At 44.6% G+C, this 72,089-nt stretch overlaps 1 protein-coding gene and 1 pseudogene across 1 annotated transcript; both read left to right on the top strand.

Annotated features, from left to right (window-relative positions):
• The first annotated feature begins 3,611 nt into the window (after positions 1-3,611).
• LOC147748754 (uncharacterized) lies at positions 3,612-5,237 on the top strand (annotated as a pseudogene).
• A 21,312-nt stretch (positions 5,238-26,549) lies between these two features.
• TMBIM6 (transmembrane BAX inhibitor motif containing 6) lies at positions 26,550-68,734 on the top strand. The gene is made up of 10 exons (XM_086963757.1): positions 26,550-26,686; positions 53,374-53,476; positions 54,507-54,615; positions 55,466-55,586; positions 55,679-55,727; positions 62,516-62,613; positions 63,713-63,792; positions 64,636-64,736; positions 64,826-64,901; positions 66,576-68,734. The coding sequence occupies exons 2-10, from the start codon at positions 53,421-53,423 to the stop codon at positions 66,597-66,599; spliced, it is 714 nt and encodes a 237-aa protein (XP_086819883.1). The 5' UTR covers positions 26,550-26,686; positions 53,374-53,420; the 3' UTR covers positions 66,600-68,734.
• Positions 68,735-72,089: the final 3,355 nt, after the last annotated feature.

Below are 72,089 nucleotides of genomic sequence, written 5' to 3'. Positions count from 1 at the left end.
CTTGTGGGTGTTGTTGTTGTAAGGGGAGATGTCTGATGCTCAGTAGGGGGTAACACACCATGGACAGATCCGGACACCAAGGTGAGGAATTCAATCGACACTGCGTTTGGATGAAGAACCCTTAGCCTGCTGATAACACAGAGGCTGCTTAGGGAGGGAGCCCAGCAGATGGACTAGCATGCAGTGGAGGCGGCATTAATGGCCTTGTTGGGCAAGAGTGAGGGTTGGTTATGCAGGCCCTCAGCACTAGTGCCTTTACCCAGGCATTGGCTGGTGGTGGAGGAGATTTGGTCGAATCCTAGGACGTTGGAATGGCAGCAATGAGGTGGGAAGGAAGTTGAGCAGCCCCGTAGATAATACTTATTTGGGCTCGGTCAGCACTCAATAGCACGCGGCCACTAAGTAACATTCATTTTTGCATGCAAGTGGGAGGAGGTGCTTGCGCTGGGGAAAGAGATGAGGCAGCGTCATCACTCAGTAAAGAGCTGATTCGAGAGCCCAAAAGAGTAGATCGTTCGTGCCTGCAGACTCCCCTACCTTAAAGGGCTGTAAGGAAATCTGTGCACCCCTGAGGTTTTGGTATTCAAGCGCCTGGATAGCTGGTGTTTTTGACCTCTGGCCATATTGGGTCTACCATACAAGCCCTAACTTCATGCAGATAGAAGGGACTAAAATGCCCTACTGGTGTGGTCACCGTGGTCACAAGCCACCGAAGCACCTCTTCACTGGGAAATAAAGAAGACAGTTATGAGAGACGACGAAAATAACGTTGAAGTGGCACTTTATTCGTTAAGTCATAATCACACCAGAAAACGCATTTATTAAGCCATTAACTGGAAGAAGAATCATTTAAAAGGCTGACTTTAATCCATCAGCACTAAAACATAAGTGCACTTTTATAATGCGTAAGGGCCTAGAAGGCAGGCTGGAGCAAAGATATTTTAAAAGACACAATTGAAATCAGTTAGAGAATTAAAAATACAGAATACATTCTATAAAATTCTAGTGCTTAGAGGCAAACCTTGCTAGAGAGAACTAGCCAAGCAAGATTTATCATTTTAAGAGACCTTAAATGCAATGAATTGGGTGTGGATGGAAAACACCAAGAATAATTACAGCGATTAAAAAAGTCAAAAAGGTTATCTAGATCGGGAGATACCACCTGAGAATAGACTTTGAAGTCCCAAATCAGATAAACGGCCGGCCGGAGAACCCACGCTTGTGTTAGACACAGCAGGAGAGCTCTGCCCTCTGAGTGGGGTGTTGGACCTATTATACCTGCTCAATGCAAAACTATTACCCCGCATTGACATATGATCTGGTCCAGGTGGTTCACTGCACGCCCTAGGACACAGAACTGGCGATCCATTGGGTCAGGTGCTTGGGTGGGTGGTTGGCCATCCTTGTTCACAAAATATAAACAAAGAACATTTGTAGCGTAGGTACCTCTAAAAATATATATGAGAGCGGAACTTAAAAAACAGGTGTTACCATCGCAAGATGCTTCGTGGTTTAATTTGAGCAAGCTTGGAACATTTCATAATAAAAAATGAAGCAACGGTCAAAGATGTACCAACTGATCTTGTGTGTGTGTGTGGGTGTGTGTGTTTGTGTGTGGGTCTTGCAATTATGGAAATTTCTATTCTGTGGTTGCCCTACCTGCCTCGTTGTGTTCTGCACAAAAGAAATACATGTTCAAGAACATTGGGGCCTAGTAGACTTTATTATCAAAGATGGTAACCTGAGGCAGTGGGCTTTGGCTTAGGCCTGTATGCATGGGGTTCAAGGGATGTGTGGGCTGTAAAAATAGCATATTTCCTGGTTTTAGCTCACAGGGACCTTCATTCTAAAATGGTCGAGCAAAAATGCTAGGTTGGGAATTTGGATATTAAAACGTGACCCTCCAACATTTCCCTCCTCTTGGTCATTTTTTAACATAATTGTAACTGTACATATAGCTTGTTCCTTATCTCGGCCTATGTACCTATGTACCGAGGGGTACCATTAGCATAGAGGCACGGGTACTCACTATTTATTTGGACTCTTAGCTCAACGTATTTGCTCATCTGCGTTTTTAACCAGAGCGTCATAAGGAGCTATGGTATAGGCTATCCCTGCTAGAGGTGTACCTGGAGGAAGCGGGGGAGCAGTATGTGCTTAGTAGTTGATGTCGGGAGGGGTCTTCTGTAGGTGGGAGCCAGCCGTTGTGAGCTCAACTATCTTGAACAGTGCTAATATATTCATATTCCTTGGTCTACTGACCCTACTTATGGACTTCCTGTATATCCCTATCTTGGCATTGTTCATCCCTATTAGTACTCAATCTTTTCACACAATGACACTCATCTGCGGGATGCAACACAAAAAGCAACAGCAAAAAACTTTTTAGAACAGCCACATAGGTATACCATCAAAGTTCAACCAATCAGTGACTGTCTACTATGGCACCTCCTCCAGCAATCCGTTTTTCTATCTTGTTCAAGTTGTTGATGGCATTGATGATGGAGCCATTTTCTACATTGTTGGCAAGGTGCAGCACAACTCCTTATCCAGAGGCATATCCTCCTCTTGATATTTCTAAGCCAGAGTGATTTTGCCTTGGTCTGGTGCAACACAATGATGGTGATGAAAAAAGAGCTGTACTCCGTTCAATCGGCAAACCTCCTTTGGTGGGTCTTCGAAAGCTGTCAAAAGACCTTAGTGTGAGGACATGGACTGTGGGATGCCCACTCGGGGCACTTTTCCCCTCACTGTTCTCCCATTCTATGTTCACAGAACGAATACGGCCCCTTTAATTCCTCTGCCTGGGCTGGTCAGCTGATGGGGTCACGTGGTGCAGGGATTCTGAAAAAGGAAGACGCCGAGGGAGACCGTCGTTCGTTAGGACCTGCCTGTGAGGAACAGACGCTGGTGACGACCTTTGAAGTGCTGCCGTGGAACAACGTGTCGCAGGAGAAGCCGGAACCAGCTGTTGCCGAGAAGTCTTCACTACGGGACGAGAGAACGGACGAACGAAGAGAAGGGCAGCCAGACCCTAGCTGGCAACACGCTGAAGCCCGCCACAGCCCAGGAGAAGGGTCGTGGCTTAACAAGGTACGGGGACGTCTCGGACTGTTACCGGGAGGGACCTGGGTTCCGGGGAAGGCTGGGGGCGGTAGGGGTGAGAAAGCCTAGAAAGCCCGTTATTTGCCGTAAGTGCGTTATACATTGGTGACGGTGGTGACTTCCCTTCACTTCCCCTGCATCCCGCGACATAGGAAGGAAGGAGAAAACTCTTCCTGATATTTGTTTTCTTGCTCTTCTCTTCGGCCCGGCGCAACGTGGAGCACCAACAAGCCCTGAATCGGGAGACGCTACCTCAGCACACAGAGCTGTTCCTTCCCCGAACTGTGAAAGAAAACAGCGGACTACAGCTCCCATAACTCCGTGGGACAAAAAGACAACGTGTAGACTATAGAAATCCCAGAACCTGTGAGAACATTCTGTTTCCGTATTCTGTTAGAAGTCCGAATAAACAGCACTCTGTTAAAAAAACCACAACATTTCGTCCTGGTCTACTTCTCGCCCACGTTACACGTGGTGTCAGAAGTGGGATGTTGGTTCGCCTCACAATGAAAAACCTAATTCAGCAGCTGATCCGTGGGCAAGAAAAGTTGGAATGGGCAGTAGAAAAGCAGATGACCACTGCCCAAGCAGACCGGGAACTTATGAGAGACAGTCTGGCTAATCAAGCAGACCAAATGCAGAAAGTAGCAGATGACAGGAGGGAGTTAACAACACAACTCCAAATACGGGCAGTAACTGGGCCAAACGTATCCCTCCAGAAGTATGCGACAGGAGATGACCCCGATGCTTTCCTTCTTAACTTCGAAAGGGCGGCAAGGGCATCTGGGTGGCCTGAAGCTAAGTGGCCTTTCTTCCTAGCACCGCTTCTTACTGGAGAAGCACAAGACGCCTACCAAGTGGCTAACCCTAATGGCAATACTCCATATACAGAAATAAAAGACTTGATTTTGGACCATATGGGCATGGATGCGGAGGCGTATAGGGTACGGTTCAGGAAAGAACGCGGCACCGCATCAGATAACCCCAAAACTCTGTATTTTAAGTTAAAAGCAGCAGCAGACAAATGGCTAAGACCCCGTTCCCAAACAAAGGATGCAATCATGGATATGATTTATTTAGAGCAGTTCTTAGAGGGCCTGCCATACCCCATTCAAAGATGGTTGAAACAAGATAAACACCTGAGTCCTGAACAGGCTGTTGAAATGGCTACTACGTTTTATAGGGCACAACCCAGGGCCTTACCTTGGGACTCTGACAAATCCATAAAACCAATGAGTGGTCCGGTAAAACCAGAAAAGAAACCACTAAAAGCCCCACTAGACATAGTAAAGCCAAGAACACCATGTTTAGAACCACCTCCCCTGCACAAGCCACAGTGCTTTGAATGCGGAGAGTGGGGTCATATAGCACGTAACTGTCCCAGGAAGAAACCCCCCGAAGAGCCGATGGACATCGGATGCATACCCCGTTCCATCCTATATTCCGCGGAACTTGGACCCAGTTTCCACGTAACTGTCCAAGTCAAGGGGGTGCAAGTAAGGGCATTGCTAGACTCAGGGTGCAAACAGTCAGTCATTCTCCAGTCCAGTGTATGTCCGCTCCCTGAGACAGTAGAAGATTCTGTACCAATTAGGTGTGTCCACGGGGATGTGAAGGTTTATCCCGTCATCCAAGTCCCTGTTACTCTTCCCCAAGGTCAGACTATAGATATCAGGCTCGGGGTTGTTCCTAGTCTGCCTGAACAAATGATAATAGGGCAAGATAATCCCTAATTTCTTAACATGTTGAGAAACAAGCTGCAGAACATCCCTTCCACATCCAGAGCATGGCCTACTCTTCTAACCCAAGCTCCCTGGGTCACTGACCGAAGCTTCAGGTATGCTCAGAAAAACGACCCAACCTTACAATCAGCATGGACTCAAGTACAACAAACACCCAATAGCTACCCTTCCTTTCAAATAAAAAATTACTTGTTATATCGCATAGGGAAACAAGGAGATAATCCCCAGTTGTTAGTACCTCAAGCTTTTAGAGAACAGGTCCTTTTTTTTGCTCATTCGCATCTGCTCGCAGGGCACAGAGGGGCCCAAAAGACAATGCAGATGTTGTTGCAACATTTTTATTGGCCTGGCATATTTGCACAAGCCACTCGCTTCTGCCTAGAATGCTAGGTTTGCCAAAAAAGAATCCGTACAGGCCACCAGCAGTCCCGTTACAACCCTTACCGATTGTGGGTAATCCATTTGAAAGAATCAGTATGGATCTCATTGGTCCGTTACCACGTACCAAGAAGAGCCACCTCCACGCTTTGGTTGTGGTTGACTATGCCACGAGATATCCCGAAGCCTTTCCTCTACGCACTCCCACAACCCGAAACATTTCTGAGAAACTTTTGGAGCTCTTTTCACGGGTCGGTTTCCCTCAGGAAATACTAACCGATCAGGGCACTCCTTTTGTCTCTAAGTTGATGGGACAGATCTGTAAGTCTCTGGACATTTCTCACATCAAAACATCAGTATATCATCCTCAGACGGATGGACTCTGTGAGCGTTACAACGCCCCTTTGAAATTGACATTGAAGAAACTCCTTAATGACGAGGGCAAAGAATGGGATCAGCTACTTCCTCCAGCCTTGTATGTAATCCGGAGCCAGGTGCAAGCCAGTCAAGGGTGCTCCCCATTTCAACTCCTCTACGGGAGGGAGCCTAGGAATCTTTTGGAGATTACTAAGGAAGTGTGGGAACAGGAGAAAGAAGAAGATACAAAAAACTTTCTGGAGTATACCCAAAACCTCCACTCCCGACTCGGCAAACTGAGGGAGTTCGCTGATTTCAACCTAGAAAAAGCTCAGAGACAACAACAAACACTATATGACAAGGGAAAGAAGTGGCGCCACCTCAATGTAGGAGATTGGGTGCTAGTCCTGTTACCGTCCAACCTAGGGAAACCACGGTCAGGGTGGCAAGGCCCGTATAAAGTCACAGACAAAGTGGGTTTAACTTCGTACATGATACAGATCAAACCTAAAAAGACCCAACTGTATCATATAAATCTGTTAAAAAAATGGCTAGGGCCGCCCCCCCCAAAACGTTCAACACATAGGTACCTCGCCCCAGAGTGAAACCACCCTGAAGGAGTTAGTTGTCAATCCTGATTTGACTGAAGAACAAGGCAGAACCCTTCAGGATACCCTGAACCCCTTTTCCCATCTTTTTTCCAACCTACCAGGAAAAACACAGTTAGCTGAGCATGCCATAGGCACACAGGTTGGAAAAATAGTAAAACAGAAATCATACCGCATTCCAGCTGCCAGGAGACAAGCCATTGAGGAGGAGGTAAAGAATATGCTAGACCTAGGGGTCATAAAACCCTCCAAATGCGACTGGTCCTCTCCTATTGTGCTCGTGCCAAAACCGGATGGCTCCGTTCGCTTTTGCATTGACTTCCGCGCGGTCAACTCTATTTCAAAGTGTGACTCATATCCCATCCCTAGAGTCGACAAGTTAATAGAGAAACTGGGGGAGGCGCAATACATTACAACCCTTGACCTCACAAAAGGCTATTGGCAGGTACCCCTCAAACCAGAAGATCAGGAAAAGACTGCCTTTGTTACACCAACCGGCTTGTATGAGTTTACGGTCTTACCCTTTGGATTGCATGGGGCATCTGCCACGTTCCAACGCCTTATGAACAAGGTGTTACAACAGCATCAGGAGTACTCCTCTGCATACCTTGATGACATCGTCATATTTAGTCCTGACTGGGAAACCCATTTACAGCATTGTACCCAGGTTCTTATGTCCCTTCAAGCGGCAGGATTACATATCAATGCAAAAAAGTCCAGGGCCGGCTACAGGAAGGTGAAGTATCTTGGGTTCCTTCTGGGAAACGGTGTTATCGAACCTCAATCTGAAAAGGTGAAAGCAATAGTAGAGGCCCCTTTTCCATCAACCAAGAAAGAGGTTAGGGCTTTCCTGGGGCTTCTGGGATATTACAGAAGGTTCATTCACAATATTACGAACTGGCTGCTCCCCTGACCGACCTACTACAGAAAAACGTTAAAACCAAAGACTTCCAACATCACAGCATGAGCGCCGCAACAGCATTTGTGAATCTGAAAAAGGCCATAACTTCTGCCCCCATTTTGAGGTCTCCTAATTTCTCGAAACCCTTCCTGTTACACGCAGACGCTTCTGAACATGGGTTAGGAGCCGTATTGTCACAATTGTCGTCTGATGGCATTGAACGCCTCATCCTTTTCATTAGTAGAAAACTCTTTCCTCGGGAGCAGAACTATCCTATCATTGAAAAGGAATGCTTGGCCATTAAATGGGCGATGAGAAATTACGATACTATCTGGAGGGGGCCATTTCCTTCTTTACACCGATCACGCGCCCTTACAGTGGATGAACCGCAACAAGGGCAACAATCCACGAATATTGAGATGGTTCCTGTCCCTCCAGCCCTATTCCTTTGAGGTGGTCCATCAGAAGGGAATTGACAATGGCAATGCCGACTTTCTTTCCCGCCTTCCTTTGTTCCCCGAACGTGAACAAACTGGGGTAGGGGTGTGTGAGGACATGGACTCTGTGGATGCCCACTCGGGGCACTTTTCCCCTCACTGTTCTCCCATTCTATGTTCACAGAACGAATACGGCCCCTTTAATTCCTCTGCCTGGGCTGGTCAGCTGATGGGGTCACGTGGTGCAGGGATTCTGAAAAAGGAAGACGCCGAGGGAGACCGTCGTTCGTTAGGACCTGCCTGTGAGGAACAGACGCTGGTGACGACCTTTGAAGTGCTGCCGTGGAACAACGTGTCGCAGGAGAAGCCGGAACCAGCTGTTGCCGAGAAGTCTTCACTACGGGACGAGAGAGCGGACAAACGAAGAGAAGGGCAGCCAGACCCTAGCTGTCAACACACTGAAGCCCGCCACGGCCCAGGAGAAGGGTCGTGGCTTAACAAGGTACGGAGACGTCTCGGAGTGTTACCGAGAGGGACCTGGGTTCCGGGGAAGGCTGGGGGCGGTACGGGTGAGAAAGCCTAGAAAGCCTGTTATTTGCCGTAAGAGCGCTACACATTGGTGGCGGTGGTGACTCCCCTTCACTTCCCCTGCATCCCGCGACATAGGAACGAAGGAGAAAACCCTTCCTGATATTTGTTTTCTTTCTCTTCTCTTCTTTTTGGCCCGGCGCAACGTGGAGCACCAACAAGCCCCGAACCGGGAGACGCTACCTCAGCACACAGAGCTCTTCCTTCCCCGAACTGTGAAAGAAAACAGCGGACTACAGCTCCCATAACTCCGTGGGACAAAAAGACAACGTGTCAACTATATAAATCCCAGACCCTGTGAGAACATTCTGTTTCCGTATTCTGTTAGAAGTCCGAATAAACAGCACTCTGTTAAAAAAAACACCACATTTTGTCCTGGTCTACTTCTCGCCCATGTTACACTTAGTCAAAAACACCCTTAGTTCTCAGCATACTGCCATAGTCCGTGGAGCCAGATAACAGAGCCAGAGATGGGCATCGATGTGGGAGATATTTGCTGCTGGAACCATCTTGGAGACTTTGTGCAATGTTCTAGTGAGCTCAGGCTGCTCCTTCATAAGGGCTGTTGGAGATAGAGCTGTTTTCTGCAGGCCCAGTAAAAGTCCATTAGGCTGAGGTGCCATTTTTAATATCTGAATCAAAAACAGTGCTGTTTGCAATTTGGGTCCTGACCCACAGGTAACATGACATCCTAGAAAACAGAGAAGATGTGTCTTTTAATTTGAGATCATTTTATAATTTTGGACATCTTCTCCCCACCTCAAGTAGACTGCCTGTCTATCTTATCTTCATAATCCTAGTCTACCCTATGTTGCCCTAAGGGCGCTGCTTTATACCTCAAGTAACTTGGAGCACTTAATTTTCAATGGAAGTAATTTTGTGCAAATAACAATAAAGCAGTCCTAATCTGCCATGGGCAATGTAGGGTGTGGGGGAAGGAGCAATGATAGTCTGACAGAGATCCTGTTATCAAAACCCCATTGTTTCTGCACAAAACTACACTATGGGCCATATCATGGACACTCATCTAAAATATCCTTATTGCCTTCACTTCTATTCTGTATGTGTCAGTGATGACCTCATGCATCATTGAGGTGTGGTCCCTTACTGTTCTATTTACAACCAGTTTAGAGAAGGCGGCCTTAATATTTGTTTGCGTATTCTGTAGAGGAACAGGTGTAGGAGATATTCTACAGTGTGTGGTATTATCTCCCTAGGTGAAATCAATCTATCTGTACCTTCTGCATGAGAGGTGTATGAGTAATGTAACAGTACTCCTTAGTCTTCTGTCTACCTATTGTTGTCATCTGACTGCATCACATGCTGTGAAGAGAATCATGAGCAGTATGCTGTCGAACTGCTTGGGCACTATTCTCATTATTGCATTATTACGTCCAACAGGGGAGGACGATGAGGACACAGGTTGCGGAAAAATTATTCTGGGGTGCTGACGGTACTGGCAGAGGATGTTGAACCTTTTTGCCATCTTGCAAGGGCCATTTTCTCCATGTGCTAACATATATATTTGAGGTGACTTGGTGTGCAAAATGCTATTGGCAACTTCAATAGATTGAGCAATACAAGCCTTTCTATTAACACAATGAGATATAACAGTGAACTAATTAAATCTTCCTAGTGCCACTTCTGCCAATACTGCAAAATGTCATAATACAAATTGCTAACGTAGCATAAGACACTTCTGTGCGGCAGGTGTTGCGACTACGTCTGAATCCATAAACGACCAAGCTGTCACCGCCTTCTTCCTCCTGGACAGTCAAATGGAAGCAAGTTAGCCTACTCTAGCTTGTTGTTCAGTGATGAGGGGGTGCAGGGTTGACCCTGAAGTCTGTTCTGTTACTTCTTTCCTCTTGGCAATGGGGACAGCTGTTGGTGAGTAGTCTATTATTTTTTTCAAAAAGTCTTTTGGGCCAAGATCTGTGTTCCATGATTGATATGTCGAAGCCCAGGACTGATGTGGTGCTTCTTCCTCCACCTGGAAACCTGAGTTTAAAAGAAACTTCACATTGCATGTTAATTCATACAAATGCTTTTATATTTTTCATGATTTCAGAAGAGCTTTCACTTTCACGTCTAGTTGCTAGTACAGATACATAAATAATAATGTTAGCTCCGAAAATGCAAGAAGCACCAAAACATTATACTCTAATTCCCAGGGGATTGAAACTTTCAAGGCAGATAAAAACTCATAGTGGTCGAACTGCAAAATATATGCAACCACCTCTAAAGTCTGCAACTGTACTTCAACAGGCCTGGCAATAGTTTTGCTATGTACTGGTGTATGTTGTATGTTGGCTAGCTGAGGTAATCAGGGAACTCCAAATGAAGGACGGACCCTAAAAATTTACTTTCCTATAAGACACTTTAAAAATAAATCCATTATCTAAAAAAGAATTAAAACGTTGTGCTATAGCTTGTCCCAACAGCAAACATAGTTGAAAATCTCTGTCACAGTAACATCTTTAGGAATCAAAACACTCTTAGTTGTCAAACTGTGCCCTGGGATGTGGAATTCCTATAGCCCCACGCTCACAAAACAAAATGTAAAAATATTTCACTAACCAACTGGAATAAGGTAGGTACCATTTCTTTGCAATGTAAAAATAAACAAGCTTTGGTAAAGCCAGTAGGTCTGAAATTGTTGGTCAGCTTTTTGGCTTTGTTAATGCACAACTTGTTTTGGCAACATCTTTGTGAACCCTCATTGGTGTGGGAGCTGCTGGGCTCTCACCATTATAACAAACATTGTAGGCCAAGAAATAGTACTCCTAGAAAATATGCAGGTGTAGATTTGCTCAAGCGAAAATCTCCTATCCTTTGTAGTCCCTGGCGAATGCACTGCTTAAAATGCATTTTAGCACATTCCACCTTCCAATCTAGTTTGTTACAACAATATTCCCTCCAACTCTGAAGAACCTAGAAATGAAAATCATTACTATACATACACATTATTTCTTTTAGATACACATAAAAAATAGTACTTCTCCTTGCACCATTTATGTAAGCAAACCCTTCAGGAAAGCAATATACCTAGTGTCATTTGATATATATATATATATATATATGCTTTTTGTGTGATCCTGGGCACTTCATAATTCTTTACACAGCTCTCTGTGTTCTAACTGCCTCAATCTCCCGTTACAAAGCACAGGATGTCCCTTCCCTGCCTGGCTCAACCCCAGAATCTGTGGTTGGCCAAGAGTGCTACTTCCAACGGCAGCCCAAGAGAAAGCCTATTAACTCTTTTGTTACCTCGTATGTGCACTATGCTGAATAAAATACTTAATATCACATGTCTCTTTTTTTTACTTATCTTTTTTTTTTTTTGTAAAGCACACTTTCACTCAGAATGGTATTTTGGCGCTAGATACCAGATCCTTATGGTTCCTTCAACTCAGTGGTACTCCTTTCATCCACCTCGGAAAGCTCAGTAAACCTAGTTGCATATGAACCTGTGACTATCAAGTCAAACACAGGCTCACGTTCTCTGTATGTCATGCACGTTGTGTAAACGCCATGTATTCTAGTCTTTTGCTCCTAAGGGTCTACAATAAGGTATTGGACCTATATTTTGACCCAAAACGAAAATCAGGAGAGTCTTATCTTGCTAATTCCATTCCTTTGTTTAATATTCATCATCCGCTCTGACATCTACGTTGCTCTAAGACCAGTGGCACCAACCAACTTGAACATGAGCCAACAATTTCAAAACCTAATTTTGTAATAGTGAACATCAACTGTGAGTGCTCTGTTGCGACACCCTCCCAGATTGGTGCTTGCATTCGGGCCATTGCCTGTGCCTGCCTTGGCTGCTGCTGAATTCGGATGCTGGTAGGAGTAAATTATTCTGTACTTAGTATCTTGGGGCTGCAGTATTTTGTGTTTGGGTCATCACTTGGTATATAGGTGTCTGCTGCTGCTGTTGCATGGGGGCTTACAACCACGGGAGTCATGGTTGGAATTGGGCCATCATGGGCTCTTGGAGCTACACCTGCTGCATATTTCCTGTTGGGCAGGTTGGGCATAAGTGTACAGCATTTGGGGCTGTGAATACATTTGCTGTTGCTGGAAACGAGGTGGTCCTGGGTGGGCGGGACCCATTGATTGCTGGCCTTGGTCTCAAAGTCTAGTGCAGCACTCTCTCTGCATTTGGCCTATTTTGTGGCAATAAATACAAGTGCGTTGTCCTGCCGTAGTTGGAACCTCAGCTGTCCCATTCCCTCTTCCCTGCATACCTGGCTTTCTATTGGCATTGTTACTGTTATTGTTGTAATAATGTTGTTGGTCATTACTGTAGGCAGGTTGTGCTGCTATGTATTGTACGGGGGCTGTGGCTGCATGTACTGCACGGCAAGCTGTGATTGGGCCTGTACATATTGTATGGCTGTTTGGGGCTGGGTCTGTACGTATTGTATGGCAGGCTGTGTTTGCATCTGCTGGGGGGCAGGCTTGGTGTTAGCAATTTTTGCATTCCTGGAAAATGTGGTGACTGCCGACATCTGACTGACAGGTGCAGCTAACATGCCTGTGTCTGGGGTATCCTTTTTCTTATTAACTTTCTGTTGCACCAATTTTACAGTTGCATTCTCTATGGCTATCTGTCTATTTTTGTTTCCTGTTCTTTTCTCTTTTTGCAAAAAAGTACAATGTGAACCTGAATCTCAGGCCATGGTTTTGCTTCCATAGCTGCTACTCCATCCAACTTTTCCTATATGTCCTCTGGCAGCCCTCTCTTGACAATGTGATAGAAAAGCCTGCTATTCCCTCCTGTTGCGTTCCATTTGTCCCCTAACTCCTGATGCCATTTTTCAAGACTCGCTATAGGGGCGTGGCCATAATGAGGCAGTTTAATTTATAAATGCAATCTAATCTTTTTAATGGGGGTGTTTGTTGTGAAACACACTCTGCCTATGCTCTTCTTTCTCAGTGGCTGTAGTAGAGATCTGGTATAAGGTCACCTCCTACACCCTCAAAGACACAGAGGTATATACCATCCTGTAATTCTTTATCCTGTGCAGGGGTGCAACCAGGGAAGTGGAGCTGGCTGCCAAAACAGGCTTCAGCAATCTTAGACTGAAGTGGGTGTCTTGGGCAAAAACTTTTTAAGTATGGTAAGAACCCTCCAACCTTCAAGTTGTAAGATAAAATATATGTGAAAACCATTAGTTGTTTTATATACAGTAGTGCTCAGTATCCTATTCATAGGGACACTAGTATGTATGTGGTACAATGTAAGCCTTTGAGGAGTAATGTGGTTACTGCAAGGAAGGGTGGGTGCACCCTGCCTATGTTTATATCACCTAGTTGCTGGGAAAGTTGGGATATAGATCTTTTACATGTTCGTCTCTTATGGCATCAAGAATAATAAGGGTAGGTATTAGTTTCAAATCGAATTCCTCAGGTCCCCCGTATATTCCTTCAGGGGGGAAACCAAGGAATTCAAGATTGTGGCGGGCAAGGGCAGTAATAATTTGACTTTGTAATGGGTTTCGTGGTCAGGAAGAGGTGAATGTAGTGGGTAGTTCTAAGCCTGGGGATAGTAGGCAAATACGTATGTAGATCCAATCTGGTATTTTGTGCATTGAAGTGCCAAATATTCTCTTCTCATATACTACCTGAAGTGCCTGCATGGGGCTTTTGGTGGTGCAGGGTAGGTGGTGCAGAAGTGTAGCAGGAGATGCTATTTTTTATTGTGCTTTGATGCACTCGTTTTGGATGTATGGGGGTATGAAAATGCCGGTGCGATTGAGAGCGTGATTTGTCTGGTATGACTGTAGTCAATGCCGAGTGCTTGAAATATGGTGAGAAGGACAGTGCTAGTTAAGGGTGTTATGTGAACAAAGCAAGAGGGGTGACCATTAGAGAGACCCACGACGTGATTGTTGATCAGGTATACCGTGAGATGTGGTGGGGTGTTGTAGGAGTTATCGGTCATTCCCTTATCTTTTGTTGGGGCAATGGGGTGGGCTCGCAAGAGTAAACAGGGATGTCGAATCTTGTGAATCCGCGTGCCGGACTGCCCTTAAGAAAGGTGACAGGCGTTCTTCAGAATGTGGGCGGAAAGAACTGGAGTCTGAGGCAGAGAGTCTGGGGGACTCAGGAGCTTCAAGATGTGGGAGAGAGCCTGCCTCCGATGAAGCCACTGACTGTATGGAGTCTAATGAGGATTCCCCATCCGTGATAACCATCACTGACTGTGTGGAGTCTAATGAGGATTCCCCGTCCGTGATAAGCACGATGGGAGAGGTGGCAGAATGGTCAGAGGAACTGAGGTGTTCAGAAGAAGCGGAGTGGGGAATAGATAGGGTGGAACAGTTAGATGATTGGTCAGGCAAAAGCAGGTGGGGGTAAGTAATGTCTGGAGACGGCGGGGTGAGAGATATATGTGGGAGAGCGTCAAATAGGAAAGTGCAGAGATGCGAACTTGGGTGTTTGGGGTGAAGGTGACCCCTAGAATGTCCCAAGTGTTGGCTAGGATATCTCAGAGTTCGTCATCAAGGGGAGTTATTTTGCTAATAATGGTATTATGGACAGCGGAAGGAGCGCCATGCACGAAATGAATAGTGCAATTGATAATATGTGGGGGGGCGTTGGACATCATGGACGTGGGGGGATTGGACATCACGGGTATAGAAGGTGTGATGAGGGTGGCGAGGGGCGAGGGAGGAATACTTCTCCCCCTTTTGTCTAGCAGTTGCAGAGGCAATTGATAGACAAAGAATGACGTGGAGGAAAGTATGAATGCAAAAGGTATCGCAAGAGATAGGTGGTGTAGGGGAGATGATGTAGCTACCTAGCAAGGGTGCAATAGAGAAAGGGAGAGACATATGAGTGCAACCCAGACACCAGCTAAATGGAATGGTGGTGAAGACACTCCGCTATTGTGAGATGGTATCCGGATCAAGGAGAGGGGGTACTGGCGTAGGACAAGGGCAAGTAGGAGGTATGTTATTAGAAGCACAACAGGCAAATAAGAAGTACAGTTGGCAAATAACAAGGCAAAGGCCAAGAAAACATGAGACATGAAAAAACAAACATTAACATGATATTTTAATTGAAAATAAAGAATGAGGAAATATAGATGATGCATCGTGAAAAATAAAGAGAAGTACTGTAAACAGACCTAGATATCAAATCTCAATAGAACCGGCGGTGCACCGCGAAAGAACTTGAGAGGAAAAACCAGGAGAGGGAGGTGTGATCAGAAATGCGAAGCCAAGGGGGAGAAAGTTGGTATAGAAAAAAAGAGGGAGAGGATAGGGTTCAGTGTTTTTTCAGAAAAAGTGAGGGGAGAGGGGACTTAGCGTAAAAAAAAAAACAAGCATTTACAATGCAGTGGTCTCGGCATTGTTAAAGTTAGAGCTATTGGCATTGCTCATGACATTATTTTTATTTATGTTTTTGTTTTTAAAACATAAATGAATGGCATTGTCATTTACAATGCCAATAGCTTAATCGCTCGCAAATGCGAGACCTATTGCATTTGCACTCACACAGAGCCACATACACAAAGCCACCCACCCACACATAGAGAGCCACCCACACAGAGTCATTCACATAGAGCCACCCACCCACACACAGAGCCACCCACACAGAGACACCCACACACAGAGACACCCACACACACACACAGAGCTACCCACACACGCAGAGCCACCCACACACACAGAGCCACCTACAAAAAAGCTACCCACAGAGCCACCCCAAAAACACAGAGCCACACACACAGACAGAGCCACCCACACAGACAGAGCCACCCACAAACACAGACAGAGCCACCCACACACAGACAGAGCCACCCACACAAAGACAGAGCCACCCACACACAGACAGACCCACCCACACACAGACAGACAGACCCACCCACACACAGACAGAGCCACCCACCCACACACAGAGCCAGCCACACAAAGAGCCACCCACACACACACAGAGCCACCCACACACAGCCACCCACACAGAGCCACCCACACAGAGACACCCACACAGAGACACCCACACAGAAACACCCACACAGAGACACCCACACACAGAGCCACCCACACACACAAGCGAGTGGAGGGGGGTGTTAAAGTTGGCAGAGGGCACAGAAAGGACAGAGGTGACTGGCACCCACGCTCGAAGCGAGTGGAGGGGGTGTTAAGGTTGGCAGAGGGCACAGAAAGGACAGCGGTGACTGGCACCTACGCTCCAGGCGAGTGTGGCGGATGCTAGGGTTGGAAGAGGGCACAGAAAGGACAGGGGTGGCTGGCACGAGTGGTGGAGGGAGGATGCTAATGTTGGAAGAGGGCACAGATGACATTAAGGGGATGTACATGTGCGGCTGGGTATGTGGGACTCGGCCTGGTGACTCTGCCAGCGTCCAGCCCGCTTCGGCCTCCCTCGTGCCACAGTTGGCAGGCACACACTCTCCTTCCGTCCTCATCCCACGGCGGCGCCCTCAGCGGTGACAGTGTTAACGCGCAGAGGCCAGAAGGAAAGGCCTGGAAAGCCGAGCCCCGGCGTGTCGCGGCCCAGCGGGCCTTGCTTTATTTATAACCACAGGAACATTTGAAATATATGTGAACGCTGCTTCCTCGCACCCCCGCCTGCTGCTGCGCTCCAGACTGCAGCACTGGACCCAAAACAACAAAAACACCAGCAGAGCTGCAGCAGTTCGCGGGCACACCTATGCACGAGTCCCAGCACCGCGTGCACACCTATGCACAAGTACCAGCACAGCGTGCACACCTATGCATGAGTAGGGGCACCGCGTGCACTGTAGGAGCCCGTGTGCACTGTAGGAGCCCGCGTGCACACCTCTGGGGACTTCACCCGTGGACTTCCTGCCTCGAGGTAAGGAAGGCTTGGTAAATCTACAACAAAGTTTTAAGGTGGCAGCACGTTGCAGATTTTAAGACCCTCACCTGCACGTTTCGGAACCTCCTTAAGTTACTTGTGGCTGAGACGAGCGACACTGCACACTGATTGAAGCAACACGTGGGGCTCCTTGAAGTTACGATTCTGCTTTCTAGGCGCTTCAGGGCTTTAGATGCTGTTTCCCGACTAGCTGCTGGTACAATGCCTTGCGTAAGGGTATCAGTGATTTTAGATTCCTCACAAAATTAAAATGGCTTTGTCAATCGCAAGTACAATTGCAATCATTAAACAAGGCTTGTGCAGAAAATACCCCCAGAATCCCACCGCGGCCGCACCGGGAGTCAGGCAAGGGCGCCTGTGACGGGGGCGGGGCCTGGTCCGGACCGGAAGAGGAGGCAGGCGGAGTCAATGCGTCTCGCGGCCCGGGGCTCCTGTGAGCGGTGGAGAGCCCCGGAGCCGCCAGCAGGAGGTTGCGCATGATTGGCCCGGTAAGTTCCAAAGGGCTGGGGGGGCTTGGTGCACTCGTGTGTGTGTGTGTGTGTGTATGCTCGTGTGTGTATGTATGTGTGCGACGTGACGGTGGGGGCGGGGGGACTCGGTGCACTTGTGTGTGTGTGCGTGTGCGTGTGTGTATGTGTGGGGGGGTGTCTGTATGTATGTATGTGCGTGAGTGTGCCCTTGTGTGTGTGTGTTTCTGTTTATGCGCATGCGTGTGTTGTATTGGAGCTGCACGCATTGCAAGAAACTTGCAACAGCGCTCGTACTTGTGGGCGTGCAAGTTTGAAATCACCTCCAAGGAAATGCGCGCGGCCAGGATTGTCTCCTGGAAAGCAGACCCGGCAACAATAGGTTCTCGGCGAGAACGCGCTTCCGCGCGCTTAGCCGAGACCTAAAAATGTAGAACAGAAACAGAGAAAGTAAGAATCGTGTGACAGCGCAACAGAGCCAACTGTGCTGAAGAGTCACGGAGGGGGAAAAGGGAGGGGGAAGTCTGCAGTGACCACAAACGACTTCCTCTTTTGGTGACTGCGAAGTATGCAGTTAAAAAAGACTACGTTTATAGTGCAAAAACATTTTAACGAAGGAGAAAATAGTTACATCCAATCCATGGAGCAGGATGTCATTAAAGGAAGAGATAAACGCAGGTGGAATGCCCGTGAAATGAGATCCGAAGGGACAGAACGGGCAAAGGAAGGAAGCCTGCATGGAAGAAGGGGGGGCTTGAGTCTTAAACAGAGGCAGGAGACGGAGACCACAAGGTGAAGAAAAGAACCTCAGTGGAAAAAGAAAATATACAGATATCATAAAGCGAAGTGGAAAAACAGTCAAGCAAGAGCAAAATGCTATATTAATACAGTGAAGAGGCACATAATCAATAGAGGTGTAGGAATATATTCAAAGTAGAGGACTCGAACCCCGCAGCACAATGCAACGTAAAACCACCCCGAACCACAACGCAAACCAAATGTAAAACCACAATAGAGGACTGAAACCCCTATGCACAAAACGACGCAAGGTCAATGCAATGCAACCCCATAAGCACCATAGAGGACTCAAACCCCTACGTCCCTATGTACAAGAGAACGTAATGTCAATGCAATATACAATAATAGAGGACTCAACCCTGATTATACACATTTTGAACTGCCCCCCCGCCCCCCAGGACTTGAACCTGAGGCATGAAGCCAAAGACATCAAACCCACAGGACGTGTACAAGAGAAAGCAACACTTTGTATGTGACAGAAAGGCGAAAATCGTGACGACACAGAGATAGAGAAAGAGGGTACTAATCGTGACCAGAGAGACTGCTACAGCAGGTCGGGAAACAGCCAGATAGAGATCTCAGAGATCCCGCCTCACAACCACATGCCAAGGCAATTCTAGGAGAAAAAAACAAAAAAATCCTTGGCTTACCTGTGGTCAGCAGTGGGGAGACAGGACCCTCTGGGGCAATCTGTTGAAGTATTCCAGATCCACCGCAGCCGAGAACAGTCTGGCACGACCGGCGTGGTCGCCAGCTGATAGAGAGGACTAAAATGCCCTTCTGGTGTGGTCACCGTGGTCACAAGCCACTGAAGCACATCTTCACTGAGAAATAAGGAAGACAGTTATGAGAGATGACGAAAATAACGTAGAAGTGGCACTTTATTTGTTAAGTCATAATCACATCAGAAAACACATTTATTAAGCCATTAACTGGAACAAGAATCATTTAAACGGCTGACTTTAATCCATCAGCACTAAAACATAAGTACACTTTTATAATGCGCAAGGGCCTAGAAGGCAGGCTGGAGCAAAGATCTTTTAAAAGGCACAATTGAAATCAGTTAGAGAATTAAAAATACAGAACACATTCTATAAAATTCTAGTGCCTAGAGGCAAACCTTACTAGAGAGAACTAGCCATGCAAGATTTATAATTTTAAGAGCCCTTAAATGCAAAGATTTGGGTATGGATGAAAAACACCGAGAATAATTAGAGAGATAAAAAAAGGCAAAAAAGGTTACCTAGATTGGGAGGTACCACCTTAGAATAGCTTTGAAATCCCAAATCAGATAAACGGCCGGCCGGAGAACCCACGCTTGTGTTAGACACAGCAGGAGAGCTCTGCCCTCTGAGTGGGGTGTTGGACCTATTATACCTGCTCAATGCAAAAGTATTACCCCGCATTGACGTATGATCTGATCCATTGGGTCATGTGCTTGGGCGGGTGGTTGGCCGTGCTTGACTACAAAATATAAACAAAGAACATTTGTAGCGTAGGTACCTCTAAAAATATATATGAGAGCAGAACTTAAAAAAACAGGTGTTACCATCGCAAGATGCTTCGTGGTTTCATTTGAGCAAGCTTGGAACATTTCAAAATAAAAAATGAAGCAACGGTCAAAGATGTACCAACTGGTCTTGTGTGTGTGGGCCTTGCAATTATGGAAAGTTTCTATACTATGGTTGCCCAAGCTGCCTCGTCGTATTCAGCACAAAAGAAATGCATGTTCAAGAACATTGGGGCCTAGTAGACTTTACTATCAAAGATGGGAACCTGAGGCAGTGGGCTTTGGCTTAGGCCTAGGCCTGTATGCAAGGGGTTCAAGGGATGTGTGGGCTGTCACTTACTGACTGTGTATGGCGAAAATGGTCAAAATAGCATATTTCCAGTGTTTAGCTCACAGGGACCTTCATTCAACATTGGTCGAGCAAAAATGCTAGGTTGGGAATTTAGATATTAAAACGTGACCCTCCAACCATGCTCAATCGCGGCATCTGCGCTTTACTTTAACATGGTTAAAGGTAAAGCGCTGGTGCCGCGATTGCTGCAAAAGTAAAGAAATAGAAAAAAAACATCTGGGCACAAATAGTGGGTTTGCTCAAATTGATCCGCACATCTATTGATTATCTAAGTCCGAAAAAAAAGGATTCTTTTCTTACAAGTTACTAAGTGAGATGTGCTCTAAAAGGGTGTTTTTACACCCACCCACTGGGGTGTCAATCAGTCTATGGATCCCAAGAATCCTGACCCATATTATATCCACTACACCTGAGCACACCTAATCATTATTTCTATAAACCAATTCAAACATATGTTGCCATAGGAAAATAATACATTTTTGATAAAGAAATTCTTTTCATAGCATGGTACAAGTTCCAAAAACAAAAAAAGACTTTAGTCCAATTTCCCAGAATTCAGCTTCAAAGAAGTACTTTAGTCACGCTCTCCAATCAGATCTTGTGGATTTTATTTCACATAAAATATATGTTGACACAGCAGCAAAAAAAATCTATTTCTTTACTTTTGCAGCAATCGCGACACCAGCGCTTCACTTTTAACATGGTTAAAGGTAAAACGCTAATGCCGCGAATATGGCAAAAGTAAACAAAATGGATGTTCTTTTCTATTTCTTTAGTTTTGCAGCAATCGCGGCACCAGCACTTTACCTTTAACCATTTTAAAATAAAGCGTGGATGCTGCGATTGAGCAAAAGAAATAGAAAAAACATCTATTTCTTTACTTTTGTTAGAACCGCGCACCCGCGCTTTACTTTGAACATGGTAAAGGTAAAGCGCTGGTGCCGCGATTATAGCAAAGTAAAGATGAAACTGATTAAAGTGATCGCGGCGGCTTGCTGCAGTATAGAGAGGCGGGGGGTGGAAGAAAGGCGGATAGAGGCACGCAAGGCTTAATGAGCCTCGACAAAAACTCACATGGCGGCTGCGCACGTGCACGCAAGCTTAAGGCCAGGAAAAGCCTGTGGTAGCACTTTCAAAAACCACTCACTAAATTTCTCACAGAGCAGCGCATACGCTGGCTCAGCGAGGCCTAAAAAAGGGTTCAGTATGTCACGTTTCTTGAATTACTACAAGTGTAAACCCATCAATAGATTTTAGCCAGTCCTCATTATTAATCTTATTTTTTGATCTCTGCAATGTTCCACGTCATAATGTTTAAAAACTCTATTGTACATATACGGCAACCGGCTTCCATCGCTTTGCCAGAGGAAGTATCCTCTATGTTTCTATTTGGAGACTTTACCATAGCAGATTTCTGGATTTGTACAGTTAGATCAGCATTTTCCGGATTAATACATAAGTTGCTGTTAGGCACACAATCCTTAGCACTAGACAATGGTACTTCCATATCAATTTTGTTTTGTGTGGATAGATCCACATCAATCATACTACAAAAAACAGTGGAATCTGGGTTCCTAGCTGGTGATTTTGCCATATACTTTCGCTGTCAGTCTATTTCGCTACATCTTCTTAAGGGTCGAACCTATTAAACAACAGCACATTAGGAAGAAAATTTTGCCTCAATTTTATATGGGAGTTACAGAGACTAAGCCTATAGACATAACCCAATGGGACGGCCGTTATAGAATCACCACTATCAAAGCGGGTCCCATTAACAACATTTCTAACAGAATCCCCACCAACACCCTGCCACGGAAGTTAACCACAACACAGACTCCCTGGCATGATTTACTGGATTGGCCCACCCAGTTCACTCTCCTTAGCATAACAATATCCTGATGTAACACATTAGCCCTAACGTTCGAATTTGTGGATAACCAGCGTACCACTTGATTTTTCAAGGACTCATACGTTTCCCCCCGGTTTTCAGTTAATTTCTGCACATTATTTAGAACAATGGCACATGGAGTTGCCTGGGGGGGAAGATTTAAAGACCCCTTGGTGTTATTATTATCATACATAATACTGTTAGTTTTATCTGTCAAGAGTTTTTGTGTTGCTCTTAAAGGATGGTATATATCTACTTTGTGGGGCCTTGAGTCTTGTGTTGGTCGAGCTGTCAAGATACCCCCCGAAGTTGATGCCAGGGTAGTCTCTCTTTGGTTTTTGTCATCTGTAATAGTAACGGGAATTGGTCTCTCTTTAGCGCATTCCAATGAATTATAGGCTATTTTATGGAGGCTAGACGCCTTACTTGTTGTTTTAGAGGATAACATTTCAGAAACCATATCTGTCAGAAATGCCATATCTTTTTGCACCAATTTGATTTATGACATTAAGGCGTCGAGTCCGATCCGGTAAAATGCGCTCCGAATCGTCGTACGGAGCATTTTTCCCCGTACGAATCGTACCCGTAAACGTCCCCGTACGTACGACGAAGTACGATCCGTACCAGGAGCCAAAGTCCGTACGAGTCGTACAGGACTCCGTATGACTCAAATATCCATACGAGTCCCACTCGGAACCCGCTGTACGTGACATCGCTACGGTTCGCGGCTGGTTTTTACGACCCAGCAAGTACGATTCGTGTCGGGTACGCACCGTACGATCCTTTTTTTTACGGGAGCTGGAAACAGCCGTAAACGCATAGTTCGCGCCGAAACAAGTACGGAACGCCCCCCCCGGGGACGCCGCGTACCCCCCATGATCGCCGGGGTACGCGCCGTACCCCTGCGATCATGGGGGGTACGCGCCGTACACCCAGCGTACATGGGGTACGCACCGTACCCCATGTACGGTGGGTGTACGGCACGTACCCCATGTACGCTGGGTGTACGGCGCGTACCCCCCATGATCGCAGGGGTACGGCGCGTACCCCGGCGATCATGGGGGGTACGCGCCGTACGGTGTGTATGTGATTGTGCGCTTTTCCGTACGAATCGCCCTTACCTGACGCGGACCGTACGAATAGCGTCCTGATCACCCGGTCCAGATCGTACTCGCCGGGTCGTACGGTGTGTTTACGAGTTGTACGGAAACGGCTACGAATACGAATCGTACGGGGGATTTTTTTAGCCGGATCGGAATCGAGCCCCAAATGTCTTTCAATACTGTCCAATTTTCCATGTAATTTCTTAAATAAAATTTCAAGTTCTTGCGATTTTTGAGCATAGTGAGGGTAATTACTATCCCCAGTTCCTGGGTTATTAACCCTCTTTTTTTGTTTGGATTTAGTTTTAGCTTTGATTGGCTGTTTCTCCACAGGGCTGTTAAGTTTACGAGGGAGTTGTTTTTTTTTTTTTTTGCCGGAGGGGATAGCAGGGATGTATCGTTTGACAATATGGAAATCTCCCGAGATGTGTATGGACGCATGAATTAGACAATTTAGAAACGGTGTCCTTATTTGTTGAATTTGCTGTAACTGACTCTACCTTGTTATCGTTATCTCTCATATTACTCATAGATACTAGCGAGTCAATTTCGCCTTCTAGAGCGGACTCTTTTAGTGCGGCATCTAGAGCAGTTTTTGTTGCAGACAGTTGTTCCTCCACATGCACAATTTCATTATTGATGAGTCCCACTGCATTTTTAGGGTAATTAGTAATAGGTACATAATTCTTGGGCAGTTTTCCCCCTTGTAATGGTAGTTTCCTTTTGCCCATAGTTCACTCAATAAATTGCACCTTTACACAGGCAAATAAAATGCAGATGACTCTTACTGGGATCTAGCGTTCTTTGCTCATCCAGAGGGGGTGGCCCTGCCCTGCCACGTCCTGCCGCGGACGGGCGCAGATGGGCCTGCCCTTGGCCCGGGCAAGCCCGCGCGCATCCTGCGCTGCGGGATCCCTGTGTCCTTCTTAAGCACCTCTCGGTGCTTCGGTTCAGCGCAGGCGGCGTGCTTCTCACTGAGGCTGCTGGGGCTTGCCGCTTGTGGTCCCTGACCGGCTTCTCACTCCTGGCCGGGACCGGGACCAAAATTATCCCTAAATGACTACGTTGACAGTGGCAGCAGTAGCAGCAGGCACCAGTGGCAGACAGAACAAAATGCAGGATCCGGTGGCAGGCAAAGTTTTCAAGTAAGTAGAGCTTCCCTGAAGGAGAATCACTTAATCTCCCAGTGCCTAAAATATGAATGTGACCTTGTGTAATGTAAACTAGTGCTAATGTAAAGTGCTCCAATACATTTGCGTCAAGTTTCTCCTATATAAAACTGCAACAACAAAAAATCCTATTTCATTATCGTTATAATGTATTTGTTTTTTTTAAAACCTATATTACTTTGTGTTAGAGATCAATTTGCCAAAAGTCGGAAACACTATACTTGTGTTACATTAAGTTTCAGGACTGAAAAATTAGCAGTTCTCTTCGGACAATGTTGCGCTGCTGCAAGCATTACTTTTGAGGGATCACTGCACACTTTACATTTTGAACTCCTCATGAAAATAGATTTTTCTTTTTATATGTGAATGAGTCTAAACCGCTTCTCCGCCTGTTTTACAGTATTGGACCACATCTAAAGACATTACAAGGGTGCTGTGTACTTTCAAAGAGATAACTTATATGATGAACCACTATGATTTGGCACTGCAAACCAGCCATAATTGGGTGAAATGATCTTCTCACACTCATAAGCTCCAGAGACACTGCACCAGCTGCACAAATAATGGTTCTGCCCCAGACACAGCATTTCCCTCTATTTAAATTTTTGCTTGCAATGTAAGCGTGTCACAGAGGCCATCTCAAGACAAAGGATGCATCCGACAGACTGAAGTCCTTAGGGAGTAAGGCTGTTTCAGCCTGCTTCCAACAAACAGATGACTATAGAGGCCTATAATCAGCTTGCAGCACTGCACAGACCTTGTAGACAATCTTGGATCAGGGCCACTCTGTCCAAACCATAGTTTAAGCCTAGTCTTCCTTAGGCCTTCCGTACTCTGAATGATGTTGAGGGAGTAAATGTGGTCGGACGGCTAGATTGCCGACTTTAGAGCTGGGAAACCAAGGTCCGAGCCTTGGGGTCGCGTCCACATCCTTTGATTCTGGGCAAATCACTTAATCTACCCGTGTCTACCAAAAAAATAAAAATGAATGTGTCCTTGTTTAACGTAACCTGTGCTCATGTACAGCGCTCCAATACCTTCGATCGAGTTTGCCCTATATAAATCTGCAAAAAAAAAAGTAAAACCTAAATACATCTTGTGATCATAACTTCTCCTTTCCTGCCCAAGTTAATTAATAATCTGTGGCACTGAAATAAAACAGATGTTTACCCAGTACATGCCACCACTGGACAGTGACAAAAATAGACCCCTCACCGTAATACTAAAATCACATTTTGCGAACCATTAATGCTTAACTGAAGCATGTTGTATTCAGCACTACGCAATTGTACATAGACAGGGAGGTTATCTTGTTTGCTCTCATCATATGTTACAACTGATGGACATAGGGTACAGCTAACAGTCAATGTGTATTTATTTACAATTAGTATTGCTCAGGGCGTACAGCTTTGCCAAACTAAAGTACTGTCAACAAATGACAAGTATTTTTTTATGTTGCCCCAAGGTTGTTCTGAGGGTAAGTGAAGGAGGAAGATTAGAAACTTACCTAGGTACATAAGTTGTATTGCAAGAGTTCTTGGCTTTATACATTGCACAAAACAGGGTAAGTCCTAAATTAACCCTATTAAACGGGACACTTGCTTTGTTTGACTTGTGATAAAGTATCACTCAAAGCGTCATACATACGACAATGAAATGTCACACATAAGTACATTCCAAACATGGAAATGTCAAACATACCCAAACTCATATATGCCAAATTTTCCAAGAGGGAATCGACAGAATTTAAAGAAATAAACTAGAGAATGCATTTTTACCATTGACTTCAATTGAAGGAGGCAATTTCAAGCGGGAAACAACGAAAAGCAAGCACTTTTTCCTCCAAAGACGGGAGTCTCCCACATTCATCGTGTTTATTGGCATGTGTGCAAGCCTAAAACTTGGCAGCTGTGCATCCTCGTGATGTGTGTCTGAGTCGATAACAAGTATGGCTACGGTAAACAAACATGCCAACATGTTATCACAGGAATGTGGTAGAATTTTTCTTTCTGGTTTTCTTCCTGTTTTATTAGCGCTTGTTTTTATTTGTATAGTCTTTCTTCAAGTTTGCTGGTGGTAGGCTGTTTCCGCCTCCTAACAGTGACGTCGCCAAGCTGAGGGTTGGGTTGTAGGATGGCCTTTTGTTACGTGCGAGCCTGACAGGGCCAATGGGCGGGTTTCCGTGGCTGTGATCGACAGGCAGCAAAGGCAATGGAGGCTTGCAGAATCGGTGACCTGCGCAAATACTCGAACGATGGCTGGTAAGTAAGGCCGTTGAGCCAATCATCGCGCAAAGCAGGGCGTTGTAGGTGGGGCAAGCTACTGTGAGGTCACAGGACGCCATCGGAGCTGCGCATAGACACGTCGAACTCAGAGCGGAAGAGAAGAGAGAAGGAGCAGGAGCAGGTAAGGGTGGGTCGAGTTAAGATTAGACACAGACCAGCGTGTGCCCCTGCTGATTAGCACTCAGCACAGACCCAGTTTCAAATATCCGCGTCTGCCCAGGGCCGAGTGTTAGCCTCGGGTCTGTATGCAGTCCCGTACAAGAGGAGGTATTGCCGACCACTGAGCAGCAGATTCAGGTCAATATATACTCAACAGGTTCAGACCCGATCGGGACGGTGGGATTGCTACCTATCACTGAACACCAGGCACATGCCCACTTCCTCAGGCCGGCTTCACCTTAACAGTGAACAAAGGCACTACTCCCCTCACAGATCTGTCTGGGCGTTCGTTTCCCACGTAATATCATGTGCCCGAGAGTGTGGAGTACAGACTTCTGCTGCGTGAAATGGTGGGTTCCTTACAATGTAATACTAGATGCAGACACGAACGCGAGGGTTGTGACCTCCCAACAGCGGGGGGACTGCCATACCCTTTCCGAAAACCTAGGAGCTGTTACTGCAGAACAGCAGTGCGGACTAGATGTTTGGGCAGGTGCAGGCCCTGTGCACCTTCTAAGTTCGTAGGGGCCCTCCCTGCAGAAGAGCATGTAAAGCCCGCCGAGGAAGGCTGTGGAGCAGGTACGGACCATGCTCTGAAGTCCTGTGCTTGGTGAACGCTTTAACATTTGCTTAGGAGCCGTACTGTTTTAAAATAATAATCAAAAATAACTGGTTTCCATTGAAAAACAGGCTCCTGTCTGAACACTTCCTACTGCCATGTACAGCAAACAAATGGCGCATCCGTTCTCTGTAATCGAGATTGTTTAACTTTCTATGGCCGGTCCAATTCATGCACTGTATATGTTGTACTGCCTGACGGCAGTGTCAGAACAGTTCGCTTTACAACTGGAAGGTTGTTGCCAGCCACTTGCTGTTATGCCCCTCCCCCTCTCTCGTTGGAACCGAAAGAAGGGTTCGTTACCACGCAACAGAATTAATGGACCCACACGTACTATGCTTTAATGGAGTTAGTGACCGCTCGCATGCAGACTGGTTTGTTCCCATCTCGGTGCACTGCTCAGCAGCAGAAGCCATCTCTAACTCGCCCTCAGTGCAATACGCCAGTCTGTTCCGAGGTCTAATGCGAAGCAATAAAGGCTAGCGTGATATCTCTCTGGCTATCACTCAGCGGCAGAGCCCGGCTTTGTCCCAGAACCGCTCAGTAGCAGGGGCTGCGCCCTCGCTGTGCTTGCTTCCCTGCACCCTGAGTGTGTGTGTGGCTCTGGCTGGGTGGGTGTGTGGCTCTGGGTGGGTGGGGGTGTGTGGTGGGGGGCGTTCTGGGGGTGTGTGTGGCGCTCTGGGGTGTGTGGCTGGCTTTGGGTGTGTGGTAGTAATTGCTGTCTGCTGGGCTCGTCCGTAGGGTACAATAGGTCTCACATTTGCGAGAGATTAAGCTAATGGCAATGTAAATGACAATGCCATTTATTTATCTGTTTTCAAAACCCAACACATAAATACAAATTTTGTCATTTACAATGCCAATAGCTCTAACTTTTCCAAAGGCGAAACCATTGCATTATAAATGCTTGTTTTTTGAGGGGTTGCACATGTTGTGGTGGTGTGCTTATTTTTTTGTAGTGAGGAGCGTCATCCATTTAAACTCAGGAGCTTTCTCCTGAACTTAATTGGATGGCGCTCTTCACTATAGTTAAATGTACACCCGTCCTCGGTCTTTTTTTGTGGCAGTAGTAGTGGTGTAGAAGTTCTGGGGGCTAGGAGTATTGGTGATCATCTCCCCTGCCAGACTGGCACTGTTTCAAGTTGGAACAGCCTGGAATTTTCGTTTTGACGCTCTACATCCCACCCCTGTATTGCAATCATGGCTGTCAGCCGTATTCGTACGAGCTGCCTTTCCCTTTCGGTTCAGCCAAAGTTTCATATTGAGTGGAAAGAGCCTCGGGGAGATTTTCACTTCTTCTTTTGGTTCATAAGAATTTCCTAAATAACAGAAATTGTAGAACAATATTGGCACCAATAGGCAGGTTGTTTCTCTGGGGTAAGTTTTCTTTAGACAGACTGTATCCTTCAGGCCTGTTTCGTGAGCCATGAATGAATGTGTTTATGAGCTGGTTAATTGTGAGACGAAGCAGATACAGACATACTGACTTCTACATGACTAGGCTCGTTCTTGTGACCAGTCATGGCTGGCGCTGTTACAGTTAAGTTTGCTCTTGTGACAGTCATGAGGGGCTGTTACAGGCATTCTGGCTCTTGTGACGTTCCTGGTGACTATAGCGACTGGCTACGTCCATTACTCTGTTAGACACAGCCTGGCTGTTGTGACAGACCATACCTTTGTAACAGACTGGCTAGCCTATTCTTGGCTGCAAAATTTCAGTGTTTTGCTTGTTCAGGACAGTCTCCCCCCACATCCCAGTTACCGTCTGTGAAAATTATTTACATAGTTTTTAATTAGTTGTTTATACACAGTTAATAACTTGAATCAACACAGATGTAAAGTATGTTTTCTTTTTTTTGTGGGTAATACAAAGTGTATGTTAGCTTCACTTCGTAATCTCTCCATGTCCTTCGATGGAAAAGTAGTTTATGACCATCCCTAAGAGATAACTAACTTCCCTTGCCTGTGAATCTCCCGATGGGATTCCTCCCTCCCGGCTTATTTGAAGTTGCGCTTCCTCTGGGCTCGTCTATAAAGTAGCCGGATGCCAAACCATAAAGGCATGGTTAATTTCCCGATACAGAGACGCAATTAGTTGTCCCAAAGCCCTTATCTACAGAAGTCACCAAGACCACTACGCCCTATTACTGTGGTGCGGTTGCCCGTAGCAGGTGAATCTACAACAGCCTTAAACCTCTTCAGTCTGTGCTGAGAAGCATGAGGCAGGCACTGGACCTGACCGGTTACTTCTCTTCCGTCATGGCTCTGATCTATAAATGATACCGTTTGGAGTGTCATGAATAACCAGCGTTCGATGGGAGTAATTGGGGAGATCATCGGGCCCTCAAAGCATTATCACGAACAGATCCAGCTGTAGTGTTCCCTGTCCGAGCTTATGTGGAAAGTGTGTGACCTTAGTTTTCTGTAGGTATGTTGAAATATCTTGTAGACTGTCCAAATGTCCGAGGTTGGTAATTTCTTTGCTCTGACCCAAAAGTAACATACCGGTCGGGGGAAATTAGTGACTTTTTATGATTTACCTTTGCCACGTCTGATCTCTGTCGCACTTTGGACCTCTGTGCTATTTCTTCCCTTGTTGAGTGGCAGTCACGTGGGGAGGTGGCTAGCTTGGGAGTTTGGGATTGGAGGGCAGTATTTGATTCCACTTGTGTGCTGCCTTTCAGCGAACTTTATGCAGTGATACCTTGTACCCTGCAAGCCCCGGTACAGCTGCCAGTTCACACCCAGTTCACACCCAGCAGATATCTGCATGTTTTCTTTTTCTATCCCAGCTGGTGTTCATGTTCACAATACTAGCATGCGATTTTGTATCTGTACACAGGTCAGGCGTTCATCAAGCACTTTGTATTGATGTTGTAGTCCTTTGCTTCAGTATTCGAAGTATCTCATTTTATGTTGGCTGCTTGTGGGGCACTTCTACTGTTTTCTGTGGCTGCTTCAAAGCAGAGGTAGGACAATGGGGCAAGTTGGGAAGGATAGAGCTGGGCAATATGTATCATCGGAGAGGGAAATGTGGGAGAAGCTTTGTGAACATAATGGGCTACCCAAAATGTTGACACTGGTGGCCTTCAACTTCTGCTCTCCTGGACAGGAAGGTGGGAATAAGAGGCCTGGGAGATTAAGCAATACAGCTTCAGTTTTTCCAAAGTAATGAATAAAGAGCTGTTTTAAAAAAAATCATCGTCCGGGAAAAGGAAAAAGCTTTCTGACGAGTAAGACAGGAGTGGAGAGGATGTGGTGTAGTGGCCAGGGCTGCTGACTCGAGAACTGGGGGCCCCAGTTCAAGTCTGCTGTGCCACGCAACACTGCGATTCTATGCAAATCACTTGATCTCTTCGGGTGATAAATTGTTATATAAATATGCTGCAAGAGTAAAAGGCAAAACATTATGAAAATATGCTTCCAACAAAGCGGATATTAACAGTTTTTCGTCAGGAAACTGATTAGAGAGGCGGATGAGGAACAAGCATTGATAAATGCAGGAAAATCTGCAATAGACAATAGAAATGGAAGAAAGGCAAGTGGCGTGCACAGGAACCAATGAGAAGCCATGAATTAGAGGAGGAGGGGATGTTAGTTCTTTCCAATGTAGACATTCGTGTCTTTTTTAGGTTTGGCTGACACTTTGGACCGAATACACTGTTGCCATATTAATTGTAGCAAACTCATACATGACAAAAAAGTAGGAGTCTTCGTAGGAATCGACGTCTTATTCTTAGTATTCAGGATTTGGAGACAGTTGGGCCACTAATTCATTAGATTTAGTCACACTATCAAAAAAATGTAGGTCAGTTAGTGTGGCATTTTATCAAATTTGTATTGTCACATTCTTGGGTTTTTCCTTTGTATGTACGGTGGAGCGATCGAACCTTTTGTTGTTGGAAAGGTTGAAAATCATTAACTCTGGAGTGACCAAAATAAAAAAAAGTGTAATTTTTTTTATCAACGGACGGATATAGAGTAATCGTGATCATCAACATAGAATTACACTAGACGAGACACTAGGTAAATAAACAGAAGTTAATTTTTAAACCCAGTTTCATACCCGTTAATTAAACCGCTTTCTGGTAACAGCTGCTATGGAGTCCTGCTTTGGCACACAGAGAAACATGCCTCCTCTATTTTCAGTGGACTCTCTCTGAAAATCGCGACATGAGCAAAGTGTTTCGAAATCTGTCGGGGCTTTCCTCCTGGCAACTTCGGGACCCCTTGTCAACACAACTAACGCCCTTTGAAAGAGCTACTCTGCTCCCCCTTAAACTTTCTCGACACGATACAAACAGAAGGGCTCAGTTTAAAGGGTTTAGCCCAAATGTGAATTTCAATCCTTGGTGTTTACGATTTCAATAAATGTTCGAACGACTGCTCCTGCGATCGCAAACACATAGATCCGGTTCGGAGCTTCAGCTTATGTAAGAGGACGTGTGACGCCATATTCGGCAATAGTGGCAGCTGCACAAAGATAATCAGCGAACCCTGCCTCACATGGCTGCTAAAGAAACGTCAGTGCAAAGGTCTGCGCGTCTGCCCCGCACTCCCTTGGGGCCGGTGCAGTGACTTTAATCCGTCAGTATTTATATGGAAAATACGAAGTATTCATACTGTCGGTGCTTTTATCTTCATTGGATGATAGCTGAGCATATGAATGCTCGAAATAGGTGTTTGACTTTCCTCACTTATATCTGCCAGTGGTAGCCGCAACGTGTTCTCCATGTTTACAAGTCTCTGCATTGCTTTCACGTTGTGGTGCTTCCGAAGAGCAAACAGTCCCTGCAGCGGATGCCCCCTTCTAGGCCCCTCTCCCATTTAGACAAGAGACTCCACAGCAATTCATCTGTCCTGAACAGTGGACTAAGCCGCAGCATGGAAGTATGCAGAAATACTTCACCTTTAATATTCTGCTTTTGTCGTGTGGTAGGCGCCAGGGTCTGCCATATGCTTATTGTAAGGTCCATTCGTGTTTTCCCTCTTAGTATGAACTTAGTCCTGCTAGTTTTTAATCCGGGTCATAGATGTAGCAGGCAATCATGTAAACTACAGGTAATTCTGTCTGTTGTTATGCTTTGTTGGTGGCCTTTACGTATCACTCATTTTTCCTTTAGTATCATTTTGTATCATTACCTTCTCGACAAGCGAGAGGTTTTTTTCCACATAGGGCGCGCTCATCCACAATGGTTCTGTAGAATTAAAATAGTTCCACCGTAGCACAACTTGTAGTGCAAAGAACACTAGTTTACCGGTGTTTTGTAAATGAGTGCCTTCGAATTTCAGCAACTGGTGACTTTAATGAATAAGTTTGTCTAGCATGTTTAGCAGAACAGCTCTAGCTGTGAGGTCAGAGATTCCTTCCTGGTTTCCAAATCACAGGTGTGTACAGTTTTTGCAGAAGCCAACGATGGGAGCGGACCAACAGCCAAGAAATTTAAGAATGTTTAAAAGTTGTATCCTTGTTCACCCCCTCCCTCACGACCCCTTGTTCATTTAGTGCTACGGAAGTGAAATGGTGTGGGAGAGCAGGTGGCGGAGCACGTTTAAGAGCTTAAGTTGCAGAAGCCATGCTGGTCCCACCAAGCACCTGCTGCTGGTTTAGTCGCTCGTTTTAATGTCCATGAAACAATCACCCACATTTATTTACTTATGCCTTTCATAACGAGTCTCAAAACCACAAGACCTGCTCCAGATGACTGTAAAAAACGATTGTCAGCCTGCTTCAGTCACAGCAAGCCCTCGTCAGTCAAATACTTAGGAGCCTGAATTTTCATTCATCAAGTATTTTGGTTACCTCTTTACCGACAGATGATTTCCGCTTGTCTATCTTCAGTCCTCTATTGTACACCTTCGAAAGTCATGAAATGGGAAGTCCTGAAAATTCGTTTGTTGACTGGAGAATATAGCTTGTTCCTTACCAGTAGAGAGGTAAAGAGTTTCATTCTCGATTCTCTCCTGTGAAGCGAAACAGCAGCCACCCCTCGAATGTGCATAGACTCTGCCAACTGTTAACTGTAACTTTAGACTCTTTAGAAGGAAATCTGATTAACGGCAACTCGCATGGCAGACAAACGTTCCATAGTTTGGACAGACTCAGCAGATTTATTCTCTGCCTCTCACAAGTGGACTCTGTACCTAGCAGCTCCAGAGTTTTTCAAGTGTCTAGTTACCCACATAGACTTATTTGCAACCTGGAGACCACTAGTGTCTTTTCTTTGCATAGTCATTGGAATAATACCTTGCTGCCCAAATAATTGTTTGCTACGTCGTCACTCGATCCGCCATCTGCTGCCTAGTTCCTGATTAAAAGATGATTGCTAGCTCCAAAGCATCTGAAGTTTCTAACTGTTGCACGTGAAATGCAGTTCAGTGGTGTCACGCTTCCGACGTCAACAGACCAGTATTTTTCTTTTGCATCTTTAAAAACCGTTCAGCTGGGGTTTAATATGATGATCATGTTTCATGCAGAATTCTAAACGCGCCTGTTATTTTTGGCGGGCTCAAAGGTTAGGAGAACACTAAGCGTGTCGTATTTTTGTAATCCTTGCTGTATTGACACTGGATGCCTTCTGGTGTCTCGCATAAATAGGTAATGTGGTAAACCGTCCTTCCAGGCCGTTTTGTGTTGGCAATTGGTGCTGCCATTCCCCACAGGCTCTCTGGTGTACTGTAAATTAAACCCAACATTGCTTCTGAATACGAATTTTAGAGTTCCATCTGCAGAGAAGAGGGCGAGCCTTTTAGTGCAATGAGCAGGTACATGTAGGTTGGTTTTGGCCGTGTGTAGCACTCTGTATGTGCTACACTTTACTGTACTAATGTACTAGTAAGCACTATACCAACAAAGTAGATTTGATATGTGCGTGGAAGACAAACGTATTAATTGACGTTGTGCAGTGCTTTTAAATTGTTGACCACCTGCTGTTGGATCAACAATGTCCCCTGGAATCTACTTTTTCTGAACTATCGCCTTAAACTGAAAAATTACAACAACAAAAAACCTCCCTCCATTATTAAATCTGGGAAGAAATTAACCCTTGCCTTGCCCATTGAAAAAGTCCTGGTGCATTTATGATAGTTCTGCCTTAACACCAAGGCTCGCAGGATGTAGACATCTGAAATCTGTTTCTTCATTCAAAAATGCTATAAATAAAATTTTTAAAAAAAGCAAATTTCACTTTTTGAAGACAAATCAATGTTTAAAACAAGATGGCACGCATAGCTGTAATCGACAGTCAACAAACTTCTTTACCATCAAAAATCTCTAGTTGACCGTACGCACCTTACTACAAACTAAGATCAGTGCAGCTACATTTTAGTCAGTTCTCAACTTTATCCCTAAGCAGGTACAGTAGCCACGCTTTATGAATGTAGGCTGTGTAAACCTAAAACAGAATCGTTGGTGCACATAGTATGCACGTGCCCTTTTTTTAAATTTTATCACTGGATGCAGAAGGCGGCTAGCTACTCCTTTCAACAACTTTAACATGCAGCATTGTAGATACTCTATTATTCGCCCGTTTGAAAGGTGGGCCACAAGTGGTGACCCAGATTTATTCAATTCATGATTTCTACTTTCTTAGCCAAACCGAACGAGCAGTAGCCAATTTTGTCCTACAAACAATGTTTCAAATAACGTGCTGTAAAGACCTAATTGGTTCGGTTTTGACTTTCTATTCTTAAATTGTTTTTTATAATCGCTTTCTAGGAGCATATTGGAGCTCTTCATTTTCTTGGCACTTTGTGTTTCGTTATTATCTCTGTAATTTGCCTGGACCATCCTCCTTTTCCACCTTTGCGAACCTGTACCTTGCACCGATCCTTCCTCCTTCCACCTTCCACCCCCCACTTTTAGCCAAATTTGCAGTTTAATTTACTGGCATGAATGGTTGGCTTATGTACAAGGTCACTTTAGTACTATGGTCTGTTGCAATAACACATTCTGGTAACTCATGTTGTACATTGACCTTTGTGTTCTGATAAACTCTTGCCTGACTGGATACTTGGATACTAATAATAGTTTTTTTTTATTTAAACGATCCCTTGATGCATTTTTAATACCGAATCTGTCTATGTCTGAAATTTTTATAACATTATATTATATAGGATGTTACTTATGAATCAATATTTGTATTACAGTAATTTTCATATTTGCTGCTTATATTGTATGTGATGGTTTTAATTAACTGTAATAAATGTGTCCTGACTCTGTCATTGTTTCACAGCTTTCCACCTGTTCTGCTGATAAGTAAGGTGGTAAATAAACTTCGAAGGAACATCCCAAGTATAGTGATTCTAATGTTCCTCTTTAGCTTTACATGGTCTCATTTTCAGGCATCGTACAGGTGGCAATGGGTTCAATAGTTATCACCCCAATGTCTGTTGGTTTTCCCTTGTGATACAATTATTTGACCCGTCGGATCTTTTGACACACCTTCCAAATATATTGAGTGCTGTTGTTTTTCTAGTTTCTTCCTTCTGTGAGGAGTGGGTCATTGAAACCTGCTGGCCGATCCTCTGTGAGGGTTGAGTGTATTTAGGATTATTTCTGTGGGATGTATCCTACTTGGGGTGCCTGTCATTTGACCCTCTACCTAACCCATGTCAGCTGAGGCAGTCTGCCTCAGTGCTTGGCGGTCTTTAGGCTGTATAGCAGAGTTCTCCAAAGTCTGTCCTGGAGAGCAAACGGACATGAAAACGGCAACATTTACACGGTTCTACCCAAGTTCGACTGACTGCACCTGACAGCCGTACCCACGAGGACATTGCTCCTGATTGAAGCAGATCCAAGAATCTACTCGGGACAGCCAGCTAATCCCAATAACTTGCCGTTCGGGCAAACCATCTGATTTACAGTCTCCCACCGTGGAAGACGACCGTATCTACCGGCGATTTTCCCACGGGGAAAGCCCACACGGCAACGAATTGTGTCTGCAGACCAAGGTACCGCTTACACCCTGCGCCCACCATCCAACCCCCGTATTGCCACCACGTGCGCTGAAACTCTGTAGAATTACAGAGTTTATCCACAGAATCGGAATCCAAGTTCCGCCAAGCACACAGTGTCCTTCCTAAGAGGCATATGAATGTTCCCAACAGGCAATATAATTGTATAAAGTCCGGATGATGATCCCAATGTATCTTAGAGCGCGGGATCGAAACGTCGACCTTTTACAGTAGTTATACAGTACAAAGCAATGTGTATCAATTGCTGTATGTACTACTCTGGCAAAACACTTGCACTACCGATCTAAAAGTGTCCAGTTTTCTTTTCTTCTCCTTTGCCTGTAAACCTTCCTTTTCTCCTATTCATTTTTGTTTTTCTGCTCTGCGGTAAGGCACAGGATTGTGCTCTTCATTTTTTGTAATGTTATCTAGGCACTAAATATTTCTTCATTGTTAAAATAAATTCCATGTCCGGCTGGACTTGGATAAATATATAAGCAGCTCATCAAGGCTTGTCTTATTATCAATGTTTTCTATCTCTGAACTGCTTTGGACCACTGTCCCTTCGCAACTACCCAAATTCTCTAGCATTGTCTAAACCAGTGTTTATAGTTTAGCTATGAAAACACTTTAAAACTTTGCCTCAAAGAAAGTCGGGCAGGAGTGGCAGCGAGTCTGAAAAGCAAGACCTCCTGGATGCCCTAGACTTATGTATCCTAGGAGTACAAAGAAGACCTCGGTCTGCTGAGCAAAGTGCCCTATGGGATATATTTTATCTTTCTTCTGGATATAAAGCTGACCTTTTTACGTATTGTCTTATGGGTAATTATTAGTGCCTTAAACTCAATTCTTTGCTTGGCTAGTAAAAAGTAAGTTAGCACCAGGCCTTTTGGCCTCTTGGAAATATTTAGAATCAATCTTGCCACCGCCACATTCTGCACTCTTGCATCCTATCAGCAGATTTGTTCCCTCAGGTAAAGTACATTTGCATAATCCAAACTGTATGTAATTAAGGCATGCATAATGTCTTCCTGAGTAGAAACTGGAAGAATGTTCATGTCTTTCATAAGGATTGTAATAGAGCAAAACAAACGGCTGAAGTCCACTGTAGCTGTTATTGAAATGGTAGTCTAGTTGCACCCCAAATTCCTGGCTACTAACTTTGGAACCAGCGAGTCCCCCCAACACAGCTGGCCATAATATCTTTATGTCCAGTGGAGATTAATTCCCAAAAACAAAATTTCAGATTTGTCTGAATTCAGCAGCCAGGCATCCGGTTTTATACAGCTGAGACCTCCCTGAAAGTTTGCAATTCTAGTATCATCCAGTTGAAAAGCAAGCAACAACCGAGTGTCATCTGCATAAGTACTATATTGAAATCCCAGGGCAGAACTTATAGGGCCATTGGAGACATTTATACATTAAACGGGGTAGGACTGAGAGCCAATCCCTGTTAAACACCACATTAAGAGTTTATCCACTGCCAGGCTTTTTCCACGCGGCCCGCTTTCTCCAATCTTTGCAGTATAATATTTGAGTAAATTATCTCTGTGGTGGCTCTGCATGAGAGGTCTTTGGGTGGTACAGCACTTTTGGCCTTCCACCTAACCTATGTTAACTGTAGCAGTGTTGTCAGGCAGGAGTATGCCTATGGCAACCATGTGGTAGGTGGATGTAGTTGGAATAGTAGACCGGTACGCTCCTAGGGATAGTTTTGCTGTCTGTAACCCTTGAGGGTTATCGCTACTGGCTGTGTCAAGCAATGGATACCCCTACTGTCTGCACTTAAAGGTTAGTTGGGCAAAAGATTGCTTTGCACTAGGTGAGGGGCAGCTCCATACTGTGTGGTGAGTGGAAGATAGCTGAGGATATGGCTCGTGAAGATGGATCTCCCTTGTGTGACCGGTGCAAATTAGCTTGCTGTCTTCACTGAGCAAATAGTATCTCTAAAGTCCCTTTTAAGTGAACATTTGACCTGAGGTGCGTTTTTCTGGATGGACCGCAGTTTATTCTGTGATCTTGTGCTAGTATGTCCTCTGAACTCTCCCCATGTGGACCCAAATGTGACAGGCGGGCTTGACTCTAACCAATACTTTTACCTGCATGCACAAGCGACTCTTCCTTGCCACTCTCACGAATTGATAAGTTGATAAGTAGATGCCAGAGATGCAAAATGATCGGAGTGAGAGCTACGACTTCTGTTCGCTCACTTTCCTATAGTGTGCGAAATTCTGGGAGGATAGATTAACCAGGACACGTGACATAAGCCAATGTCGAGTGTCCCGTTTACACGCTGATGTCGTGGCTGCTCCAGTGATTCAGCAGTTGTCTTGGCAGATCAGGCCTGTGCCCAGGTTGGAACACCAAACGCAATAGAGGGCACAGGGTTCAGAACTCTACAATTTCTACTCCAGAATCTATCAATTGCTATGACCACAACACACACTTGCATGCAAACTTACCCATCTCCATGTATCTCCCCCCCCACCCCACTCCAGACCAGTATTCTCGAAGGCCTGGGTACAATGTTAGCCTCTAAAACTTGGTGCAAGTCGTTGGTATAATATCCTGTTGGGCCAGTATTAGGTAAAAGTGTAATTTTATCCTATGGGGATCACTAGTAGTCAGACTCATTGTTATCCTGTGGCAGTTCATGCTTGAAGCAAATTGTATGCTATTCAGCCAGTTTTACCCAGTGGCACTGCAGTATCCAATAGGCCAGTGTTTATCAAAATCACATTGTTTTTCAATGGCAATAAATGTTAGCCGCAGGCGTAATGTAATCCGATGAGTTAGTTACACAAGATACGGGGTGGTGTTATTGCTGGCTGCAGCAACTGAATTAAAACACTTAGTAGCATCTGTCTTTAATTAATGGAGATCTTGTTTTTAAAGAGAAAATCTGGAGATTATTCACAGAGCGATTTACATTTAACTGGAAAGCCAGCATAAACATCACTGGATTGGATTCTGCTTTTCGCAAATGTGCATCTGCCATTTGATTTGTTATTTTGGCACTATCTTAACTTATATTTCCCTGGAATAATTGATCATTGTAGAAAATCCCTGTAAGGCATAGCTGGCAGCTGTAGGAGATTATTATTTCACCAAGGAATTTGTTGAATGATGTCAAGATTCAAACATTGGGGATTTTTTTTTTTTATATATTGGTAAAGTTGTTCTGAGTCAGTGGTGATCACACAAAACAAAACCTGCATGTGAACAAGGCCCCCAAAAGTATCTTTGTGAGAGAAGAAAAGTGTAAATTATTACAAATAATGAAGTGAACTTGTAGTAAGACAACAACATATTTAAAATTCAGTGTTCTCATGGAAGTTGTAAGTCCTTTAAGTGGAGTAATCCTGTCTACAATTCAAACCTGGGGTGGGGGGGGGGGGAGGGGTAGTTGAAATCTTGTTGCTATATTCTCTCGTTTGGTTTCTTTTTTTCCACCAAATACTTCAATCCCTAACCACATTGAAAAAGCTTGCTGGACAAAAAAGCCAGAGCTTAGTACGTTTTGGCGGAACAGTCCTGGATCACTTGTCTGGAGTCAGTTTATATAGTTTAGAATGTACTAACCGTAATATTAGAAATCTGGCTTTCTCACTTGAAAGTGGGTGGATTCACACCACCACTTGCTAGAAATGTGTGACCACTCCGCTTCACATAAGGGTGATGGGTGGAATTCTTACAAATAATCTAACCACTGGCAAATGCTCAGTGTAGCATTCCAACCCATCAGTGCCACCCTAGACAAAGGCCCGCCTTTTATGCAAATATGTACTGGCTATGGGTTGTAATTTTAAGTGTCAAGATGGCCTGTCTGTTCACTACCTCGTGGAATTTCTGTGCCTTTACTTTCCCCTCGCTGGCGACTCCCTACTTATAACTACCTCAGCACTTGCTGCTTTCATTTACCCTATTGTCTTTTGGACTCTTCTTGTGACAATGCTGCTCTATCTACTCTATGTATTGCATGTTATTGTGCATACCCTTTAAAGCACTCTGATCCCTTCGGTTCAGGTTCATGCTATATAAAACTCACAAATAAATAAATGCTACCCTGAGTGAATGTCAGTGGTTAGGCTATTTGCAAGCATTCCTTCCATCACTTTGTTTCACTAAATGCTTAGCTTCCTACCAACTTTACCCTCTTCTTGTAATCCCGTGTCTCCAAGAAAAGGTATGCCACTAGATGTCGAGCTTTTTCTCCAGAGATGGGTCTTGAGAGCCTCTGATCAAGTCCTTGTTCTCTTCCGCTTGGAATGTATGTACCCATCTCCCACTTGGAATGTGCACTTCTCCCACATAGACCGCTACAACCTGTGGTAAGCATTGACTTCACCCAGACTCCAGCATGCCTCATCTTTAAGAGCTGCTGCTTGATATTCAAGCCAGTGATGGATAGTGCTCTTCTGGACAATCAACCTTGTAGGAAGACCGAACATCCCAGAGGTAAACTGGAAGCAGACTAAAAGCAAACCAGTTAATAAAAAGAACCTAGAGGCCAGGCTTCAACTCTGCACCCAGCATGAGGGACCACCCTCTGCATTGCTGATTGACCCCATCACGCCTGCAGTTCAGAAAGAAACAGAAGAGGATTCTCTTCAAGAAATATCTAATCTGTCACAGGATGAGGGGCTCCCGCCATCCACCAAGAGTCATCCCAGAAGATCTTTTCCCAATATTTCTACACAGTCTTGAAAAGTATACTTAACCCCTCGATGTACAGAGCTATGCCCAAGATCTGGAGTCGTGCTAAGCAAACAGCAGTTCATTCATTTCATCATTTGCACATGGATTTCGCATTCATTACTACAGAGTTAAAGAGTCTGTCATGAGCAGCTTCATCTATTTCTAGATATGTTCATTAACCTGGGTTAGTTTATTGCATGTATGTCTAAATGACATTTGAACCCAGACTCTGAGGCTTCCAGTTTGCTGATTTTTTGACCTACTCGGATTTAAACTCATCAGTGTTTGATTTTACAAATCCTGTTCAATGAAGTTGGTGCCATAGCCATGTTTGTGTGATGTGATCACAGAGAGGAGTTAAGAGAGGAATGGAGAACCTGGTTTTGCCGCGGTCGGATCTCTGCTGTAATAGCTCTTTTATCATTCTATCCATTATGAGTCTGGCAGTATTAGTTCACACTGGTTTGGTCCCGTTTTTAGAAGGCTGACAGAGCCACACTTATAGTCCATTCAGAATTTAGTGTTGATTACAGTTGGAGTACCTTGCATGAACGCAAAATCAGCTTGTGAATGCCTGGCGTCCCTCCCTCAGCCTCAGTCAGTTCTATTAGTTGGAGTTCGGTGAATACGTCTTGGAACTTTTTTTTTTTATCACGCACAAACAGCTTAGTTTTTGTAAACACCTGAACTTCGCATCCACTTCCAGCCTCATGTCTAGTGAATGCTTTTCAGTAAGTACTAGGGGAGAGAGTGGTCGACCTCAAAGCTGGGGAACCAGGTTCGAGTCTTGTCAACGACGCTCAACATCCTGTGATTCTGGGCAAATCACTTAATCTCCCTGTGCCTAACAATAAATGAATGTGTCCATCTGTAACGAAACTGGTGCTCATGTAAAGCGTTCTGATACCCGATGTGTTGGGTCTACTTCGCGCTACATAAAACTCTTTAAAGAAAGAAAACTAGGGCGGACAGCTGTGGGCATTTTCCATTTCTATAATTCGCAGTGTGATTCAAAAGATGAACCACTCATTGATGACTGTTTTGAATGTGGGCCTTCCAGCCATGATGTTCAGATCTTTAGTAGTTTGTACATATGCATCTTCAGAAAGTTGCTACCTGCCTCAGCCTTTTCCTTAAGTGTAACCTTTTTTTTTTTTATTTCAAAAGAATTTTATTGTTATAAAAAGGTAAATGAAGATACAGATCATAAGTTAGTGATACAATTGATAGCACAGAAATAGTAATCAGGAGCTGACAATCAAAAATGAGTCATATCAAATACATCCATAGATAGAAGTAGTCTGCCAAAAAACAGAAAAAATAATTAGGTAAGATAAATGCAGTAACTTAGGCAGAGTCCACCAACAAGAGTATCACTATCAGCTGGTATAATCATGGGAAGAGAGGAAAAAAGCAAAGAAAGAAGAAAGAGAAAAGGAGTGACAAAGAATAGGAGATAGAAGACAGAGAAGGAGAGAAGGATTTCCAACAAACTAACCCTACATACAGATGCCATTCAACCAGACAAATCGAAGGGATACTGGCCAACCAACCCCTTTGATGACAACTCCATGTAATTATCTAGAGCATTCCAAACCCCACTAGCAATAGATGGAGAAAGGTGAGCATGGTCAACCGAGGTATGAGCACTTCGTAAAAAAGAAACCCAAGCCCACCAAGTATGATAAGAAACAGAGGAGAAGGATTTCCAGTCCATAAGAATTACTTTCACTGCAATAGTCAATAGGAGATCCAAGAGCTGTAATTCCATGGGTTCCAAGGGGAGAGGGACAGGGGCAGCTAATGGACCTAATAGAATTAATGGGAACGAGAGTGGGAACCTAATACCAAAGATAAGCATGAGGTGTTTGTGAACGAGGTCCCAAAAGGGTTGGAGGAGGGAGCATTCAAAAAACATATGCGGAAAGTCACCTGTCAGTAAACCGCAGCTCCAGCATAGGTTATCATCTTTGAGATTGAGCGAGTGTAAGCGGACAGGAGTCCAATGAAGAAGGTTGACAGAGAAAAATTTAGATTGCATTAACGATGGGGCGATTTTATTGCGAACAGAAAGTTTACCAATCATCTGCCATGTGTCCGAAGAAATATGGTCAATAATACCCTGATCAAAATGGTGCAACCACTTTTGTTGGGCAACCGTATGAGTGGGTAATGAAACCGTTGATTAAAAATTTATAGATTTTAGAGGCTACATGCCCAGTTTTAATCCAAATTTGAAAAAGAGTAATCGTAGGAGAAGTATGATGACGACGTACCTTAGCAAGTGCTACTTTGATTTTGAGAAAAGTATAAAAATCCAAATTAGTTAAAAAATGTTGTTGAGCTAAGGAGGAGAAAGGTAGTGGCTGATTATCAGAACCATAAAAGTGTTTAGCAAGGGAGATCCCTTTAGTAGCCCAATAAGATATCAGAGAAGGATCAATTTTAATTTTAGAATTCCGCCAAATAGGCGACCACCTAGATTTGTGAATTGGAATCGCTACTTTCTTGTCCACCTTCCGGACCGCAGCAAGAGTATCTAAAATAGATCGGGAGAATGGGATGGACAAAGTAGACGCAGTGCAAAAGGAAGCAGTCGGTAAAGCAGAAGCCAATTCTTGTTCTATTAACAGCCAAGAAGGCACATGGAGAGGGGGAAAAGAGAACCATAGAGCTCCTTGAGACGCCAAAAAGGCAGTTTGGTATTTTTCCCAATCCGGACAATTACATCCCCCTATATCACAAGGCTTCCGCAAGAATTTATATGCAATTCTAGCCCGTTTATCATTCCATAGAAATTTAGAAGTCAGAACATCAATTTCATGAAAGAAGGAGTCCGAAAACTTTACCGGGAGCATAGAGGATACAAAATTAATAATAGGTGTAATCATCATTTTAAGGGTCTGTAGGCGACCCCACCAGGAAATGTGTTTCGGAGACCATGTGTCCAAAAGACGCCGTATTTTAAGAATAGTCTGGGTTTCATTATAGGCAATTGTAGCCGATAAGGTAGAGCAAAAATAGATACCCAAGTACTTTAATTGCTTAGACCGCCATTTAAAACCAGCAGAGCCCATATGCGTAGAAAAGCAGTAGGCATTCAAGGGGAACATCTCCGTCTTATCCTTATTTAAGGTGTACCCTGAAACCTTTGAAAAAAGGGAAATCGTATCCGAGATAGCAGGAATAGCCAAGGCAATATCATCTGAGAAAATAAGGACATCATCCGCATACGCAGCAGTCTTAACACGATGAGGACCAAAAGAAAAACCTTTAATGTCTGGGTGTAGCTCAATCAATCTAAGGAGAGGGTCGATGGACAGTAAAAACAAAAGTGGAGATAAAGGGCAACCCTGTCGGGTTCCCCGGCGAAGATTAAAAAAGGATGAAGTAGCACCGTTGACTCTTATGTTAGCTCTAGGTTGAGAGTATAGGGACATGACCATATTAATAAAGGAGTCACCAAGATTATGTGCACACAAGACAGCCCGAAGAAAAGGCCAAGAAACCTTGTCAAAGGCCTTTTCAGCATCAAGAGCTACGGCTGCGGCTGGGAGATGAGAACGTTTAGCTGATCCGAGACTATGACAAAAAGTACGTATATTATCACGCGCAAGACGGTCCTTTACGAAACCAGTTTGAGAGGGGTGTACCAGTTTAGGAATGAAGGATTCTAATCTCTTGGCCATAATTTTAGCAAAAATCTTAGCTTCCATATTAAGAAGGGAAATAGGACGGAAGTATTTTGGATCTGAATGATCCTTTCCCTCTTTTGGAATCACTACAATGGTAGCCTCAGCTGCTGTGCCAGAAACAGACCCATCCTTAATAAAAGTGTTAAAGACAGATTGAAGCTTGGGAACCACCACAGGAAGAAAAGTCTTATAAAACAGAATAGGGTAGCCATCAGGCCCTGGAGCCTTCCCAGAACGAGTGGCTTTAATTGCGGCAATTTCTTCAGGAGTAATTGGACCATTTAAAATGTTGCTATCCTCCACAGATACAGACTGCACCGGGACAGATTTCAAGAATTCCTGACACTGCTCAAAAGAGGCCTGATTAGAAGGGGTGTATAAATTATTGTAGAAGTCGCGAAAGACCTCAAGAATTTCCTCAGTCTGAAATTTTTTAGAACCAAGATGATCAGTAATAGAAGAGATTTAAGAGGACTTAAAGGAAGAATCCTGAAATTTTAATGTAGCCGCGAGAATCTTCCCCGCTCAATTTATTTTAACAATAACCTTTTGGATTTCTGAGCCTGAACCCCAATATGTGCTCTTTTGGTAACTATAGTATTGTATTTGTATTTTAACTGCTTAATTGACTGACTGTAGGGAAGATGTATCCCTAGAATGTCCAAAGGTAGATTCCAACTGTTTTATTTCAGTCGCCAGAGCTGTAAGTTCTTTTTTAATAGCGGCATTTCTTTTTGACATACATATAATAACCTGGCCACGGAAAGTACATTCAAACTAATCCCAGAGGACAATTGGGGAAGAGACTGAGCCTTCATTTTCAAGGAAAAAGGTTTCAATTGCACTAGAGAACTCATCGATCTGAGCAGTATCATGCAACATTTCTGTATTTAATCTCCAAGAGCGAGCTCTTGACTTAGGAACAAAGGACGACAATGTGAAAGTTACCGCGGCATGATCAGAAATCAAAATGGAGTGAATAAGCTGTGAGGAGGAAGACGAACCAATAAATAGTCAATACGAGAAAAGGTAGAATGAGGTGAAGGAAAAATCGCTACCAGTGGGCTTGTGAAGACGCCATACATCCTGAAGATGAGTTATGGAACACATGTTAAGCATTTGTTTATGGGATTTTGGAGGTCGAAAGTGAAAAGCTGAATTCCTATCGAGAATGGGATCCATTGGTAGATTAAAATCCCCACCAATAAGATTCCCAGAATGAGGTGTATCATTTAATTTTTTGGTAACCGTTTTCCAAAAGGACGGATCATCCTTGTTAGGGGCGTAAATGTTCATAACATAAAGATCAGCATTACCATCAGACAACTTAGTTAATAGCCAACGACCCTCAGTATCCTGATCAGACGAGATTATGGATAAACCTGAATTTTTTGAAATTAAAGTAATGACTCCATTTCTTTTGCCATAAGCATCGGAACAAACAACATCTGAAACACATTCCTTCTTCGGGAATATCGCCTCTCTGGTAGAGACCTTTGTTTCTTGAAAAAGGACAAGATCTGAAGAGAGAGATTTGCAATAATCTAAGATTTTTGACCTTTTCACTGGATGATTTAAACCCTTAACATTAAGGGACAACACATTCAAACCCGACATAGACGTAAATAGAAAAAGATAACATAATCCATAGATGAAAAACAAAAAGCAACCAGCACGAAAACAAGCATGCAAACATCAACCATTAACGTCAAAGAGGGAGAGTCCATGGAGGAAATCCGAAAAAAGAAGAAAGAGAAGAACCAGCAGGGGAGGTCTGAAAGAGACCAAATTCATACTAGGGGGAACGTGGGAAGGCGAGCAATGGGACCGTCACGAGGAATGATCAATCGATATCAACAACCCCAAAATAGACCATAACTGAGTGTACTTAATTAGGAGAAAGGAGCATCTAAAACATAAAATAATACTAGTATAGTACAACAACAAAAAACAATTAATTACGGAAATCTAGAAAGTGAATACGCATATATCAAGTTACTATACATGTAGCATATAAAGTAGACATCTAATAGGATTAATGTAATAGCAAGTCTTAGTCATATAAAATCTTATTATAAAGAAAACACCAAAAACATCAGTAAATTAAACGAAGAGTAGATAGAACAAAGGTGAAACCATCATTATAAATAACAGGAAAGAAAAAGTAGAAGAAAAATAGTCTTCACAAGAAGATTACAGGGTGCAGTATAAAGAAATAGATGAGATAAAAGAGAGAAAGGCACTAAAAAGTGGATAATAGAACAATTAATGAAGCACCATGCTAGATGAATACAAGGAACTATACTATAATGAAGATGATTATGGAAAAAAGCAAGATAAACAATTAACTGTCCTTAAATATGGAAACCTTGTTATAATAATTTGATACGAAAATGCAGGAACATGTAGAATGTATAGTAATAGAAAGTAGGATAACAGGAGGCCAAAAAGTGCAATAAAAATAAAATATCATATCATAAAGGACAAAAAAAGTACACAGCTTGCAATGAACTAGCACCGAAAGAGGAAGATATTAAATAGTTGCGAGGCAGAACAAACAGTGAAAATAGCAATGTAAATATATATCAAAACTATATATATAATAAGTATGCAAAGGCACTTGTAAGCAATTAATTACCATGCATAAGGTATATAAACTTCGTTATAGTTAGCTAAAGTAAACAGGCAGGAACAATGAAAAGATAATACAGTCATATATGATACTTAAATAAGCTAGAAAAATAGTAGAAATGAAAACCACTACCTTAGTCCTAATATAGAAAAGCAAGTAATAATGGTAAAGCATCCTAAGCAGTAAAACAATAACTAATTAAGCATATAAATAAATGCAAAATACAGTAACTGTAACATGGTGGGCGCAGCTAGACACCACTATCGATAGTAGATAGTAATAAACCTATGACCCAGCCTTGTACCAGAACACGAAACAGTACAAAACACGTTGAAGTCAATAGGACGAAAAACATTCAAATAGAACGACCACACAAAACGGAAGAACCAAGTACAAATCAGGTGAGAAACTAGACTACGCAAAAAAGAAAAAAAACCAATAAAGAACCACGGACGGGGGAAGAGAGAGAACCAAAACAGACGATTACTACAAAGTGGAACAAGGAAATAGAAATGAGAGATGTCTAACATAACCATAAGGATGGAGGAAACGAAGACAAGAGGAACAACCCATAAGGAAGAAGGAAAAACACTACCAAATCGAAAAAACAGCAAGGTGAAGGAGAACCGATAAGAAACGAAAAGGCACAACTACACTGATGAGAAAGAGACGACAATTAGAAAAACTTAATGCGCCAACTGACACAATCATGAAAAGGAGACAACACTAAAATGAAGGAAAAACGCCATCAAAAAGCTTGACTGACAACACCAGTCACGAAAGAAAGCCATAGACTAACCAACAACCATGGAGCACGCAGGTCTAAAAAGGTAAGCTCAATAGACCCGGAAACAAGAGAAAACCAAGTAAGGCAGAAGAATCACATCAGGTGCCAGAAGCACCAGGAAGAAGCGAAGCCTCCATTTGAAGCTCCATCTGTAGTTCCATCTGATTATCCAAAAAAGAGGCCAGATCAGCAGGTTCGTTGAAGATTCTGGAGCGACCTTTAAAGGTAATGCGAAATTTGGAAGGGCCCGAGAAGAAAAATGGGATATGCATCTCAGATAAACGCTTCCGAAGATTGAGAAAGCCTTTCCTCCTTATCACTGTGTCTCTGGCAAAGTCTTGAGAAATTGAAATACGGTGGCCTTCCCAAGAAACAACTTTAATCTTCCGCATATGAGCCAAAATTTGTTCCGTGTGCTGATGACGCAGCGGCTTAAAAATGAAAGCCCTTGGTTGCGTAGCAGATTTAGAACGAAAAGTGGGGACACGATGTGCGCGTTCCAGCTCAAAGTCTCTTTGAAAAGAAATTTGCAGAGTAGAAGGCAGCCATTGGTATAAGAAGTCAATCATAGACGGAGCACCTTTCTCGGCTTCTTCAGGAAGGCCAAAAATGCGTAGGTTGGATCTGCGATTACGGTCCTCCTGCTCAGTGAGATCCCTCCGAAATGCCGCCATTGAGCGCTCTAATTGTGAAAGAGTTCTAGATTGCTTGTGCATGCTATCCTCTGCGCCACTAATACGTGTCTCCGTGGCAGGAACACGAATGGATAGAGCCTTAAAATCATTTCTGATGGCTGATACCTCCACCTGTAGTAAATCCGTATTAGTTTTAGTAGACTGCGCAATGTCATGGACATCATTGAGACGCGTCAAAATAGCCTCCAAAGTGGAGTTAGCATCCTTTTGAGAGAAATCAGGTGTAGGAGATACTTGCTTGAGTCTCTTAAGAGAAGCTTTCGACTCTTGTGTATCTTTAGCAGTCTGCGACAAGCCTATATTGGCTGCCATAGAGCTTCTAAAACAAAGGTAGGAGAAACAACCACTGCAGAGAACTGAGGAAAGGCAGAAGGCACGAGGATATTGGTGTAGTCAGTAGGCAAGGAGAGAAAAACAAGAATGAGCAAAAATGTGAGAGCGCAAAATCAGCAGGTATCTCAAAACCATAAATAGCGGCGGGCTTACATGCACAAAAATCGAAATCTCAACACCGTAATGTCAGGGTCCTGCCGATATGAAGAATACGCCTTCATAAACTAAGAAGACAGCAAATAGGGTCTCAAAGAGCAGGTAATGTTATTGAAAGGCACTGTAGGCGCTCTGAAGAAAGGCAAAGTAATATAAAATGCATTAAAAAAAAAGTTATCAGCTTGCAAAAGTTATCATACGTCACCACCACCTGATTGCACGCATTCCGGATAAAATAGTCACCATGGTACCTCCGTTTGTGAGGAGACTCGGAACTGCGTGTGTGAGGCGAGACACAATGGCGGCCGCTCGTAGAAACACCGAGCACCACCTTGAAGAGTCAAAATATCAGGCACCAGCAGCTCCAGGGCGCTGGAAGGCCTTTCCACAGGCACACGGCACCGTCCGATATATGAGGCTCCGTTTCTGTTATTGTGGGGTCCCTGGAAACGGAGATGAACCTCCGACGGCCCTCACTCGTCTCGGAGCTCAAGCGCAGACCGCCATTCCAAAGCGGCACGCAAACCACGCCCCCCCAAGGAAGGGTAACCATCTGAAGCCGGAGATCAAACCTAGCACATTGTGACATCTTCAAATGTCGTAGTTGGTACTTGTGGCTATTATTGAATGGGATCTGTGCCCTAAAGATTTTTTTTCATTAAGCAAGTTATTTCACCTCAGCTATTTTAGTGTCTGTGGGATATGGTCAATATCGCATTTAGCACATTCTACATTCATCTGTTCTCCCTTAGGTTTAATTAAGCAACGTAAAGGCTTAGTGTAGGGAATCTGACACTTCACTGTATGATCGGGGTTTGTGTAGTATGTGAAATTTCCATCTGTTCGACAGCCAACTAATTATTAGGCACCTAATGTGGTTTATCTTGCTGTGCTTGTGGGTAGGTGTTGTGAAACAATCCGAATATTTGATATTCCATTTCTTATAAAACGTTCACTTTAATTGTACTTGGGATCCCTATTTCAAAACCAAATGCTTCAATCTAAACTGCATTAGTATCATATTTCTCATTTGATCAACCTATTTTTTTTTTTTTGCCTTGGTTCACCGTCCTTATTCACATTCTCTATTGATGTGTTTTTTAGAACGTCTTTTATTAGGATTTAATTCCCTCCTGTCAGATTGCCTGCTACTTATCAGCAGCCTATTGTCCTTAATAATTGTATGAGTTTGCTGTCGGAATATCAAATTGTCTTTAATTCACCAATGGCGTGCTCTTGAACCAGGCACAGCCATGTCCGTAAAGTAGTATGCACTTTCCACATTAAGTAATCATTTATTCGCCAGATGTCTTTCTGCAGGTGATGCGGAGAAAAGGATTGTGTTGTCATAATATGTAGGTTTGCAAACCATGTCTGGGAATTGAAAGTTAAAGATATTGAGTGGTGTCCAGGGCGCTGAGTGTTGTGCAGAGTAATGGCGTCTGTTGTTGGTCCTTATGGGATGCATAGATTAAGATATTGAAGTTGTACATTTACATCTTATTTATGTATATAAGAATCTTTATATAGTCTTGGTTGGCATGGATCCACCACTTGGGACCATCATTAGACACTTATATGGAGTGAGCGGCATGTTGTGGTCTAAGTAGTTTTCTTGGTAAGTAGAGAACAGTTTAATTTTAATTAGAGGTACCTTTGTCAGAACGCAGTATGTTTCGTCACAGAGTGCTTTAGTAGTCTAGAAGGCATATATTCTGGATATAGGTGTGGTTGTGCTCAGTATAGGTTTTTTCTTTTGCTGCCCTCATCGATCAAATAGCCTTGTATTTCCTGGTGTTGCGTGTGTGCTGACGTAGGTGGGGCATGGGTGTGTTCTTCCGATAGTGGACCTCATTAACGGCGTAGACTGAGCTGTTAGCCAGGAATGACTAGGGCATTTGGTGCTTCTGAGTCTCCAGGGGCTCTCGTGACACATACGCAAGGTTCTCCTTGCAACAGTCTGCAATAATTGCACCATCTAGACCAATCGCAACTGCAGCCTTGCCTGTATGTCAGAGTCCCAAAGGACCCTTCCCCTGGGGATGATTTCTAAAGAGCTGAGCTTCACCAGGTACTTTTTTTCAGTATGCAGTGAACAAGGGAGGCGAAGAGACTGCTTTTCACTTAGTCCTTTTCAAGTGAGGTGAGTGGTGCTTACTCTGTTTTAGTAACCTGGGAGCAGGTAAACAAGACTTGCCATGCTTTTCAACAGTGGTAGCACTCGGTTCTCAAAAGGTTTTTTGTTTTTTTTGCCAGTGAGCTATTACGGCACCTTCTGCTTGGATTTTATTAGTAAAGATTGGTCAGCTACACTGCATGTGCTATAATTTTTAGTGAATTTTTCCATCACACTTTTGCTGAAGGAGGAGATAGTCTTGACTTTTATACAGTTCACTGACTTGTATTTGGCACTTACTTTGGTCAGAAGAAAATGTGTGGTGCTGTAGTTCAGTGAAGCACTGGTCTGAAGGTTTTCCTGTAAAGATGCCCGCTGGAACCCTGTGGGAAGCACTGATTGACCGATGGATGTTCTGAGTGAGGGAGCTATTGGAGCGTTCTAGTCCCGGAGATATGGTGAGAGCTCTGGGAGAGTGCTTTGGAGAGGAGAGGTTCCGTCTGGAGCCTAGGCTGCGATAGCTATTGGAAAGTAGTTTTATGTAGGAATCTTTAACAGTCCTCTGAAGAGATCACAGCCCGTATTTCAGGGGGCGACCATGGCTTTTGCTTTACCTATGCCGGAATATTTCCTCTGCAGTGGGGGTGGGTGTTGGCTATAGATATGGAGAACACTGCCATTAAACAAATTGTGCTTCTCAGAAATTGAGCGATTGTAGACTGAGAAGCGTACGGTTTCTAGTCCCTGTACTTGCGGGTTGTCCTGTGGGTGTGGTGGGGCCCTGGCTGCCTACAAGATGTCTGTCACCCACTGCGGGATCTTTTAAGTCGACGCTTGCGGACCTTTACGAAGTTTCTCATTTCTCACTGTCTGGCAGCAGGTGTATGAAACGGTGAAGTCTGCTAATGTATCTGGTTCTTGAACTCGTTTTGCGCCTGGGCAGCCACAGGGCTTGTTTCTAGGGAATGTTGGAGGACAGGCTTTGTTTGTTTGTTGCAGGCATGGGTGGAAGCTCTGTACCAACCCGTCTGTGCAGGGTTAACGACGTTGTGGGTCACTACAAGACCATCTTTTGAGGGGACTCCGTACCTGTTTTTTTTGTTTTTTGTTTGTTTTGAATGACTATTTACTAGGATTGTTAAGGCATGTGTGTTTTGGGTGGGGGTGATGTTAAGGAAGCAGAGTGGCTTAGGTATAGGAATTCCACACCCAAAGTCTGGCACGTTTTATAACGGGCAGAGCAGGATTTTGGTGTTTGTGGCAGGGAGCAGCTGGGACCTTTTGTGTTTTTTAGAGGGAGAGGATCCTTGGTTCGCTTGAGGATTGATGTACGCACAGTCTCGAACAGGTTTGATTTGGTTGGGAGGGGGCTGGATTTCATGCCCCGCATGCTTCTGTCCCCTGAAGAGCTTTGTCGTCTTAATTGAAATGTTTGCGTTTTTAAATTGCATATGTTGCCTATACCTTGTATTGCCAGGCAGGTGTCTGCATTAACCGTATCCGTGGTTTGTGCCTCCTGCAAAAGTCAGCTTTTATTTCTTTTTCCTTTTTTTTTTCTTCTTTGCTACTAATTTACAGTATTATATTTTACGATTGACTTTCTTGTGGCAACTAGGAACAATGTCACAAGTGTAGAGGAAAAAACTGCCTGTGGATCCTTTGTTCATAAATGTCTTTTCTAGGTGGCGATGGTAGTTCCCCTTCTTGGTCAGCCATTTGCTTTGTGCCAAACTTTCTTGTCAAACAAAATAATGTTCCTCATTGGTTCTAGGCCTCTGGTTTCTTCCGCCGTTGACAAAGGACCTGACCTGTGTTCTGTGTCTACTGTATAAGCAAACATATTCAGTGTTTTGATAGTCCAGATTTAATGTATAGCAGAACATCCACGGTTTCCAAGACAAATGGAGGGGAGGGGGGGTTATTTCTATCGGTTTCCAATTTTTCTCATTTTGTTTTTTGCCAGGCTCCACATCTTCTGAAGTGACTTCAGTCACACCATCCGACGCCACAATGAACGTCTTTGATCGCAGCATTAACTTTGATGCTCTCTTTAAGTTCTCTCACATGTGAGTATTTCTATTGCTATTGACCCTCCCTGGTGTGTGTGTGTGTGTGGGTGTGTGGTCCGCATCTATTGTGGGGCAGACCTCCCAATTACATCTTGAAACCAAACCGATATTGGGGCTATTTTTAATTTTATTTTTTTAATATATCAAGCTTCCTGGGTCTTTGTTAAGAGCGGTAGCTAATGGAGTGGCTGCTGCAATGTCTGCAACTGGAGGAGTGTTGTCATACTGCTTAGACCAGTGATACCCAAAGTACAGCCCAGGGGCCGCTTGCTGCCCTCTTGGCCTTTACATACTCTCCCCCCTGGTGAAGAGTAGCACAAGCTGTTTACTTGCTAAACACTAATATTCTGAAAAAATGTTAAACGGGCAAGCATTTATTTGCAGGTTAAATGAAGTAACTACTGTGGTGTCCTGCACCACTTAACTTTAGTTAACCTGCAAATAAATTCTTTCCAGTTCAACATTTTTAGTCCTCCTTACACAATCCTCGACCCACCCAGGACCCCTTACCACCACAGTGCGGCCCTCGGTCACACCACACCATATGTTGTGGCCCCTTAGCAAATGCTTACGAGTACCCATGACTTAGATCGTACTGCATGGGTTGATGGTCCGTGTCTGGAGAAAGAATAGCAAATGCGGGTTGAAGTTGAAATCCTTGACTTCCAGGAAAGTTCCCACGAGGAAAGTTCTTTATTGCTTAGGAAAGTAGATGTTCACATGATGGCCTGTTTTGATAACCCATATGTCAGTTACTGGCTGCACCAACGGATGTTTCCTGTGTTTAGCAAATGTTAATTTGTTGTTACCGCTTTCAGCTTCAGTCAGACAATGACTTTTCTGTGCAGTTGGATTGTCCGTGCCTTGGCTCAAATTAAGGTCTTTCCTTCACAAACCCTTTTGGCTGCATAAACAAATTAGTCTTGAAAATATACCCAACTTATTAGTGGAGTAAGGCTTGTTTGTGGATGGAGGTCTGTATTCTGAGGTACTGATGCCAACTGTGTTCTTTCCCACTTTGTTTCAGCTCGTATTCCACCCAGCAGCACCTGAAGAAAGTGTATGCCAGCTTCGCCCTCTGCATGTTTGTAGCTTCTGCAGGTGCCTATATCCATGTGGTGACTAGAGTTATCCAGGTAAGAGATCAGTGTGTCCCATCATCCTCGACATCCCTCAAAGCTACTTGCTTGAACGAGTTCAGAAGGTAGAAATATAAAATTTCAGAAGTGAGAAGAGTTTGCAAACCATGAACTCCATCTTGCAGGGCTTAGCTCAAATACACTAGGTGGTCCTGGTGACGATTCGTCAGAGGCTTGGATGACCCAGGAAGAGAGAATTTCACATCAAACCCTGTAATGCTGTATTTGAATGCCCTGGGTGGCCTCACTAGAGACCAGTGTATTATCCACACCACCACATGGCATTCCGCTGTTCTTAGTGCAGTCCACTAATTGGTTTCTTCCTGACTTATTTTCTGTAGTTCAGATCATCCTGATGCTGAGCCCTCGCTACCCTGGTGCTTTTCCTAGCTCTGTCGTGATGTGTCTATAGTGTTTGACATTGCTCTTTGCTGCTGCAGACTATTCTCTTCCCTGGGGGCTCCCTGGAGATAATGGTGAGGTTGCGCTCACCATTCCGCCTGTGGTTCTGTTTTCACCTTCCTTTTACACATTGTTAGTCCAAGAAGCCTGTTGAAATACAGATGTGGTTTCTGTCTGCTTCTGCAGTATACGTTAATATGCCTACGGGGTTTGCTGGGGATTATGCTGTGGCTAATGTTCACATTGTCTGTTGCTATTCCTTGTTTCCTGCGCTTTTTGCTACCGACTCTTAGCTACTACAAGGTGGACTTCGTTCTTTGGCCAGGCTGTTCACGGTTACTAATGTTGTCGCACCCACTCTTGTTGTTGTTTTTTCCTTCCAGTTTGTGCACGTTGGTTTTAGCAAGTGTTTCTAAGTACAGGTGTGGTCTCCTTTCTCCTGCAGGCTGGCTTTCTGTCCCTGTTTGGCTCACTGGGGCTGATGCTATGGCTGATGTTTACACCACACAGCCCGGAGGTGGAGAAGAAGAGGCTGTCCATTCTGGCTGGATTTGCCTTTTTCACAGGTATGTTTAACATGGCCGAAGAACACTGTATTGCTTATGTTGCAGGGTTGAGGTTGGTCTCTGGTTTAACAGTAACTGTTTTTGTTCTGCAGGTATCGGATTAGGACCAGTATTGGATTTTGTTATATCTGTTAACCCCAGGTATGTATCACTAACTTTGAGTTTTTACCCTTTGTTCCCCTTTGGTGCATTGACTTCTGGCCTTCAAGGCGGCCAACACTTGCACTTTGGACAGATGTTCTCTCTTCACATTTGCCACTATAATTTGATCAACTCCCCTTTTTCCTGAGTCGCTGCTTGCTGTGGGATGTCTGTGGGTGTATGCTTGAGAGCAGTCACTTTTTTTAGGTCGAGCCTTGGTGGCGTGATCGCTGCTCTGCGCAGCATGCTGTATGACAGTATGCACTTGAAGCTCCGCCCACACTCTGCCCATATTTTTGATGGGCTTGTGTCTTTGTAAATGCCGGCTTCTGATTCAGTAATCAGCCTGTTAGTACTGCCATGTTTTCATTTGTAACTCCCATGAGGACTGTCCCTATTACTTCTGATTCACTGTATGTTATTTAGTCTGTAAGCACTATTTCTTCAGTGAGTTTTGTCTTACTGAAGAAACAACATGCTTTGCATCAATATTCAGCTCACCATGCGCGCTTTCACTTTCCATGCAGCCGGGACAATGGCAGACGCTTTTTTGGAATGCCATAGGTCTCTCATTTAAGAGTTTCACCTATTCACATTGTAAATGACAATAGCTTAAACTCGTGCAAATGTGACTCCTATTGCTTTACAAATATATTATATTGTGGGTTGTTTCCAAGTACCCCATGACGTGCTTGCACTTAATAGTAATAGCTTGCACGCGGCTTGTCTAAAGAAAGGGGCGTGGCCTCTAAGTGCAAACTCGGCATGGGGCATTTGGAAACAAACAACATTTGCAAAAAAATAGGTCTTGTATTTGCAATAACTTAAGCTATTGACATTTACCATGCCAATAGCTCAAAGTCTCGTAAATGCGAGACCTATTGCATTGCAAATTCTTGTTTATTCCTGTGTCTGACAGTCTTACTCCTAGAAAAGAGGGTTTGGATTAGAGCCCTTTCTAATCCGCATAAAAGTAAGCCTTTGTGACTGCTTGGTCCTGGCTTTGTCTCACAACACCACCTGGCTTCTCCAGAATCCATTCCTTTTCTGTTCTGTTAGCAGTAGGTCTCATGTCAGAGCACAGGGGATTGTTCAGGGACATTAATTTCCTTCGGCACAGTTGTAATTTATGCGGCCAGGATGCTTTCCCATTTCTGTTATCATTCCAAGGATCCCTTCTTTGCCACACATGGCTGTTTGCTTTTGCTTGTCTGGTAGATCACAGCTCCCAGCTGTTCATTAGACGTGAACATCCCATGTGTGGTTTTTTTTTTGTGTAATTTTGTTTTTTAGCAAATAAGTGTCAGATGACTACAGCTAAAGCTTTGGTTCCCATCTAAGTTCCTACGGGCATGGGGCCTATGTTTACTTTCACAACCTTTGAAAAGCTGCCTTCCAAGGAAGCTTTTTTTTTGTTTTTTAGTATGCTGTAATCCAGGGTAAAAACGTAACCCTTGCTCCGCTTGGACGCATCACTGCTACAAAAGAAGACCCCACCTAAGAAATACATGAGATTTCCAGTGAGTGGGTGATGGTGAACAAGACAGAGAGGCCTTCTTTGTGTCTGCAACACAAACTCATATAGTCAATTCTGTGAGAGTCGGATCCTTGGGGGTTCGTTCACCTTGTGGAGGTAGTTGGCAGTCTTGTTTCATGTTGAAGTATGGAGCAGGGTGGAATGTTTCCATTTCTTGTAAACCTTTGTTCTTACTCATTATGAACTGAGTTGGCGAAGTGAGCTAAAGAACGATGATTGATTTAACCCAGATCTGTGACTGGGGACGAGTGTCTGAAAAGTTTCAGTGCTCCTTCCATCATCTCCTTGCGTTTGCTATGTTCGCCCTAAGTTGGTAGGGTGTGCCCATACATGGGTCCCTTGCTCACTTTGCCACTGGATTCAAGCTAGCTTGGCTGAGAGGGGTGTTACCCCGTAACCGGTCCGAGGATGCTTGTTTCCGGTTCAGGGAAGACGTGGCTTGACAGTTTGGGCTGGACTGTTCCCATGAGGCGCAAAGTCAAGAATGATTGCATATAGCTGGGTCTCAACTGCGGTGGTGAAGTGAGCTAAAGAACGATGATGGATTCAACCCAGATCTGTGACTGGGGGTGAGTGTCTAAAAACTTTCAGTGCTCCATTAATCATCTCCTTGTGTTTGCCTTGTTCATTATGGGCCAATGTCCTATGGCTCTGTAGGACACTGTCAATGGTGTTAACATTACTATGGTTTTTACCAAAGCCATCTTATAACTCTTCAGTGAAGGCAATAGGCAGACTAATCTCGGGGTGGGGGGGAAAGGGGTAGCAGGGATGCTGGTTAAAGGCTACATCAGTCATCTAACCAGACACGTTTATTAGCAGTTAAATGGAGAAACGTGTGTTCTGTAAGTTGGTGGTGTTCCACCTCCTAGTCCCTAATACCACTCCACCTTTTATCTAGCTTCCAGTCATTCCCTCTGGAGCTTTTGTTCTAGTCTGAAAGTGCATGGGAATTGGCTCCATTGAACAGGTACTTTTAGTGGAAATGAAACTGGGAGTATTAACCTGAAGTGCTTCACACTTGCATAAGAGCTTGAGTCTTCATTGCAAAGCAATCTTTCAGGTTGGGGACTAGTTATTTCTGCACAGCATATGCAAGTTGGACTGTCGTTGAATTGACTGCGCAGTTTAATATTCTCCTCTTCCAGCTATACAGTAACACATGGTGTGTGTCAGGAGTGTGCTGCTATCAGTTCAGTACAGTGAAACTAGGCCTTAATGTAGATGTATATCTATTAACCACAGCCAAAGCGTTATAGAGTGCCTTTTTGAGATTTCTAGATATGCCCATGGATCAGTGACTGCATGTTCAGAGCCCCTCACCACAGAATTTTACAAGATTTATAGACCAGGTAACCTGTCTTTTTGTTTTGTTAGTGACCAGTAGCTACCTTGTTTCTTAGTTCAGTCTCAAAGCCTTTTTTTCCTTATTGGGCTCTTTCTGAACAGGGCAATAAGGGGGAAACCTTTCTCTGAATGAGAGGTTTGTGACACCCGAGTGGATTCACCTCCTAATGTACTTCCCAACACCACAGTTGTGTAGTTCAAGCTCACCTTTGTATTCGTTGCCTTCTGCATTGAGGTGGTTCCCTCCTTTTGCAATAAGATTAGCCATGAGCCGTCTTGCTTGTTGAACTTCCCTTTTCACTCCGAATATGTGCCCTTTTCCTTTCATGAATTTGAGTTTGCATGCAGGAGGTTGCATAACTTTCTGATGTAAAGTCCTTTCTTCAGTTGGAGGACAAGGGAGTTGTAGTGTAAACAGAAAACAGTGTGTATAATCAGTTTGCACGTAATACTAGTACCTCTCCTGTTTGCTGCCTCTGGATCTGTACAGGCAGGACTTTTAGCACCACACGCTTAACTGCTGTTCAGAACAGAAACATGGACACACTCCATTGAAAAAAATATACCCCACAACCTAGCGAGGTAGTGGAGCTAATTTTTTCCAGTCAAGGGGACCGCCTGAATTTGATAATGCAAATAATAGCAATGCAAACATATTTTCAAATAAACATATCGCCTAAAACCTACTTATTGCATCATAACAAAATGAATATATCCCACCAAATTCGCTATGTTTTCAGGTGCGACACTGGTACTGACATATGGGTTGCTGTCCTATACCTTGCCTACCAGTTAAGGAAACCCGTTTCTTTTATTTGTATTAATGGGGTGATCGCTGAGCCTCAGTTTTTACAGAATGGAAGTTTCAAGGACTTTTCAGTCCCTTCTTTGTGAAATGCAATATTTGTACTCACTAATAACGCAATGTTTTAAAAATCCCTAGGAGACTATCATTATTAACCTAGGAGATAACCTAGGAGAAAACCTTTTGTTTTACTTACCTATTTTTCTTTATTGTCAAATTGATGATCTAAGTTCAGAGACACTAAGGGTATTCTATAATTCAGGTGTATGCAAGGTCCTCCAGATTTTGCTCCTCCAACCGCTACGATTGGACATTGCTACATCAAAAAAGACTGATCTTGTTGGAGTATATAGTCGTCCCTCCATGACCAATATTGCTTAACTTTGCTGTCTCATATCCAAAGCCGTCCTGTGGTCAGGCAGGATAAACACAAGATTGTGCAAGCACGTTTTTTTACTTTTTTTTTTTTTTTTTTTTTTTTTTTTTTTTTAAATCTTCCTTACACCAAGCGGGTTGGATGTTTTGACCAGAAGTATGGTAGTGCAATCTCTTGAAAAGCCCAGGGCTGCAGTGTTGAATGGGAACAATTGGAGTATGGGCACTTCTTGGCTAGCTGCACCACATTGCTATGCCCACCCTAAGGGGTAATCTCCCAGCTCTTGGCCCTCTAGGCTTCATTTACATTGGTCCTTCCTCGGACTAGCTGCTGCCTTCAGTGTTTAACTCCTCTGCCTGTTACAATGATCTTCACGTGATGTGACCTCTATCACTCCTCCTTTGTGCCTTCCATCCTCCACCCAAAGTCCCATGAAATCTGAAGACGCCCTCTGAGTGTTCCATGACCCTCGTAACACCCTTTATCAGTTGTGATACTTAATTTTCCATAGATCAGCTTGGAGCTTCCTGTTATCCTTGCAGGGAGAGATGTTGTCAAGTTATTTGCTCAAGCCCACTGTCTCAGCATTGCTTTCTGATTTCTTCACACATAATCTGTGGCCACTTGACAAAGGCAGTCTGGATATCTTAAAAAAAAAAAAAAATCTTAGTTTGCCCGTAACAGCTCAGTTGGAGAGAAAGGGGTTACATTTATGATGTTGCTTAAAATATCCTTTCAAAATATTTGAAATATGCTTTCCCACCTGACTAGTTTGAGCATTCAAGTAGAATTTTGAACGTTCTCTTGCTACAGCAGTCCTACAAAAATCTTGACCACTTTCCCTGCACAACGAGGTGGTCACATGTCACATGTCAGTTTGCGAATCTAGCTCCTCTTGATAGATGGCACTGCTGTTCATTAGCTTCCTTGTCGGTTCTTTTGATTTTGTGTTGGTTCTTTTTGATTTTGTGACAACGGACCCATGGGACCAGCTGGTGCACCAGTGGGGTACATTGCCCTCGCATAAACGCCAAACATAGCATTAAGGAAATGCGAGGGGTCCTGTCCAGGACCAGGAAAGGGAGGGTACGAACCCATTGGCTGCTCCGAAGGAGGCTGCTCCGGCATCTGTTCTTCCTGGCCCTCTTGATTCTCTGGGTTTTCCACCGGAGTCGGTGCCCGAGAAATCTCCTCCTCGTCTTCTTCGTGCGCCGAAGAATGACGTGATTCTGGATTCGGTTCTTGCTCCGGATCCGGGGAACCCTCACGAGATCGCTCAGGTGAAGGTGACACGAAGTCCTTGGGATGTTTACAAGAAGAAGACTCCCTCTTCGAGTCCAAAGACTCTTTGCCAGAGTGATGTCTTGAGCAATGCTTCCTCCTCTTGTGCCTCTTCTTCGAGGAGCCCGAAGCATGACCTGAAGCCGACTTCGATCTGGACCTCGACGCGGACCTAGACTTCGATCACGACTTCTGCTTCGACCTCTAACGTCTAGTTGTTGACCTCGAAGACCTTCCAGCTTCTTTTCCTTTCACCTTGGCCAGCAGAAGTTTCGCCTCACGTTCGTAGAGCCTTTGGGTTCATCTTGAAGCGCCAGCTCTTGACATCATGGTCCGAACCAAGACACCACAAACAATCGTCGTGCGGATCGGTAATAGACATCATCCTGGCACACGATCTGCACTGTTTGAACCCAGTCTTCCTCGACGAAGAACAGACACTTGACAGAGAAACAGTAACACAAAATAGCAACAAGTTACTATCTGAATCACAGAAGATCCCAGAAACCGTTAGCGTCGACGACGCGGATAAAGGGGAACTGATGGTCATCATGCCGACGTAGGCCTAATAAGGAGTTGGTGATGTCAGACGGAGTCGCGCGCGATGCTGTGCTCCTATGACGTCGTACACGCCGGCGTGCTACAAAGAATTTTCCGAACGTTGCTGACGCAGGGGGATATTCACAAGGTGAGGAATCCACAGGCAGATACTGTAACTACCAGAAAAAGCGTTACCAAAGGCAAGTAACTTGTTCTTTTGCTACATACAGGGGTTAAGTCTTTGGAAAGAGGACTCCAGACTTCTGTTGTCCTCTGCGTAGCTTCTTGTATCTGAATGCTATAAGGATGCTGCTTTCCCGTGCTGAATGTGTGTCCACGTTAGCAGAAAGAGAGTGGGATTGCATTTCAAAGACATTTCTTCGCAGGGGAGCCGCATAGGTTAACTCTGCATGCATCTCGCAGAGAGTACTGGTAATGTGAGCTCCAGTGGAGATTCTTTACTTGAAAATACACTCTTAAAATACTTGGACTAGGTTGGTGATCAAATGTATTGAATTTTTTCAAAATAATCCTTCTCTTTGGTTTTTAACTTGTGAAACGTGTTACTGGTTCCTCTTCTTCTATACCTCTTGTTAGGCTGCCCCATTGTGTTTGGTAGATTACATTTTTTAACATTGTTTTTGCACCGAATCCCTTTGAAAACACCTTGTTGAGTAATGTGAAATGGGTGGGAAGGCAGAGCACATTCCACCTGTTTGGTAGTAATGAGGATAAGTGAAGTACACCTGGTTGCGCTATCTCGCGGATAATCTTGTTTGGTGTCATCTCAACCTTTGGGGAAGGCTTTTGTCCAGTATTCTGTCATTCACTGATGTGAGCCCTAATTTGTAGGCTCTTTTTCATATGCTGGGAATCATCTGATGTTGCTTTCTCACTTGCAGTATCATCCCCACCGCTTTCCTTGGTACAGCCGTCATCTTCACATGTTTCTCACTCAGCGCTCTCTATGCCCAACGCCGCAGCTTCCTGTACCTGGGAGGTAAGAACATCTAGTCATCCTATGCTTCATGTAGGCCTTTTGGTCCCTGCAGATCTTGTGGCTGAGTCCTGTCCACTTCTTGCCAATGTTAGTAACTCTTTGTCCTCTATTTAAATTTCCTGCCATCCTGCTACTAATTGGGTAGCCTTAAGAATGGGACTGTGGCCATTCCACTTATTGAGTGGCCCACATGCACATTTCTTCTCTCCGCTTTTGATATAAGTCCAAAGCCCACTATGCTGGTTCTACTAGTGGCATGCAGATTTTCTCTTCTCTCCTGCTCATTAGCGCAGTCTGTGGTCCACTGAAGCTCTTTGCCCTGCATTTGGTTTTCACAAGCACCACCCTCCTCCATGCACGCTACTAGATAACCCTCTCACTAGGTTCCCCACCAGTATTCCAAATGGAACCTTACCCCTACCTGTAGTTTGCTCATTCCACCAACATTCACCCTATGTGGGCAATTCATATTCTTTTCTCTACCTTCTTGTAAGCTCAACCCTAACCCCCTTTCCTTCCCCTTCTTGCTGTCTCATACATACATGTACCTATCCCATACTACCAGATGCCATTAAAAGCTGCTCAACTTGCCTTGTGTAATCTGCACCCTCACCACACTTGCCTGTGACTTTTGACATACTTCTGTCCGTTTCCGGCATGCCCTGCCCCCTGTAAATATTGTGACCCATTCATGAACTGTGGGCTGCATATGTAGTAACCGTAGCTTTTCCAATTACCTTGCTGCTCAATATCCAAAATTCCCTCCATACCTCATACACAAGTGTTGCCTTCCGCGCCCAGCTTATCTATCATTCGCATACACAATCCCTCAACTTTCCACCCCTTTTCATGCCATGGAGAGGTTCTACCATGTTTCATGCCAGAATGTCCATGCTTATCCTGTGAGCTCCCATGCCTGAATGCTCCTCTCTGTGCGCTGTCATTTAACGCTTTTACTTATGTTTGATACACTGCCTTCTTAAAATGCGTGACTTTGTTTTCCTACATGCGCCTGTCTGCTTTGCTTATATGACACGTACACCTACCTTCTCTTTATTCTGCTATCCTTAACTTACTGTGCCTTGACTCTTCTTGTCAGGTATCCTTATGTCCGGATTGAGTCTTATGCTCATAGCCTCACTGGTGAACATCTTCATTGGATCTGTTTTCATGTTCAAGGTAATAAGGGCTGTTTGGGGTCGCCATGTGTTTTTTGTTGTTGTTTTTTTTGTGCAGTATGTGGTGGGAGAGTCTGCTACTGGAACCGGGTGTTTGATGTTTTGTTTGATAGTCCGTGATGGGATATCACTGGTATACTTTTTGAAGAGGAGTGCTTTGATCAGTCTAGAGACGTGGCACACACTTGCCCTGCAGCAGTTATTACCCATAGGAGGTAGACAAATGGTCAGCTGGAGAGGAGGAGGAGGGGGTGCTCTGAAGTTTTGTATTTGAAAGTAAATGTTGGGTACTTGTCTCCATTTTATTTTGTTATGGTTTTCCTGTTTGTTGTGCCCTTCCTATTTATTGTGCCATGTCTCCCAGTGGTGGTGAGGGTTGTTATCACACTAAGGGACAACATATAGGCCTTGCAAGGTGCTTTTGATTCCTAGGCAGCCTATTCTACCCACATAGCCAATAACTGCATGAATTCATTTTTATCTATGTTGCAACTCCTTTGACCTCAACGGTAGCTGTATAAAGTTAAGAACAGTAGAATCGCCCGGCAATGTAAGCAAGTAAAAAGAAAATTCACATCCGCTTTTGTTTTTTTGTGCGGCAGTTCAGGTTGTAAAGTGAGTTTGATACCTCTCAAGTAGGAGTTGTAGCATTGTATGAACGTTTTGACTGAGCAACAAAAGCATTGGAACTGCTGGATGCCATAAATGGAGCACTACTGATAGTGCAGTGAAAAAACAAGTTGGCCGTGTATCACGAGAATTACTTCACACCTCTGCTTGTCATGACTTCTCACCCTCCAGCACCATGGTCTCACTGCATAATCTGTCTCTTACTCTGTTTTAGGCCAATCTATACCTAGGGCTTCTTGTTATGTGTGGCTTTGTCCTCTTCGACACTCAGCTCATCATTGAGAAGGCAGAGCTTGGTGACAAGGACTATATCTGGTGAGTGGAGATCAAAGTAGGACTCTGGTTGGTCCTTGATGGGGGTTAACTTCGGAGACAGTAACACTTTTCTTGTCTGTCTACCTCAGGCATTGTGTGGATCTCTTCCTGGACTTCATCACCATCTTTAGGAAACTGATGATTATCCTGGCCATGAATGAAAAGGTGAGACCTTGGGTAAAGCGAAAGGGGGCATTCATAGTTACTCTATCCTCTTCCTTCTAAAGATGCGTTCATGTTTACGCCCACACAGACGTGTGCCCAGTGAGCAGATACCGCCTCATTGCTATCTTGACAGAAGTTGAGAAACCCAAATGGCCTCTACCTGACGACATGACCCTATCCTACATGCACTATCTCGAACATTTTGGTTATGTGATGACGACCCCCACCCCCTAGCAGAGCCTCTATACCATTCTTTTAACTGGATTGTATTACTGCACTGCTCATACTTTGGGAACTACTTTCGCTTTAAGAACTTCATAAGAGTATTGTAGCTTAGTTTGCTGCTCCTCCCAATACCTGACCCTGCTGCTGTATTGCTCCTGCAACCCTATTTGCTCTTTTCCTCCAGTGTTGCTTTTTCCGCTTGATATCCTAAGCTTCCCACGCCATGTGTTGTGTTGCTTCCTCCCCCATAATGGCTTTTGTTTGTTTAATCCCTATCCCATGCCTAAAGGTAGCCTGTTGCTCCCTCCGTCCTCTTCCATTGCTTCCTGTCACCAGCTTCTTAGCCCCCACCCCTCTTGTTCCTTCAAATACCTTTTTTTTGTGTTGTTAGTGGGTCCGGTAGGTCCCATTTGCTGAAGGCACCAGTATCATTCAGTAGGGACAGACGTGTAGGATGACATGACACAGCTGCCTGATATAATGACGCTGATGTGCACTGTTATAACGTCCTTTATTTCTTGACTTTTTTTTTAACTAAGCATCTTGCTTAAAAAGGCAATACCTATTGACTTTGCCAATGCTGGTTTCCTATGCTTAACTGGGATGCATTCTTGATGTATTTTTTTTTCAGAATGTTAGGGTATGTAGTTCACCGATCAGCACTGCCTCTCCTTCATTCTCAGATGTTCAGGGCAAACAGAGGAAAAGATGGCACAGTTCCACCGTCGCAGTTGGAAAAATACTCATAGACCCCAGGCATTCCAATATTTGGCATATTAAAAAGGCTTTTTAAATTTATTTTGGTAGGAGGGTCTTATCAGTCACTTACCTTTTGTCTCATACTTGCCAATAAAGGCTCCATTTGCATACACCAATTCTTAGATCAAACCATTTTCTTATTGGCATTGGAGTTCCCAGCTCAGCCTTACTGGCAGTTTTGGGCCTTTCACTTGTAGGCAAAGGATAACTGGTTCACAGTGCCTGTATAAATTACTCTCCTGTCAAACCCAATACTTTTAGAAGCATTGATATCTTAAGGGGAATTTGAGCACGATGAGTAGAAAAGTGCAGCTTTCAGGAGCCTCGCTGTATATTTAAATAAGCCAGGCACCGACCCCTACAGTTAGCCATAAAATGTGTTGCACTGTCATTTTTGTGCAATACAGTACACGCGGAGCTCTTGCAAGTCGGGGTAGTTTCTGTGATGGAGTTCATGAAGTGTTGTGATGTCGGGTATGAGCATCCATAACAAAAGACACGGACGGCCCTTTGTGACATAAGCTCCAGGAAAGCGGAGTCACTGAGCTGGAGGAGGATTGAGTGCTGTCTTCAATGGCCAGAATTGTAATTTAAGGCCCGCTCGCTTACTATTTTCACTTTGATTTACTTATTCAGTGTGCTTTGGCCGGTTTATGATCTGACACGGTGCTCTTTGTTTTTCTCTTTTAGGAAAAGAAGAGGGAAAAGAAGTAAAGCGTCCCGGTGCCAGACCTCCCCAGGACCTTTCTGTTTTTACCTTGATTTTGTTATGTTCTCCTTCCCTCGGTGGCGGCAGCGGCAGGGCCTCCCCCTGTTAGCTGGTGATGTAAAGCATTGAAAACGTTCTTGCGCTTCTGTGCTGATTTTCTGCCTTTTCTTGGCTCTCAATAAGAATCAGCTGATTAGCAGCTTTCCAGATTTTGGCTTCAAGTTGCAAGTGTGGTGTTTTAAGGAAAAGGTTTAAGTAAGTCCTCTCCCGCTGCCATGCCATAAGATGCATCCCACAACCCTGTCCTGTGTGTCCCCACCCAGTATTGTTTGGTCCATTACTAATTCTGCACAATGTGCAACAAATGAAGCGGACACTGGCCTGACCTTTTGACTCTCTATTATTCCCCCTCTCCGTAGACCCTCCAAATATAACATGGCAGTCCTCTGTGCAGTGTAAGAGGAGACTTTGGACTGTCCAGGGTCTAGGCTTTGATCTCTTCACCCTGTGGAGCAGAAGGCCTCTGCTGCCCCTCTTGCGTGGAGACCCTGGCTACACCCTGTTCCAGGTGATTAACACTTCTTAAGGAACCACGCTCTTTGTGTTTCCGTGCAAGGGAGACTGTAAAAGATAAAGCTTTCTGGCAGCAACTCTCGTTGGTCATGACATCTAGGTGCTGGCAGATACAAATATCCTTCACAGTCCCCCGTAGCTGGATACATTGGAGTATTTTTTGGCCCTGAGCGGGATAAGCTGCGCCTTCGCTTTTGCACATATACATTGTTTCAGCTTTCTTTGGATATTGCTTTTCCCATAAATGCTGCCTCCTTATTCAGTGGTTTTATTGTGCTTTGGAGCCAGTAATGGCTGCACACTAAGCACTTAAACCATACACTGACCTGTGCTACGTCTGCTCAGGTGTGAGGTACTATTCAGCAGCTGCTCCCAGAATCCCATCTACTATCCCCACCATATTTCTGGAGTATGGTGTGGAGAGGAGCTGGAAGGCCCACAAAGGATGCAGAGTTATTCTCTGACTGTAAACGGGGTCTGGAGCAGATATTTTCATGGCCCTTTGAGTATTTTGCCTGGTCAAGTGGAGCTTAATGATTCTCTGCTCCCTTGTAAAGTTTCTTTTTGCATTCTAACTGCATTTCTCAACACTTTTAGGACACTTGCAACTAGGAGGAAGTAAGTGCCTGCCTCCAGCTTAGCCTAGTTAATGATATATCCCCCTTTCTGGGGTTCACCTTTCAAGGGTAATTCACAACATTTTAAAGGAAGGCCATATCCTTCTGGTTCTGCTTGTAGACAACTACATTTTTGTCTCTCAGTGGCTCAATGGTTCTCTGCCTCTTTTGCATTCAAGGGCTCCTAAATACTTTGCAATGAAGAATATAATAAGACTACTGTGGTTTACCACCAGTTGCTGAACCTCCAGTGCTTACAGGGCAGTCGCTAGCTGCAGGGCCTCTTCTAAAAGTGGCCAAGCCAACTGGGATTGCTGTTAAATTCCTTTAACTTTCTGGAGGTGGTGACCCTCAGTAGGCTAAGAGCAGTTCACATTTGTACATACCGTCTTAACCATTGCACCTTCCGTGAAGTGATTAGGCTTACTAATGTATTACATCAGTTTGTCTCTCCCTGCCCCTCTCCTTAGTTCGGATAGATTTGGTAGTGTTTGTGTTCTTGCGTCTCATCTCTAGTTCTGGCTTCTGCTGTACGTAGGATTGAAGAAAGACTGCGCCAAGGAGTGCAGAGAGCAGACTCCCCTCCATACAGAACACGCAAGTCTACCCAACTATCAAGAAGCATTGGGTTGTCTGCTCCATTCAGGTGTACCTTGAAGGGACATGGGCTATTGCCAGGAAGGCTAAAGTGTTACTAATCTCCTCTTTCAGGTGTCTCTCCTGTATCCCTTCCCTCCCACCCCAACCTTTGCTCCAGACACAGTGCCAAGAATTAACCAGAGGAGGATGGAAGGTGGTCTAACCAGTTTTAATTGAGTAATAAGCACTTCATTTTACAGGAGCGATTGTGTGATAAAATGCTCATACTGTGAAGACAGAGGACTTTAATTAAAAACGTATATAAGATTCTAATGACCTACTTTGTACAAAAAAATAAAAAATAAAACCGATATCCAGACTTGATCTTCTGTCCTCCATACAGTGTTAGTGGAACCACTGAGTGTGTGAACATGCATGTTTGTACGTGCCATAGTTACTGCATTAGTCCATTGAACTACCATAGGGCTAGGTAAGGGGGATATGAGGAAAAAATGTGAATCTGAAAGACACGTTAGTGATAGATTCCTTACTTTAGAATATCCCCAGGCGTCAGACTGGATCCGGAAATTTTTGCGTAGCAGTACCCTTGCGCGCCGGTAGGTGTCGTCTGCGGCTCCGCGTCAGTCGTCGGCGTCGTGGGCGCCGTGATGACGTCGTCTGAGTACTTAGACGACGCCTCCGCATGCTGATGTCAGTTCTTCTTTTTTCCGCGCCAGCAAGCGCAGATCTGGAAAAAGCAGTACTTCTAGTCACTTTTTTTTTTTTTTTGGTGTAAGACATTTATTGTACAAAAAGAGAGGTTACACTGCGTCACGCCAACAACCCATAGGCAGGCCGCTATATCGATGAATGCCACACAGAGATTAATTAAATCAGGAGGAATCTTACAACAAATCGAGTGATGTGACACTAGGAGAGACATGTAATACAGTTGAGGGCATGTACATAGTCAGTGCAACAATAGCAAGGTAAATGGTCTCACATTTTTGGGTGCCGTAGATCTCCAAATTGACCCCAAACTTACGGTGCTGTCTCGCCACCCTGTGGAGTGCAACAGACCGTAGCCTGGTGAAACGGTAGCCTGAATAAACCATGTCTACTGGCACCTTTTTCCCCCACAACTCCACAACAACCAAAGAAAAAGGAAAAAAACGAACTGTGGTGCAGAGCTGAAGAATCAAACATACATCACACCACGCATACACAGGGTCGTGCACACTCGGGCTGGGCAACTGTACAATGATGGCAACAGGCGACAGGGGCAGAGGCGGGATGGCTCTCAGGCATCTCCTGCGGAGAAAAGGGGGGGGGGGAGGGGGAGTCGAGCAAAACCTTGGGTCGCATGGTCAGGGATGGGGACATAGTGCTAAGTCTGACGAACCCATAGATTCTCAAAGGAAGGCAGTCTTAGACCGTTTCGCAGCCACTAAGCAGAGCCGCCAAGCAGGAACCACCTGGCCAGAGGGGCCAAGTACACGGTCTCAAGACTTTACCCCATATCGTCAAACTCCCACGTCAGGTGAGTCCTCGGAAGCGACGGTATCCGCACGTTCTCTAGTCCACTGTAGGAAGGGCTCCCAAATGTCGTTGGGTCTGGAAGCAGTGGGCATCGTTTCCCAGTAGTGTGTGAGCTGTGCATTACCATATGTCACATCCGAAACCCACGCTTTAAGCGTAGGCAAGGCCCTGCGACCCCAGTGTATCGCCACTTGTCGTTTGGCGTAGAGGAGTAGCAACGCATGCAGTTTCCTATCACAAGGTTCCGTGTCACGGACATATCCCAACAAGCCCAGAAGCGGGGAAGGCGTATCAGTTCTTTGCAAGATTTGGTTAATGGCAGTGAAGATGTCCGACCAGTACTCTGCAAGTCTAGGGCAGCTCCACGCCACATGGAGGAAGGACGCATCCACCCCGCCACACTTTCAGCATGATGTATCGGTCTGGATGCCCATGCGATGTAGCAGTATTGGCGTGCGGTAGTACCGGTGCAAGAACTTAAAATGTATTAACCGTAGCCGATAATTCGGAGACAACGCAATCAGTTGTTTACAGCAGTATTCCCACATCTCATCAGACTGGGGGTCGTCCAGGTCAGCATTCCAAGCCTGCTTGGCTGTAGGCACAGTTATCAGGGCCTGCTCTTGCATGCAGTTGTATAATCTAGACACCAGTCTTTTGGGGGAGGGTCTCGAGAGTAAATTTTGGAGAGCAGCAAGTTGCGGCGGCTCCTCGGCGAACTGGGGCCATATCTTCTTACATGATTCCCTGAGGGAGTGATACAGAAGCACGTCTGAGAAGGATTCAGATTGGCCTTCATCGCAAAGCTCCCAGCTCACCGAAGGACCCATTGGGATATATGTCCGCAAAGGTAGTCAAACGTCGCCCACGGATGCTGAGGGCGTCGCCCCTAGCACTTAAGCAAGGTAGCATCGGGTTGCCTCGTAGTGGGATTGCCGGCGCATAAAGCAGAGGAAGTTTCGCTCTATTACGTAATTCGCGCCAGGACCAGCGAATCATTTCCACTGTGTCCACATCTTTCGAAGGGCGCGAGACTTTGCTGTACAGTGCCACGCGTAGCGGCGACGGGGCCACAGCGGCCAACTCCACCGCCACATGCGGTTGATAAGGAGTGGGGAAGACCCAGAAATGCAAAAATTGCGCTTGCGCGCAGAGCGAGTACAATTTCAGATTGGGTGCCCCAAGGCCACCTTGTCGTAATGGGAGCGTCAGCAGGGCACAAGAAGTTCTCGCCTGTCCTCCGGCCCACGCCAGAGTCAGAAGTAGGGACCGGACGCGTGTGTGAAAGTGCGCTGTCATGGGCAGTGGGATATTGACGAACAGGTACAAAAATTTAGGGAGAACCACCATTTTTGCCAGTGCTATCCTCTCCACCAGGGAGAGAGGAAGCTTGTTCCAGGCCTCTACCCTCCCCTCCAGCCAGTCAACCGCTCTGCCAAAGTTAAGGGACCACAATTCCTGTACGTCACGACTGATCCATATACCCAGGTATTTAACAGCGTCAGTTTCCCAACGCAGAGGATAGTCCGAGGGTGGCTGACTGGTTGCGTCGGTTAGGGGAAATGCAACGGATTTGGACCAATTTATGGATACTCCCGCCAGACCCTCAAAACGCACGAATTCGCGGAGCAATGGTTTCATGTTATCCGTGGGGTTAGTGACGTACAGAGTGACGTCGTCCGCATATATGGATATCAGCAGACTACGCGAGCTAAATCCAATCCCCCTCGCCGTGTGGTGCTGGCGAACCCTGGCCGCTAGCGGCTCCATCGCAATGGCAAAAAGGAGAGGAGACAGCGGGCATCCCTGTCTGGTTCCTCTAGTGATGGCGAAGGGTTGAGATATGAGACCGTTCACTCACCCGAGCCCTGGGCGTATCATACAGTAGTCTGATGAGAGTTATAAAGTTTCGGCTAAATCCCATCCTGCCCAGAATCCTGAACAAGCAAGGCCACTCCAAGGAGTCGAATGCTTTGGTGGCGTCAAGGAACACCACCGCAGCCTGAACAGAGGGGTGTAGATAATGCAGAATAGAGAAGATGGTTCTAAGGTTGTGTGAGGTGGCGCGGCCAGGAATAAACCCCGACTGGTCAGGGAGTGCGATGATCGGTAATAACGGCTGTAGTTTGTCCGCGATGACCTTAGCATAAATTTTAGCATCCACATTTATGAGGGATAGGGGACGAT

The sequence above is a fragment of the Lissotriton vulgaris genome, chromosome 1_1, assembly GCF_964263255.1.
Source record: "Lissotriton vulgaris chromosome 1_1, aLisVul1.2, whole genome shotgun sequence".
In the NCBI taxonomy this organism is placed as follows: domain Eukaryota; kingdom Metazoa; phylum Chordata; class Amphibia; order Caudata; family Salamandridae; genus Lissotriton; species Lissotriton vulgaris.
The sequence above is the reverse complement of the archived record's forward strand: the minus strand, read 5'-3'. Positions and strand labels throughout refer to the sequence as shown.

What these genes read in the sequence shown, in the direction of transcription:
- TMBIM6 (XM_086963757.1), top strand. Translation starts at nt 53,421, where the DNA reads ATGAACGTCTTTGATCGCAGCATTAACTTTGATGCTCTCTTTAAGTTC. An exon ending in TGGATTTGCCTTTTTCACAG is followed by an intron (nt 55,587 to 55,678) that starts GTATGTTTAACA and finishes TTTGTTCTGCAG; the next exon opens with GTATCGGATTAGGACCAGTA. An exon ending in TCCTGGCCATGAATGAAAAG is followed by an intron (nt 64,902 to 66,575) that starts GTGAGACCTTGG and finishes TTTCTCTTTTAG; the next exon opens with GAAAAGAAGAGGGAAAAGAA.